This window comes from Lolium rigidum, chromosome 1, assembly GCF_022539505.1.
Source record: "Lolium rigidum isolate FL_2022 chromosome 1, APGP_CSIRO_Lrig_0.1, whole genome shotgun sequence".
Classification (NCBI taxonomy): Eukaryota; Viridiplantae; Streptophyta; class Magnoliopsida; order Poales; family Poaceae; genus Lolium; species Lolium rigidum.
This window is the reverse complement of record NC_061508.1, coordinates 189,981,921-190,054,009: the sequence shown is the minus strand read 5'-3', so window position 1 is coordinate 190,054,009 and position 72,089 is coordinate 189,981,921. Positions and strand designations below refer to the sequence as shown.

The window sequence follows — 72,089 nt, the reverse complement described above, 5'->3', positions numbered from 1 at the left end:
TTTTGTCATGATTTTTTTCTGTATAAAATTGTAAGTTGCATACTTGCATTTCAATAAACTCAAATATGATTAGTTTTTTTTTTCCATGGTGCACATAGTTTTAGGTTATCTGAGATAGATCTGAATGTATATTTAGGCTCAAGGATATAGCCTATTTCTATATTTAGGTTCAGTGATAAATCGAATCTACATGTACTAATTATTAAATAAATGTGGCCTGCCATCATCTTTTAGGCTGTAGGTTCCTCGCTGGTTCATTTTGTTGCGAGGGGTGCTCCCAGCTCAAAGGTGAGGCTTTTAAGCACCTCTTGTGTGATGTGATATTTTTCTTGATTGCCAGGCTTTGGAAAATTATTTATTTACTTTGTGATTATTTTTTTCCCTAGATTATGCATCATGTTTAGGTATTATGTCAATATAGAATCCTACGATACATGGAATTGTTTTCTAAGGTCTTGGTAGCATGAGCAGAGTAGCATTAGTTGTCGTGTAAATCAACTATCGATTGCTACATCCTCCCTTTTGTTTTTGAAGGTATCACCTGAATTTTAGTTTGTTTTTTTATGATGCCCATATTTCTAATCTTAATGTGTACCAAGTCAGTTTGTCTAACATGATTTCCGAACAAAATTTCTAATCTTAAATCCGGTATCTTAATTTCCCAATGCATATATTAATATTATAATATGATCTCTTAATTTATCTGACATGCCATTGTTGTTCTCACAATCCTACTGGCAGGGAGATCCGATCATTGCCAGTGTTTGGGTGACTCGACTTTGCAGCAGGTGGAGCAGTAGTGGATGGGGTCTTCGTGTTCATCACAGGTTCTTCTATCTATTTCAACTCATGCAAAATGTCTAATATTCACTCTACTTTTTAGTTTGTTCTGTACATTCCCCCCTCATGCGATTGTCTGGTTTTGTATTACTCTAATAGAAGCAAAGGTATCATTTGGACACAGGCATATTGCACACTATTTTCTTAAGAGTAAGCTATAGTTATGTCTGATCACTAGCATTTTTGCCGCAGAGGTGGAGATGAGCTCAAACTGTTAGTGGTCAAAGCATGGGAAGGGAGCAAAGAGCAAGGCCGGAAACATGTAAGTTTGCGCACACTGAACTGTACTTCCCCCGAGTGTTGTCTTCTTTATACCTGCATATTCCTTGCAGGGGTATGCAGATATCATGCATCCTCTCTTGGGAGAAGACCAAGAAAGCCACATGGATAATCTGGCTTATTGAAGTAAGGTAGTGATATTGTTCCCTACAACCCTTATCTGTACTTTCACTCCTGGTGTGAAAGCTGGTGGAAATGTATGGCTTTAATCGTTTGTTGCTCCACTATGTCAGTCAATTCCCTGTTGTTGGCCATTATGGTCCTTCCTATGCAAGCCTCTAATTATTATATATGGATTCTCACTTTACTGATTCCTATAGATCGATTTTCGCCCAATCTAATAATCCATGGTTGGCAAACTAAAATGGTATCTTTTCGGAAATTTAAATGATTCCTAGATCAAACGTTAGTGGAAGGTTCTGCAGTGATTAATTTCTTTTGTTTCTTCTGACACAGCTTCTTGCCTAATGAAGCAACCAGCATTAGTTTTTCTGTGGTGTCGACCTTATGTGTCGAGAATGCAGGTGTGCCCATCACAAAGCTTGCTCTGTACATATATCATTTTTTTCTACTGGTGCGAGCTTTCCAAATTTATTTTTTGAATCATGCCTTGGTTAAAGTTAAATATGGACCAATGCATTTTCTTCCTAAAATACTTCTCCTGCCTGTGTTGATGGTCACATTTTTCCTGTTTTCACTGATGTACCTAAGATACATAATCAGAGGTGTCATCATGGGCATCTGAGACACACTGCACAAATTCTCTGAAAATAAAGAATGTCGCTGCAACAATTCGTCTTCAGCATTTAGTGTTATGGTATCTTCCTAAAATACTTCTCCTGCCAATGTCGATGGTCACATTTTTTCTTGTTTTCACTGACGTACTTAAGATACATGCCTTATATGTAGACCATAAGGGTTATTACATGATTAGTTTGTACATTTATCCAAATATAATCCATAAAAATTGATTCCAAAATCTGTATATCATCTCTTGTCATTTAACAGAACAATACAGTCTATCTTGATTGACCATTTGCTAAGATCATCATCTATCCGTATTTAGGATTTTAACATTTTCTGCAAATAATATATGAAGTGGTCATACACTACTGTTGCATTATCTTCAATTTTATTCAAGTATGCAATTCCTCGCTTTTTATCTGTATATGTGTTTCTTAATCCGAATCCTTCGTGTGATGCGCGTATTTACACACGAGATCATGCTTAAATCATGGATGCCTTATAGCGAACTACATACACATGACAAGTAGATTTATTTATTTGTAAGACAATCCAACCAGTAGAAGACAATAACATTCCTGTGTTTTCTTATTTGTTACCTTGTGCTCTGTTCTCCTGGTAGCATTTTCTTTTTGCCATCGCGTCATACATATTTTGGTTGTGGAGTAAGCTTTACTTTTGTTTGTTTCAGGGGTGTTGCTGGTCGCAAACTATTGCCGTGTTCATCTTTCTGTCAGGGTGTTAAGCTTTCTCCACCCTATATATCCAAGCGATTGTCCTTCATCATTTAACTTTTATGTTCACATATGTTTGTATGCTCTGTTTCTAATAAGGTTTTGCTGCCGGCATTTTTGCATGTTTTCGTCTGGTTGAGTTCTTTTTATTTTATTCATTCCGTACCTTGGGATGTTTGCTATCTACCCGTCCAGTCGTCCACTGTTCATTTTGTGGGAGATGGTTGCTTCCCAGTATTAGTATGCTTAACTAGCTGTCACATCCATGTGAACTTCTTAATTTCTCGCCTTCTCAGCTATCTGTATGGGTCATTACTGAATCCGCAGTTCATGCTGCACTGGCCATATAGATCCAAGACCTTGCTGGGTGCAGTACACCATGCTCTGCATCCCACATTAGCAACCAGCCGTGGGCTCTTGCTCATGTGAGACAAAACAACTACTCAGGTGCTATGTTGTTAATTATGTTTCTACCTTTGCCCTGTTGTGCGTACTTTCTTGATTTATGTTAGCTACTTATTTCCAATGCTTGGTGCAGCTACTTGACTTGTGTTACTACTAATTCTCGGCTGTTGTGGATCAAAGTAACTATAGATTGGTTCTGAAGGTGATGTTCTTAAGGTGATGTTCATCTTTATTTGCATGATTGCAGCCTTTTTTGACAGGGCCAAGGCCGTGGAGGCTCCCAATTTTTATTCAGCTCACAGGAAACTTCGTTGAGCATGTTCTTCTAATTATATCTTTTATGCTTACAACATTTACTTTATTAAACCAGCTAAGTTGATGCATATTCTTCAAGCATACCTATACATTACAAATATTGTGCTTTCTTTGATAGCATATGTCTATTCTACGCCCTCTTCAGCAAGAAATCCTGCACTGTATCCAAGAATTTGTTCTTCCTAAGGCTGAGTACCATCTTCGAGTTATGTGAAGATGCCAAAGTTTGCATGAGTGTGTCGTTGTGTGAAAGGGCAATTTGCTTTCCTCTGGACTTAAATTTACACTGCAATATATAGTGTATTTCAACCATGTCGTCTTAATGATGTTTGCTGTAGATTGATATACCTTAGTGTTTTAAATTTACCAAATGATACTCACACTGCTTTTGGCCGCTATTTGAGAAGCCGTAGGTTGGTCTGAGTTCCACGGGATCATGCGCCAAGGCGCACAACTAAATCTCTTGTCATTTAACAAAACAATACAGCCTATAGTCTGGTTCCTTTTACTAATAACGTTTTTTTTTCAAATGCAGTGATAATAGATTTGTTCTTTGTTGGTGCATATATATATTTTGAGATGCTTCAGACATTTTACTTCTACCTGTGTACATATAAATTTCAGTATGATCATAAATCATTTGTTTTAGAGAAACCAAATTTCAGCATATGCACAGTTCAGGTTAGTCGGTGTATTTTTCTTATGTTAACATTCAGGTTAGCCAATCCTCATAAATTAGTTAACGGTGCCATATTAACCATGTTCGGGTACAACTGTTGAAGATCGATCATAGGGTGGTCATAGGGGTAGGTGCCCCATAATTTTTCTGCAATATTCTGCCAGAATTTTTTGCTTAGCCTCCTGGGTGTAATGTGGTAGTCCATCATGTTGAATAATTTTTATTTGGTTGGTTCTGAGCCTTGATGATGCTCTTGCATGATAGAACCTTCTATCCTCGCCCTCTAGAACGTGCCAGTTTACCTTGCCACATTGTCTTGCTTTGGCAGCAATAGAGTGAACTGAACCTTCAATTTTTTGCTTAACCACATATCCCTGAAGAAGCCCTCTAATATCGTTAGGGGTCTACCTTCCTCGAGACAGCCTATAAAAGGCCCCCAAGGTAAATTTGTTTGCATCCAAAATGTTTCCGTCAGGTTTTTCAGAAATTTCCTCCACCTCCCAATATTTTTTCTTAGCTGTTTTAGTTTTTGGCTAATCCTTTTCGCTTTGTCTTTACATAGGGAATGTGACTCCAGGTTACAGTGATCAAGTTGACGAAGCCATTTCTGAATTTTCAATTATTTTCATACCGGAAAATCTTTGAGTTTGGGACGATTGGCGAAGCTTCAATTTTCAAATGACAGTGATCGATATGGGAGGATCATGAATAATGGACCAAGTGAAATCTTGAATCTGCAAGTCTCTAATTGCATAATTAAACTGGTTTGTTTCAGAGAATGCCGCTCTGCCACTTCTATCCTCACCTGATCGGACTTTGTTAAAATCACCAGCGACATTCCAAGGACCATCAATAAATGGTTGTAGTATATGTCTGATTTCATCAAAGAATTCATCCTGTTCCGCGTCCAGTGTTGGCCCATAAACATTAGTTGCCCAGAGATGGAACTCTGAACTTTTAGATTGCAAGTGAATTATTCTTGGCTATTTTATTGCATCGTAAAATTTCTTTAGTTCCATACTGTTAGAATTTCACCAGCTGTACATATATATGCACAAATTTGTCGTGCATAGCAGGAAGGAAAGCACACTTTTTGAAGCAAGAAATGGGCTGCAATTTTGTCTCTTGTCGGAAACCAGCGAGTCACGAACTAACTCACTTTGATACTTGTGTTGTCATGATGGAATGGGGCTTATAGCAAAGGTAACACAGACCTTGACAAACAAACGAGCACTGCGAAACCGACGATCCGATGACTGCTACCACAAGCCGACACCAAGCAACTGCAAACCGAAAAACTGCAACAACCACGGCTGGGAAATAAAAAAACAACAAGGCCATCTCAGCTCCATTCTCTACCCGGACCAAGAACGAGGCCATCGGCGAAGCTGCCCCTGCCGTTCCGAGTGCCGGATAAGAAGACCATTGTTATTATCTCCTCCAACGAGGAGGACAATAATGCTGACCACCGATAGGTAGGAACTTGAAAGCGATAGAACCACTCGGTGACCTGGCTTGGTGCATGTTTTATTTAAAAGATGCATCAAATTTCTACAAGATACTATATTTGCTTGTCCTATTTTATCCCAATTTCGTCTAAGGGACATCGTTTTGTGAAACATAATAAGTGTATTATCATGTTGGCAGTTAATTTTTATCGCCACTATATAAAATATACATTGGTACGATCTTCACGGGATCGTGCGCCAAGGCGCACATCTAAATCTAGTAATACTCAGTAGTACTATGGGTTCCAGTATCATCTCCCCAACGCCAACCCCTGGAATTCTCGATTGGAGTCTCGGAACGCGGATTGTTTCCGGATTCCTCGCCGCCTTCGTATCCCCCATAGGAACTACCCAGATAGTTCCCAGGTGTAACAGTGTAGGTTCACGTGCAAGTGGATCAAAACCGATGTAGTCACCAGACTGAATAAACCGGTGTGTGTACCACATTCTCCATAGGTTCTTTGCCCCTACTCTCCTCCTTGGGTTCGGTGAACTCCTCAAGCATCGTATCAATAGCTCCTATCGGATGATGATTCAACCGAAAGAGTAATGATATGAAGTTACGGCTGTTATCCATGTATTTGGTCTGCTTCGGCTGGTTTACCTTTGGCATATTTGAAATGGTTCAGCATGGGATCATTATCTTCCTCCATATGAGGAATGTGGGTGAATTCGGAACCCATAAGCGCTTTCGTCTTATGCTCCCGAATGTCGGTTATGGCTCTCATAACAGCTATATGGTAGGCTGTATTAGTTGTCCTTGTGTCCCCAGCTGGCATAACTACGCTCATTCCCAATGATTCGGGAAGTCGCAGTCCTACTCTGCACTTGGCCAACACCGGACCATCATAAAACATGTACTTCTTTACTGGAATCTGGGGATCGCACCCAAATTCTAGTAACATGGCTCGTAGGATATCTGCCGGTCCTCCTTGGTACTCGTTCGGTGTGGAATCCATAACTTTCACGTTTCTTCCTGGTCGTGAACTTGCCATGTTGGTCTGTAGAAATAGAAAGATTATGAGATTAGTAATAATGCATCATAATAGAGATAATAAAGAATTATCGCACTAAAAGATATGGTTGTTGTATTCTCAATTGAATATACACCATAATTTTAGAGAACTCTTTACTAATCCTATTTGACTCCTAACGTTTTAGTCCCATTTACTAGGTTCCAACCTAAGGTCAAAGCTTTTGCTCTGATACCAACTGTGGTGACCACCGCATACCACTGCATGTTGTAGTATGCCGGTCGTTGATATAACATTCGCGAAGTACCATTCCGCAAATATCACATCCCTCGAGTAGTACAACGGAACATAGCAAGGTCCATAACTCATTCACATATTATTACAATACATATACACAAGTCGTCTCGGAGCTCCTCTTGGGTCCTAAGAGGATATCTCCCGGGTTCGAGGTGAACCCAACTTAACTTACAATACCATTGTCTCATTAAACAAACATTTATTTAATCGAGCAGCTACATGGTAAGAGTTTGTGCTGCTCGGCTACTACTACTCCTCAGATATCTCTAGGCTTGTTCTTCTCAGGAAGCCTCCCCGGATCCGTAGACGATGATGTAGTCTACGCCTTCAACTCCTCTCGAGAGGTCGGGTGCATCATAGCCGATAACCTCGGCTCCTTCATTGTTGTCGTAGTCCTCCTCCAGACGGTTCAGACAATCTAAGCATGGGATTTAAGAGTGGTATGAGTACGAGCATACTCAACGAGTTCATTATAGATAAGAGGTGTTTAATGCACTAGCTACGATATTAGACCAGAAAGTCTAATACCAATGCAAGTTTTGATAAACATTTCTTCAAGAGATTGCTTTTATTTCAAAGAGCTATGTCCGTCGGCCTTCACCGGTTTACTAGAACTTCATGGAGCTCCTTTCCGGCCGCGTTCGCAGTTCCTCAATCCGGAACGAGGAGTGACAGTCACGGTTCTTTACACTCTGCAGAGGTGTGTTGCTTTACCCATAAGAGATCTTAACCTTGGTGCCAACCGAGCAGCTTTCCGTCCACACTTCCTTTGGTGTGAGGCCCGGTATAAGGTCTAGCCAATCATGTTCCTCCGCTACCTCGAACACCCACCCTTTGTTGCATGCGCCGACCACGGGTCCACGTCGGTCCCATTATTCCCGTATTTCGGGGTGGACCCCAACCACGACAACGATGCTTGGGCTCTACCATACACTCCTACGCCGGTGGCTGCAACCCATCCTAGACCACAATACCGTGGGGACTTAGGACTCCCCGGCCTCACCATCTTGCTCCTTCGGGCGACAAGTGTACTACGGACTATGCCGTGGGGACTTAGGACTCCCCGGCCTCACCAGCTTGCCCCCTTGGATTACAAGTGTACTACGGTAAAGCGCATCCGTTGATGAACGAGAGGTGGAAACACTTTTGACTACTCCGTCCCACTCCGGATCTTATGGTTAACACGGGTATTACGGCACAAGAATCACTGGCGACATTTGTTGTTTAATCCTAGATGGATATAAACCCGTGCAATGGAACCTCCACCATATCAACACATTCCATGGTTCCATTGCCCACCACTTAGTCATATTCATAGTTATGAAAGTAGTGGTTTTGATTTTTGTGCAATAGTGATAACCATAATACTTTGCAAGTAATTTGATAGAAATACTCAAATGACATGAGCAAGTGATGAACTTGCTCGAACACCGCAAAGTTCTGCAGTTGGAAGGTATGGACTGACCCTTGTCCTCTTGTTCTGAAAAATAGCATCATTGTCCGATAAGGGCAATGGTTAAAGAAGCAATTATGAATGATTCCATTTTTAGGGTTTGTTCCCCCTTCAGTTATCGTTATTATTTCATGTAAGAGGTTAATACTAAGAATAATTTGGGAATACTTGTTTAAGAGTAAAATTCTACCTTGAAATATTGTCAAGGTGTTTTTGAAGTCCAAATGCATTAATGGACTTATTTTCATTATTGAAAATAAGATGTGTGATTTAAATCATTATTTAAATCATCAAATTTGTATTTATTTTATTTTATCTCTAAAAATTCCATTTCATATTTTATTATGATGGAGAATTTTATGCTGATCTATTTTCATATTTTTAATGTATTTTTAAGAGCTTTTATCAATTTTCTATTGAATTTTCAAGTTTCATGTATTTTGTTGATTTGTGAAAAGACTCGAAATACCCTTGGGCCCCACCTGTCAGGTGGCCCAACGGGTTAGGTCGAACCCGAGCCACCCTTTGGGCTCGGTCGGCCCATTCGACCTCTCCCCTCTCCTCGCGCAGAAACCCTAACTCCTCTCCTCGCTCTCGCGATGCCGTGGTCGCCGCTGTCTTTGCCGAGATTCCCCGGCCGTCTCCGGCCATCTCCGGCGATGAGATGCGGCGGATCTTGACCGCCTGGTGACGGCGCACCAGATCTACGGCGTCGATCTAGTCCTCTCCGCCTCCACTACTCGTCCTCAACACGTGCGCTCGCAAGGTGGAGGAGTTCCGCGGCGATTCGCCGCCGCCGACGCCCCTGGCGTCACGGCGCTGCCGTAGCTTCGCCACCGTGTGCGCGAACTGCCGTGGCACCGCCATGGCCTGGCTTGGCCTGGCGCCGCCGTACTCCGGCGCGTGCCGCCGTAGCCGCCATGGCCGAGCTTCTCTCCGCTCACCAGTAAGTGCTCATCTTCTCCGCCTTCTCTGCTACTTGTTCTACTGCTTCTCCTTCCCTTCGTCTAGCTTGGCCACTGACCTGCTTCTCCCTGTGGGGATGCATGCTGTGCCGATGTGCTGTGCTAGCCGCTGCGCCTTGCTAGCTTATGCGTATGCTGCTGTGCTATGTTGCTGTGTCCGCTGCTTGCTGCTGCTTGTGCATCTGTCATGGTTCCAGTTTGTTGTGCTGTGCTAGTACTGCTTGCTTAATTGCTCACTCTGCTTCCTAGCTATTTCTGTTCATTGTAATCTCTGGCTGTGGTCCTCCTGTGACTTGCTCATGAGCATCCAGTGATGCTCATGGCCTGCTGGCATGCTCTTATTCTGTTTTACTGTCACTTGGCATACTATGTGTGCTTAATCTTGTCCCTGGCTTGATTGTGGTGGTTAATCCTTGCATACTTGCAAGTGCCAGTGCCTCTGGTGAGATCCTATCTGTGCTTCAATTCATGGACATGCTTATTTGAGCTTATCTCGTTGCATTATCAACTCCATCCCTTGATGGAGTGCTTCGGATACAATTATCTTGCCCGATGCCCTATCTGTGATGCAATTGTTCAGTTATTTAAGTATCTGTTCATGTGTTCATTGATTAGAATGAGTTCTAGCATGCAGTAGCATGCTCTAACAAGCTTCTGGTGTTCATATGATCACCAGTTGCTGGTAACTGCTGCTCTTTGGTGTCTGTGCCTTACTGTTGCTCACATGTGTATTACACAGGCCTGGCCTGATGTGTGATGTTGCTTGCTTAAGCATCAATTAATGCATGTAATGATCCATTTGATCATTTGCAAGACCCTGGTGCATCAATTGCTTGTCTGTTTTATTTATCTGTTTATCCTTGCTTGATTAAATGGATAAATAATGTGAACTGAGATTCAGTGATGATCATTTCAATGAATTTGTTAGGGCTAGCAGGATGCCAACCACTGGTTGGGTACCCTAGCCCTCCTTTTGAACCCTACTGGGTGATGATATCTGTGCATGGTTTCTTTGTTGGAATTGGTTAAGTGGTTGAGGTGATCCTGGCAGTATTTATGTGCTGCCCTGGGATAGCTCCCCTCTTGTTGGCTTGTTGTGGCTCACCAAATGCTTTCTGGGTGATCCATTTATTGGATTGCCAGTAGCTCTTGATGTTGAAATCAAAATAGACAATGATTTGTCCAAGTCTGATGGCCTGAATAGCTATAGGTGCTGAGTGTGTGGGCTAGGCTAGGCTAGGACTTCATCTTTTCTTGGATTTCTTCGGTTATGCACTCGTTTTGCATGACTGATGTTCCCATAGGCTGATTTCCTAGAGTCTTTACCCATATTTGCTTGCACCAATTGGCTTTGTAGCCGGATGATGACACAAACAGGGTTTTCTACCCTTCAGTGCTCTGTGATGCATTGTATGCTTATTTATGAACAAAACTTGGTTTTGCTAAGGTTGATTTGGTTTATACCTCACTCCAGCTCCTAGATGGTTTGTTGGTGTAGAGGATTCAGCTGTTGGTTGAGTTCTTGGCTTGCCCTGCTCCTCCTTGCAAGCTTGATCTCTTGGTTATGTGCTTGTGGTGGTGGAATTGTGTTGAACAGCGAGTGACTGTTCAAGTCTGTTCTTGTGTTCTTGGTTTCCTGATGAACTTACCCGAGTGCAATCATGTCGATGGATTGACTAGGGTTTACTTGTGGAGGTTTTATATGGTCTCCTGCTCCTTCTCGCGGTCGACGGCAAGCCCCGGCAACTCTGTTGGTGACTCACCAGTCTGTGTGTGTGTGGTGTGCTTGCATGCACCTGTCTGTGTGAGCAGCCTAGCTGTGTGTGTGTGCAAATTCATGGTACCTGGCTTGTGTCTTGGGCTGTGAGATGATCAGCTCGGCGAGCTGATCCATATCTACTCAATTTCATTATTCTTCTAACCTTGCCAAGTGGTTTTACCACTTGGCATAACTTCTCTTTTGTTGTGTTTATGTGCAGGGACAATCTGTGGCTCCATTGATCATGAAGATCATCAAGTTAATGAAGTTTAGCTTGTAGTGTTTAGGATAGATCCTTGATTTGTAATTTTCCTTTTCTTTTCTTTTTTCTATTTTCATCCAATTCTTGTAATATGTTGTAATGTTCATATTTTATTCTGGATATTGTAAGAACAATGTATCTTGTGTGAATATCAATAAAGCTCCAATTTTTCTCTATTGAGCTTTATATATTAATTGTTCTATTTATATCTTGATTATTAAAGATTGTTTATTAAATTATCTCAAGTTTGAATTATGAGATAATAACTTGATGTTTGAATTTGAAATTCAAATTCAATTTTGGTTTGAGCTTGATCAACCATCTTAACTTAGAATTCAATCATGCAACTTAAATTGGTGATTCAAACTCTCCCCTCTCAACTCAAAACCCTAATCTAGTTAAGTGAGATGCAAGTTTGTCGCACCCTCGAAACCCTAACCCTGTAAGGTGTCGAGAGAGAAACTTGTCCCCCTTCGATGCAGTTTTTGTTTAAAAGCGCGAAATTTCCCCAGAATTTACTATGCAATGCACATCCCTTTCTAAAATCTACCCCTCGATCGTCTCTAAACCTGGGACATTACATAGCTGGCGGCTTCCTCCTCCGCCACCAAAGCCTGGCGGCGCTGGGCGTCCCCTGCCAGGGACTCGAAGGACGCGAGCAGAACCCGCTGGTCACCGGCGCACTCGAAGCGCCTGGGCACGGGGGGTCGTCGTCCGCGATGTCGTGGATGACGGTGTCGGCCGGAGGGGCCGCAAGGGCCGCCCGCGCCTCCGCGAGCTCGGCCATGGCGTTGGCGATCTCCGCCCTGGTCGCCGCGAGGCGCCCTTCCGCGCGCTCTGCCGCCTCCGCCTCCACCTCCGCGACCTCCGCCTCCGCCTCCGCGACCTCCGGGTCCAGCTGCTCGGGCCTCAACGCCGGCGGCGGCTACCTCGTCCTCCTCCTCCTCCGGGTGGAGCTGGCGGCAAATATCAACAACTTGCTCCCAACTCATGTGGTCCGCCATGGATGGATGGTAGTGTGAGGTGTGCCCGTCGCACCCGGCGGTGTCCACCGTATATAGCCACGGCGGGGCGGGAAACGGCGTTGGCGCGCAGGGCGTTTCCCGCGCACGCGAAACGCCGGCGAAACTTGCGAATGTATTGGGCGCGCGCGGGAGCGATCGTCGTCGCGCGGGAACAGTTAATCGCCGGCGGCAGTCCTCGACGGGACGTAAAACGCCATTAGCGACCTTGACGCTGTCCCCGGATAAAATATGCGTCCGCACCGCTAGCTACCCCGACGCAAACGGTCGCCCTGGGCCACAACGCGTCCGCGGGCCGACGTAAACGGACATTTCAGACGTCCGAAATGCGTCGCGCCGCTGGAGATGCCCTTACGGAGACGCTCCGTACGGCAAGGTTGCGTTGGCAGAACGCTAAAGACACTCGCGAAGGAAGAAAGAAAACGAGATAGCAGTAGTACTAGCTAGCTGTCTGATCTATGCACCCAAAAAGGCAAAAACTCTCCGATTCGTGTTTACAACGGAAATTTCAAGAGAAATACAGGCCTGCGTATATAGTAGGCCAATCCCGTAGTCCTTCCTTCCCATGCTGATTGAACTTGAACCCATGTGTAGCAGTAGCATTCGTGCGCCTCGAAACGGGGACGGAGGTCGGACCTACGCTAAGCAAAAACGCAGCACAGATAAAAAGCCGCATCAAGCAACCGGCGGCGGCGTCCGCCGACAGAGATTGACGGTGAGACAACGCGTACCTTAACCTTGCGGCCGTCGCAGGATCACGGGGTCGGCGGCCGGCCGCTCTCCGGGCGGCGGTCCCCGGCCACGCGCTGGGGCAAAAAGGTAGGACGTGCCACCCCTCGTTGCCGTGGCGTACGGCCGTGAGCTAAACTCACGTGTAATCTGAGAATTAAGCTATGGTTAGATGGTTAGGACATTTATGGTATCCCTAATCTAACAGAGTTTAAATCTTAGTTTTGATACTTTGTTATCTTGTTAAAGGTGAAATATTTTTCAGTAGGAGGCGACGTTCCATCAACAGCAAGGTGTCTGTAGTGATTTCATTAATCTTAAAACCTGTTGGATGAAGTTTCTTTAACTCAGTCTCTCGAAGATGTTCTTAGAGGGTGTACGTGCGTGCGTTTATAGGGTTGAATGTATGTGTGTAATATGAGCGTATACGTCTGTATTGTGTTTCGCAAAAAAAAAGTCATGCATAGCCTCCCTAGTAAAAAAAGAGGTACGAGTAATTAGGTGGGAGGTCCTACAATTTGTCCATCGTGTAAATGTTTAGCTCCACATGTTGCAAAATGTGAAGCCACGGTTTAACAATTGTAAATCGGGTTAATCTAGCCAATGAGGAGCAGAAACGAGGTGGACCCACGCTGGCAAAGCTTTGAGCGTTGACCATTGTGTGCTTTGCTAATAACCCCTAGCTCTTTATTATATTGTGAACAAATCCCCCATCCGTTATTTTCTTGTAGGAAAAAAAAAGAAAATCTCCATGTTGAAATTTACCTAATCTCTAACCCTAGCGAGCGGCGAGAGAGGTGAGTTACGTCGATGTTGAGTGGAGAGTTGTGCCCAGGTTGAGGGACGTGAGGGGGCTCGGACGAGCTGATGGCGGCGACGGTGAGCGGCTCGGTCGCAGGTGCCAGTGCCAAAAGTGGCGACAAGGCATGAGCAAGACGAGGAATGGAAGCCGACCTCCATCGTCTGCTACCTTACATCGACGAGGACGATGTTGAGGACACCGGCGAAGACAAATGTGCTAGGATCTCCGGTATCTACTTCTCCCCTGTTACTTCTCCCATGTTTTGTGTTGTGTACACCAGTGTCTTGACCGTTACTAATTACTGCTTCCTGTTGAATACTCGTCCTTATAACCGAGGGTGACATTTGGACGCGGAACTATTTTGCAGCATAGATGAGAGTTCAATTAGACCATCCACTATTACACATGAATGTCGATTGTAAAAGAGGATTTCAGACCGTTACAATAAAATCGTCGGCTATAAAAGTGAATACCTAAGGGTGAAAGTAAAACCGTCGAATAAGAGGAACCATCGGACATACGGTTGGATAGCGAAGAGTTATGTTTTGTAAATTCAATTTACTCTCGGTTATTGGCACCATACCGAGAGTTTAACGATAACCATCGGGGATTATTTCTACCATTGGCTACTGAATTATTCACCGATGGGCCGTCGGATAAGGAGCATGGCTTAAAAAGAAGAAAAACACCACAAACTTAGGGTCTAACCAAAATAAGATGAATTGGAGAAATGAAAGCAAGGAAAGCAAAATTTAGAGATAGGGACATGAAGATCCAATGTCCTGGTGCTGGATCCCCTGTAAAAGAAAGCTTGGGTCTGATTGACGGTAGAGTTTACTGAAATCAGATCATAAGACTGACCAAGGTATTATCTGCAGAAAAGGCAGGTGGTGCCGGGCGATGAGGGCGACGGGACGGCCGTGAAGAGTCCTCTTGCTGAGATCGCGAGAAGCGACGGGGCGGCCGGTGCATGCAAGTGGCGCTGAGTTTCATTCTGTCGCAAAAACTAAGCCCTACTTGCACGTATCGAGCGCTACACAAGTAGTAGCAACTAGTGGGATGTGGATATACTATCGCGGTCATTTTAAATCGAACATAAGCGGCCACGAACAAAATTGCAACTGGTAAAATCTAGCTAAACGCAGAAGGGAGAAATAAAAACAAAGCCCCACTAGCTAGCTTGTCTTTATTAAGCGAAAAGTTGAATGAGTGTCTTAAGAAACGACTTCGCAGGAAAACGGCGCCGGCCAAGTAAGGCTTTAAACAAGCAAAACTGTGGCGGTAGGGTCCATCCGTCTATGGCCACGGGCACCTGAGCAATGTTTTTGGTCTTCCTTCTGGCCGTCCGAGGCTGCGGCGAGCTGGGCAGAGGCGTAGAAGAGGGCCAAGACATCTTTAGCGGGCTAACTCAAATGATATAATCTTTAACAAAAAATCCTCTTTTCATTTCTTGCAGGTTATCCATATGGTTTCCACTGGGTCTAGCAATGGGCTCTACTCTCGCCGGAGGGACAGCGGGATGCCATGGTTTCTGGGTGCACACGGCTCCTGATGGTCGCTCAGGATATCTTATGCCAGGCTGGTTGGCGACATACTAGAAGGCTATGTTGATATGTAGTCTTGGTTTGTGTTTACTTCGGTGATTGATTTTTGTATCAATCTTTGAAGATGCGTGAGTTGTAAACAATACTATTTTGAACTTTCTTTTAATAAATGGCCGTGTGCATCATCATGATGCAGAAGCCGGGGAATACCCCCATTTCGAAAAAAAAGCGGGCTAACTCAAATGGATAAAGTTTGCCAATGATACGATTCGACGTATTTTGACTAGAAAAAGTGCCCGTTTACACTCATTTGGATCGGGCCACGAACATGAAATTGGCTACTCAGACTCGTTTTTCTATTTGGTTCGGGTAGCCCACAGGCTCGACACATATTTTTTTTCCTAAAATATTTTTATTCATAAAAACCATAATATACATAGTTTTAAAGCTGCAAAAAATGATGAAATTGAAAAGGGCCAAGCAAGGCCTACAAATTTACATAGTTTTAAAGCTGGTAGTCTTCGTAGAGCCTTCTGCTAGCCCTCACCTTCGCCGTTGAAAAGGAAGAACATACAAAAAGCTAGATGCTAGTGCTGCCCCTTGCCTTCGTTGCTGCAAGGAAAGAACATCTAAAACCTATACTGGAGGCCTTTACTTGCCCTCGTCTTCATCGTTGTTGTTGTCATTGTTGTCGTTGTGGTAGTGTCTCTGGCCAGTATGTGTCATCGAACACCTTCACGCTCATATCGACGTCGGCTTCATAGAAGAAGTTTAGCAGGCATCCAACCTCAAGGTTGTGGGCGCGTGGAACTTATCCTAACCGGTGTGGAGGTGCATCTGGCCTTACCCATCGAATGGGACCTCGAGGGTCCTCGGCGGATTCATCCCAGTTCGTACAATTCATAGCCTATTCTTACCCAACAGGGAAGAACACGCCTCAACCGACTTCCCACCGGAAGCCGACACCACTAGCACCTCACACATATGAATCCCATTCCACCACCACGACGTAGGGTTTTTAGTGGTGATCTATTCTCGGGGCATGAGCATGTATATCTCTTGTGTGCCTGAGGCTGTTGCTCCATTGAATTGTGGTCGCAAACTCCCCACCTGCATACAAATTTACGACTAGGAATACAAACCCCGACAAAAATGCAAATTGTTTGTGTCGGGCATGTTTTTCTTCTTCCTTGAATATATAAACATCATCTTCAAAATAGTTCGAATGACACTTTGTTTATTGAAACAAAGGGAGACATGGTACAAAACCCAAATATAATCACCACTTCAACTTGCAAATACGGTATTTCATGGATGGCTTAAAAAACCTCCCTTCATTTTAACATATAAGGCGCACTGTGTTTGATTGAGAAAACTTTGCTTTTGTGACATGAAATTGGTGTCGCTAGTTTTTTCATATATATATTTGCTAGTTATGGCTTTCATAGCGTGTCCTATAAACCACTTATAAACGTACTAGGTCAAATCTCTGTCGTAGTTATTTCTTTTTCCATATTGTTCACATTTGATGCATGGAACTGGTAAACCTACCACCCAAATTGCATGATGAGTTATGCAAAGGAATATCAAGGTATGTAATTTATTTCTTCCATCAGGATATGAAACGGGCAAAATAGCATGCGATACTAGAGTTTGAATCTAGTAGCTCATACTAGAAATAAGTAAAAAGAAAAACTAGGAATATGAATGATGGAAAGTTACAATGCTGTTTCAACACGTGCTAGATTTTTTAAGTGATACTCAGCCCAACACAAATAATGTGAGACAAATAAGGTGACACAAATACTATACCTAGCTTGACGAATAATGGCTAGTGTTCTCTAGTTGCCACCGAAATCGTCAGCAACCCTAATCCCAGTCGCAGAAACAATGCTAAAGATAGCTTTGTCCGCAAAGCCTCGATAAGTTCTAGTTGCGACAATGTCGACGATAATTTGCCCATTAAAAAGATATCCAGATATTTGCTATGAAACTACCAACCACCTTGTCGTCACCCTAGCCCTGTAGCAAACGGGCAACCGGTCAAAATAAAACAGTTTTAACATGCTTGTTCTCTCGCTTTTGCTCCCATTATTGTCACTGTAACGCATACTTCCGCAATGTGGCGTGACGTAGAGATGCACACACGTTATGTTCATGGCACACACAAACTAGGCTAGCTAGAGAGAACGGAAGATCCACGGAAGGGTCCATTCCAATTTCCATCATCGCCATAGCGTACGGGCAAAACAAGGACGTGCCTGTCTTGGCACGGAGCCGAGCCGGATTAGGACCAGACAACCACGCCATATTTAGACCGGCCAGGACACACCGTTCGTTGCCGCGCCAATAAAAAGAAGGGGAAGGGATAAATGAATGAATTTACATGTGCAACTGACGTGACGTGGGCCGCGACGTCGACGATCTACTTGTACCGTTTGCATCAAGCGCGGAATTGAAATGAATTCCTTCTTCCGAGCTAATCGCGGCATGGTAGAAATTAGGGACGATTGTTTCGCGGCTTATTAGCTTACAAATGATCAGCTAGCTAGCTAGTGTGCTGGGATTTCCTGTCGTTAGTCAATGGCTGGAGCTGGAACTGCTCAGGGATGCATAACTAATTGCAGACGACTATACTCCGTGAGTACGCGTAGAGAACTGGTTTCTGGTTAGTATTTTGATATGTTACCGCGAGGAGGGTATGTCCATTTGTTAAAGGCGCTGCAGCTGGGAGTTGACGATGGATCCACACAAGTTTGTGTAATCAAGATTTCTTTGGCTCGTAGCTATGGCTGTCAAGTTTGACTATTGATCCCATCTTCCGGGGACGCACCGTACGGCAGCGTACGTCGCCTTCGCGGAACGGTAGAGACGACGCACGCGATGAAAGAAAAACGAGCTAGCTATGTGATCTATGCACCCAGAACTCTCGGTTTCCTTTTTACGACGCAAGTTTCCAAGTAAAATATAGGGTAGGTCGGCATATGTAGATACGTAGTAGCCACTTCCAGCGACATCTCGTACGTACAGACGCCCATGTCGATTGAGCCCATTTCGTAGGTGCCATTCGTGCGCCTCGAAACGGTACCTACGCTAAGCAAAGCAGCACCAACAGAAAGGTCCGCGTTAAGCAACCGGCGGAGGCGGCGGCGGCGTAGACAGACAAGGCTTACCTTTTGGCGAGACCCTCGGCCGCGGCGGGGTCACGGGGACGGCGGCCGGCCACCCCAGGCGGACGGTCCCCGGCCGCGCGCTGGGAAGAAAAGGCGGGACGTGCGTGCTTTGAGTCCAACCCACGGCGGCCACTACTCGTGCCGTGCCGTGCGGCACTACGGTAATGTAATTATTGGTTTTTGTAGGTAACAACAAACTCACGTGCATGCACCCTAGAAAATTAGTAGTAGCTCACATGGTGCAGGCGCGTTGTTTGCAGCGGTCGCTTCTCCGCGCAAAAGCGGCTCTGATTTTTACCGGTGCTTCATCTACAGCAGCGGCCCCCACGTAAATATATCAGACCTCTTCTTATATGGATAGAAAATGTGTAAAATCTAGCCACGGATTTATTCCTGCCCAGGCTCCTCGCAATTGTTGGTAGGCCACGAGCAATGCCAACATCCAAGAGGGCACTTGTCGGCATCATTCTAGAACCCTGTTCGCCGACCGTTTGCTCGGACCCGACAACCAACGTCGACGTCTAGGATATGTTAGTCCAATTGCGAGGCCAATTTCGAGGTACAAAAACTAGGACCATTTTTTGGCCATTTGAGCCATATAGATTGACCATTGATCCATCCTTGTTACCCGCAGATAGACCTCTCGAGTCCTACGACACCGTCATCGGACGAGGAGTCGAACATCTCTTCGGAGTTCATGATTGTTGCGGCCATCCTCATCCATGACCACACTGAGAGGCATCATCCGGTGCGCAGGGGCTCGGCGAGTCCTTGCATGGGCAATGCAGCGCGCAATTAAGAGGGTGGCAACTACCGGCTCCAGCGGGACTACTTCCACCCCCATGAAGCCAGTCTTCCATGCGAGTCTGTTATGGCGCCACTTTCAAATGTCAAAAGACTTGTTCTTAACTATTTTACGAGGCATTAGGGACTACGAAGCCCGATGCCACTGGTAAGTTAGTCTTCAACTCTTATCATAAGTGTTCCTCAACTATTCGTATGCTTGCGTTGTCGAGTGATCTCATTGATGAGTACTTGCGAATGACTAAGACCAACTACCTTGACGCCTTGACGCGATGTACAAATTCTGTCTAGCTGTGATAGTGGTGTTCGGTGAGGTATACTTGAGAGAGTCAAATGGTATTTGCTCCCACCTGTGCCCCTATAGAGATTTAGTGAGAAATCAAAATCAATTAATTTCATTTAAAATTAAAATCCTATATAACTAAGAAGATCATCCCCACTAACCTATTTCTCTCAACATGCAGCTATGCCACCTCAGCAGGCCCACCACTAATCTATTTACCATGTTATTTTATGTTTTATTTTAAACAGCAAATAATTGTTAGTTTCAGATAATACGATCAATCAACAAGGGAGACGAGCGGCCGTCGCCTCTTTATTATCCACTACGGCACCAAAACGATCGATCAGCAAGGGATACAAGCGGCCGTCGACTCTTTATTCTCCACCGCGGCACCACGCACTCACGGCCAAATTATTTAGCTCCAGTACCGTTCTTCTATGTGCTCACCTGACCCCCATCTTCCATGGATCTAGCTCTCCCTAGATCACTGTTCTACCAGCATTGTTTGTCCATCTTTACGCCCTACGCCTACAGAACCTCTCACACCCATTGTACTTCGAACTAAACTTTATCCTATTCACCTCAGCGTCATGGGTATTTGGAGATCGACAACAGCGTAGACCAGCAGAATTGCAGGAAATTGCTTATTCTTTGAGGAGTGGAGTTCGATTTGTGGCCATACAGGTTTCTTATTCCGATCCGCAGAATCCCACAAGTACATCATGTCTCTTATGCATCATTGATCCCAAATACGCATGTGCAGTACCATAGTTACAATTAACAGATGCATACCATGTGATTATTTCATTGTTGTTGTACGTACGTTCTCTGTTGCTTGAAGGTAGCTGATAAATTTGGCCAGAACTGTTCATCTGAAATAGCAAGACGAAGTAGCAGACAAGGTGCAAGTGCAAGGCTCTTTTATTCTAAAAAAAGTATAGCAGACAAGGTGCTAGGCTAATACTAATATTCTGATGTTGTACGGACTCAGATTTGAGATCTTTCATCTCAATAGTTCCATTACAGATTAAAAGTGCATTCCTATTTTGTCAGTTATCTAAACGCCAGGTACTTCACCGACTCCAAAACCTTGCATTTTGCTAGAAAAATACGTCATGTATGCACTGTATTTAAAGGTATGTAGCAGAGATTTTATCTTGATATATGTTTGACAGATTCGTCAGTCATCGAAGCTTTCTGGTTGCTTAGTTAACTTAATTGTTCTTTGGAACTTTATTTTGCCAGCTAAACTATATCTTTAGTTTATTAACACATTTTTAGCTAATTCTTACACATGGCTCTTCTTTTTGGCTCTTTCAGGGATTTCTGGAATACGACTCTCTTAGGGATGTCATTCTAACTACTGATCATTACATAGAAGAGAAAAGATTAAGGTATCACTTTAGACATAAACACTACGTTTATTGTTTCTGAAGAAAAATCATAACAATCCCACCACTATTTTCATGTTTCCAGTTGTGAGCTTTCAAAAAAAGAATCTATGTTCTGCTTTACATCAAGCTTCTAGAAATTTATTATCCATGCCTGATGTTTAACTTTGTTTCTAAGTGGTTGATGTAGGTCAATCATAATTAGTTCAACATGTTATGAGGTTAGGTACTTCTTTCTCTAAATTTATTCAACTGGCTGAGTATCTTCCAAGTGATCATCACATGTTATTTGATAATTCATCAGGGTAAGTAGATTTAACTGGCTACTATGCTTTCAAGACTACATGATGAATTGCTTTCTGCATAGAGTTCCCACTTGAAGGAATATCATTACAAGTTTTCTCAAATTTTACATTAACTATGCTCTGTTTCATGCCTATTCAAAACTTGATTGTTTGACAACTCTTTATCTATCCAACAAACAATCTATCATTTTTATTTTTGGTCCATGACTGATCTTTGGGAAAAGAGAAATTGTAAGTTCCGACGAAAGCGCAGACCGAACTGATTTTTCATTGCATGGAGTGTAAAGTACGGGAGTTTTCAAAGCAAGAAACCAAAAACTTGAACCGGAAAGAAAAGGAAAAACAGAGGCAAAATAAATGCTAAGGCAAAGACTCAATCTGGCTCTCTTGGTCTTTGTACCAGACCCTAGCTCGTGATCTACCAGCAGCCTGCACGAAAGCTTCGCGGGAGATGGTCTTGGGCAAGCACTCTGCACCAAAGCTGAGAGGACAGAGGGCAATCAGCCAAAGAGGCGCAACTGCAGTTTCACGGCTCGAAAGGCAGAGATGTATAGAAGTTTTTGTAAGTAATCTCCTTCAGTCTGTAATCATTGCAATACTTCTGTGGCTACTAATTAGTATAAAATATGTGGGAGTGATGTTTTGGCACATGGGAGTATATGCTCCCTTTATGTTGAAATGCACCTTAGACACATTCTAAAATGTCAAAAAAATTGAAACAAAAAATTCACACATACATCTTCACGTGCTACTTGCTTACAAAGTTGTTTGAGGAAAAATCAACTTATCGTGTGGCTTCTGTAAAAAAGACAAAAATCGGTGCTAAAAGGAAAGCTTTTCACAAGAAAAGTTTTCTCATTTTTGCATAGACTTCAAAAATTATCATTATTTCGCGAAACTTGGCAAACACACATATAGTATGGAAATGTACATGTAGAATTTTTCGCCACAATTTTTCAACATTTCGAAATATGTTTTTATGATATAGGGATCATATGCACCTAGGAGCCGAATTGAGTTTCCAAAAATATGTAGCTTATGTTCTTTCCTTCAATAGTACCACTCGGGTCTTAACTATTCCCAATTGTTGTGAGCTACTACCTCGGCTCAAAATTAAGTATCGCAACTTAAACATGATGCATTTAGATGCATTTTAGACGTGGATACATTCATGTCAAATAAAGTTGCGATTTTTTTTAAAGGAGGGACTACACGGTAACATGCAACTATTCTCTATTTTGTGGGCTACACGGTAATCATATTATACACTATATAAAAGATGGATGTTTTGATGCGCTGGGAGCAATTCCATGTCGTTTTGCACTGTTCATGCACATTTTTTGGCCAATCAGACCAAGACACGTTGGCAGGATGCTACAGGAAAAATCTATAAACAGTACCCTGTGATGAACAGTTACCGTGAACAGTACCGGTGGATGCACAGTACTCTGTGAACAGTACCGGTCACTATGAAAACAATCCCTGATGAACAGTGTCGTGAATAGTAGAGTGAATAGTTCCAGTACCAATTTTTTTCCTCCCGCGCTGTAATTTTTTGACGCAACTTCGCATAAAAAATAAAGTTCAACAATTTAAGATATTTTTTTAACATTCGCGCCATTTAGAGCAAATGGACAAATGCGGATATTTAGTGCTTTTTCAAAAAAAAAATGCCGCCACGGCCGCGTCGGTTTTTCCCCCTCCCACGGTAATTTTTCGAAGAAACTTCGCACGAAAAAGAAGGTTGGCAATTTAATATGTTCACCGAATATTTGCGGCATTTATAGCAAGCTGCCAAATGCGGATATTTAGTGAATTTCGAGAAAAAAAGGCAAACCAACGCCGACACGGGCGCGGCGGTTTTTCCGCCTCTCTCGTGATAATTTGTCGACACAGTTTCCCCCACAAAAAATACTTGGATGATTCAATATATATACCGAACATCTGCGCCATTTAGAGCAAATGACCAAATATGGATACTTAGTGGATTTAAAAAACGCAAAAGAATGCCGCCACGGGCGCGGCGTGCCGCCGCGCCAAAGCCTACTAGTCCAAATAATAGCTAGATGTTATATTTGGGCTTGCACCATGTGTGCAGTGTAGTTCAACATACTTTCCGGTAGAATTTCTCATATGGTTGTAACTTAAACATTATATATTTGTTAATTTAGAAGAAAAATGCCCTATTATTCCGCAGCAAAGCGCGGGATATCATCTAGTATTAATAGTTATAGAGCACAACTAGGAGGAGAGCGCGCGTCTCGTGCGCGGGCTATGCTTCCTTGCCAAGTGCCCGCGTTGGGCTGCTCTATCTCCACTCACTTTTTCACTTTTTATTGTTCCATTTACCCGGACCGTACGGACACAAACACAAAATAATAATAATAATAATAAAAGCAATACACTGCAAACGAATGCATCATAAAAAAAAGTACAATGCAGTTAAAAAAAGTAGTGCACTGCCATGATATCACGCAGTTTACTGCGACCGAAAAGCAGTGCACTGCAACCGAAAAGCAGTGCACTGCAACATAAAAAGACAGTGTACGGGCGGTGCACTTCCAGGATACTGCGACGTGCAAACCGGCCAAAAGTGTTGAAAAAGGCGGTTCACTGCCAGGACACATCGTCATGCAAAACGATTCAAGGCAGTGCAACATGGTACAAACGAGCAGTTCACGAGCGGTGCAATACCAAGACACCGCGCCGGCAGTACAACTTGATACAAAAAGGCAGTGCATGGTCAGTACACTACCAGTACACCGCGCCGTGCAAAAGCGATCCAATGCCACATGATACAGAAAGGCAATGCATCTGCACAACAATCCAAGGTAGTACAACGTATGCACGAAAGGCAGTGCAAAAAAAGATCTCTACAACACGGGCTATACGGGTCACTATAGAATTGTATGTACATGTCAGATTTTTAAATTTTACAATCATTCCCCCGCTTACGAAAGCGTATGAGAAGATCTCTACAATCCTTAATCCTTGTTTTTAACGTGGCCAGAGTTTTTCCAAAAGGGAGAACCGGAGTAGAAGTGATTGGTGGAGATGTTCTAAGCTTTTTTTTTATGAAACACAGTATAATCATAGACGCATAAACATACGCATATGCACTCACCCCTATGAACGCACGAATACATATCCTACACATATGAGCACCTCCGAGAGAAAGCGTCTAAGAAACTGATCTGGTGGGTTTTGAGACTGACGAAGTCACCATATACGCCTCACTATCGACGGAAACGTCGCCTTCTACTGAAAAATATTTCGCCTTTATGAAGCATTAAAATGTCAAATCTGGAATTTAAGCTCTGATAAACTACGGGGTACCACTGCCCTCCTAACCACCCAACTACTGCAGGTTGGTTCTCGAGATGTTCTAAGCGAGGACTCGTTGTTTCTACGTTCACGTCTAAACCTGCAAGCATACCTCCAGTTCTGAAATCTGAATCAGTCACGGCTGGGATGACCTACCAAGTTAAGGACTACAACTAAACAAGCTGCACAGGCCGACTGATTTCTCCAATCATAGACCAGCGCACCGGCGGCCGCTGTTCCATCTACCAACGCCTGAGATGTTCCACATGTGGAGGACACCGGCTAGACATGCGATTTCGATCCAGGGGAGCGCCTGGCGCGCGTGTTCTTCGGTTCGGGGACATGTGCTTCATGGCCACAGCTCACTTTGTCAGCATGGCTGCTTATTAAGCTCGGTCGTGTGCTGAATTGCTCGCCATTGCATCCTAGCTAGCTTGAATATTCCCACGTATTTCCTTTCCCTCTGTACTCGAGCTCGGTGCAAGATGCGATCTAGAGATCTATCATGCGAGAGAGAGGCGACGAATAGGACTGCTCCGTTGCTCAGTTATTACCAGTGTGGCTCTTAACTTACTGACAACCCTGCTGCATTGTCCTTAGCTGAGTCGACACTGTCCTGATCGAGCCTGGAGCACAACTTAAAATTTTAGAAAAAAACATCACACACTCACGACGAAATGGAGAACTGAAAATAAAGGAAGCAAAATGAGAGATGGGAACATGAAGATCCAATCTCCTCTCCTGGTGCTGGATCTCCTGTAAAAAAATTGCGGACGAGATCGGTACCAAATTAAGCACCCGAGTGATCACATGCACGTGCAGCGCAGAGGGGGAGGACTGGATGACCATGAGATGAGATGCTTTGCATCTCGGCATACCTGCATTAGTGCACCGTACTCCATCGTCAACCAAAGGCATTGTCACAAATTAAAAAGTAGTTATGGACTTGTAATCATGCATATATGGGTGGGTCCGGGAGATGCTAAACTTCACTGGCTTGTGGTGCCTATGCGGACTGTTTAGTCTCTTGTGGAGCAGAGCAGCACGACCAGAGGGGCCGGGTTAGTTACAAGTAGATGGAGCAGTGGTAGGGTGCTTCTCATGAGCTGACCCCATTGTTATGAGTTCTCGGGCCACAAAACAGCTTGGTCTATATTTGGAACTACGGCAACCACTGTCTCTTACCGTTACAGGCAGCGATAATCATTACGTTAGCAGAAAGTGTTCAACTATATCCACTTCTCTCTTGTCACAATCTTGTCGTTGAAAACTATGGTGGTAGTTTGGCAGAGATTTGTTGTACATTTGTAGTACTGTTTGGTCATAAAAATAAAGCATGCACCGTTGTTTGAGATATAGTTGGGATACGTCCGGTAAACATAGCCAAATATTGTCATCCTTGTTGAATATAAATACACCGCTTAGTCTCTTTCCATCATCTCTAACTTTTGATTTAACTGGCTAGTGCAGCAATATTTTATGGTATCAGAGCTAAGACATTTCAAGTTTAAGACCCTGCTCACGCAGTTTTAAAAATAAAAAGAAAAAATATTTTGCAGACTAAACCGAACCCACGCTAAGGACTAAAATAGCCTAGATGTGAGAGGGGTGTTGAATATAAATACACTACCTAGTCTCTTTCCATCAGTTCAAACTTTTGATTCAATTATCTAGAGCAGCAATCTTTCAATCCTTTTGGCAGCTCTTCTTTAGCGAGAGAAAAAGAAGTGTGACAGTTGTGTATAGTTACTCCCGCAGTCAGGAAAAATAGGTAGACAAATTTGCAACAATTTTGTTTAAGGACGGAAGAAGTATTAAAGCTTCAAAGCTCTAGCTACTAGGTATTGCTAATGCGGTATAAAAACATCCCAGATCCAGACATGGTGTTTGGTTCAACCGTACCTCAAATTAGTTAGGATGTGCTTTCATATACTCATGATGAGATTTATAAAATAGATCGCATGTTGAAACGTGAATTTTTAAAATAGGTCATGATTCTCACTGGGTGGGTTTTAACGAACCATGAGATGGACTAGCATGATCGCCCGCGTCTATTTCCCTTCATGAAAGGCGTGGGCTTTAACAAACGATGAGGGGGAGGAAGAGGGTAGAGGCATATGAGGCAGCGTCTCTCAAGCCACCCTAGAGGCTATATATACTTAGGGCATCTCCAGCGGCGCGACCCAAACGGTCGCTGAGCGGCCGTTTTCGTCCGGCGCGATCGAAAATGGGTCTGGCACCCTCCAGCGGGGCGATGCAAAGTGACCGGGCCGTCTGCGGAGACGCAAACCTGACCCAAATATGCGCCAGGTTTGCGTCTCTGCGGACGCTGAGCGGACGCGCAAAGTGTTCGCTCGGTCCTCGCACGGGTCCGCCTGGCAGGGACACAACTGCTTCGTCTTCCGCGGCATTACTTGCGGGCGGCGCGCTGCAGCCTTTGCAGGGCCGCGTTAATGGCGCGCCTCGGCTTCCGCGAGCGTGCGCAGCTGGGCGGCGTTGTAGTGGCAGGCCATTGAAGGCGAGATGGCGTCCGAGCCTCTTAAAGGGACGATGTCGGCGGCAATTTCCCCGACCAAACCATTGACACATCCCACACTATCCACCCCACCGACGCCATGGGGAAGAAATGCTGGCTGTTTCGCAAGACCAAGAACGACCACGAGTCTAGCGGCTCGCAGTCCGGCAAGAAGGCACGGGTCAGCCGGTACGTCCACGTCGACTTCGCGCGGCAGCTATGGGAAGAAAACCGGCCGGTACCATGGCCGGACGCGAACTAGCCGGGAGGGGGATGGTACCTCAACTCGAGGCGCGTGCCGGTTCCCCCCGTGCCGCGCGAGGGCCGAGAGCGGCGGGACGAGGTGCGCCGCCGCTGAGCGATCTTGCCGCTGGATCTGCGGGAGGATCCGGCATACGCGTTGAACTCCTACAACTGGATTTCATTCGGGACGTGGGAGTTCGACGCGCGCCGCCGCGCTGGCTACCTCGGCGACGTAGACTACTTCGAGCGCGAGATCGCCGCAGAAAAAGAAGAGAACGACCAGGAGGACGCGGACGAGGGCGAGGACGAGGACGTGAACATGGCACACTACGACCACGACGATGGCGGGCCGGCATGGGATCCGGAGACCCAGCCGCCGGACATTTCCGAGGAGGATGCCATTGCCATGTGATACGTCTCCGACGTATCGATAATTTCTTATGTTCCATGCCACATTATTGATGATATCTACATTTTTTATGCATACTTTATGTCATATTTATGCGTTTTCCGGAACTAACCTATTGACGAGATGTCGAAGGGCCAGTTCTCGTTTTACTTGTTTTTGGTTCCAGAAATCCTAGTAAGGAAATATTCTCGGAATCGGACGAAATCAACGCCCGAGCATCCTATTTTTCCACGAAGCTTCCAGAACACCGAGAGCCGCCGGAGGAGGGCCCTGTGGGCCCCGGACGACGAGGTGGCGCGGCCCGAGCCGCGCCCCCTAGTGTGTCACCGCCTCGTCGACCTTCCGACTCCGCCTCTTCGCCTATTTAAAGGTCCCTGACCTAAAACCTCGATACGGAAAAGCCACGGTACGAGAAACCTTCCAGAGCCGCCGCCATCGCGAAGCCAAGAAGATACGGGGGACGGGAGTCTCCGTTCGGCACGCCGCCGGGACGGGGAAGTGCCCCGGAAGGCTCCTCCATCGACACCACCGCCATCTTCATCAACGCTGCTGTCTCCCATGAGGAGGAGTAGTTCTCCATCGAGGCTCGGGGCTGTACCGGTAGCTATGTGGTTAATCTCTCTCCTATGTGCTTCAATACAATAATCTCATGAGCTGCCTTACATGATTGAGATTCATATGATGATGCTTGTAATCTAGATGTCATTGTGCTAGTCAAGTGGATTTTACTTATGTGATCTCCGGAGACTCCTTGTCCCACGTGTGTAAAGGTGACGGTGTGTGCACCGTGTGGGTCTCTTAGGCTATATTTCACGAGAATATTTATTCACTCGTTATGAATGGCATAGTGAAGTGCTTATTTATATCTCTTTACGATTGCAATGTGTTTTGTATCACAATTTATCCGTGTGCTACTCTAGTGATGTTATTAAAGTAGTTTATTCCTCCCGCACGGTGTAATGGTGACGGTGTGTGCATCCGTGTTAGTACTTGGCGTAGGTTATGATTATGATCTCTTGTAGATTATGAAGTTAACTATTGCTATGATGGTATTGATGTGATCTATTCCTCCTACATAGTGTGAAGGTGACAGTGTGCATGCTATGTTAGTACTTGGTTTAGTTGTGTTGATCTGTCATGCACTCTAAGGTTATTTAAATATGAAAATTGAATATTGTGGAGCTTGTTAACTCCGGCATTGAGGGTTCGTGTAATCCTACGCAATTAGTGGTGTTCATCATCCAACAAGAGAGTGTAGAGTATGCATTTATCTATTCTGTTATGTGATCAAAGTTGAGAGTGTCCACTAGTGAAAGTCTAATCCCTAGGCCTTGTTCCTAAATATCGCTATCGTCTGCTTGTTTCTTGTTTCTTTGCGTTACTACTGCTGCGTTACTACTGCTTGTTTATTGTCCTGGGCAAAGCACTTTTACGGTGCCGTTGCCACTTTGCTCATACTTATTTATACCACCTGTATTTCACTATCTCTTCGCCGAACTAGTGCACCTATTAGGTGCGTTGGGGACACAAGAGACTTCTTGCTTTGTGGTTGCGGGGTTGCATGAGAGGGATATCTTTGACCTCTTCCTCCTCGAGTTCGATAAACCTTGGGTGATCCACTTAAGAGAAACTTGCTGCTGTTCTACAAACCTCTGCTCTTGGAGGCCCAACACCGTCTACAAGAATAGAAGCTCCCGTAGACATCAAGCTATTTTACGGCGCCGTTGCTGGGGAGGAAAGGTAAAAGGTACTCACACTCCGGATCTCGGCTACTAAGCTATTTTCGCCGTTGTAAGTACTCGAAGCTATTTCCTTTAGATCCTGCAATTGCATCTTTTTGTTTCTTGTTTACACTAGTTTGGCATAATGGACAACTGTGAGCTTCTTATTCTATTTCCTGATTTAAGACATGGATGGTTTGATGCGAAAATTAAAAAAACCATGGAACATATTAGCATGAATACTTTGAATACCATTGTTGCTAATGATATGGAAAATTCTAAGCTTGGGGAAGCTGGTTTTCATGATCTTTTTAGTCCCCCAAGCATTGAGGAGAAAATTTACTTTGATGATACTTTGCCTCCTATTTATGATGATTATAATGATAGTAGTCTTTTAGTACCGCCTGTTATGGAGGATAAATTTGATTATGATTACAATATGCCTCCTATATTTGATGATGATAATAATAATGATAGCTACTTTGTTGAATTTGCTCCCACTATTACTAATAAAATTGACTATGCCTATGTGGAGAGTAATAATTTTATGCATGAGACTCATGATAAGAATGCTTTATGTGATAGTTATATTGTTGAGTTTGCTCATGATGCTACTGGATATTATTATGAGAGAGGAAAATATGGTTGTAGAAATTTTCATGTTATTAAAACACCTCTCTTTTTGTTGAAAATCTTGAAGCTGCACTTGTTTTATCTTTCTATGCTTGTTGCATTATGCTTCATGAATTTGTTTATATACAAGATTCCTTTTCATAGGAAGCATGTTAGGCTTAAATGTGTTTTGAATTTGCCTCTTGATGCTCTCTTTTGCTTCAAATACTATCTCTTGCGAGTGCATCATTAAAACTGCTGAGCCAATCTTAATGGCTATAAAGAAAGAACTTCTTGGGAGATAACCCATGTGTTTATTTTGCTACAGTACTTTTATTTTGTATTTGAGTCTTGGAAGTTGTTACTACTGTAGCAACCTCTCCTTATCTTATTGTATTGCATTGTTGTGCCAAGTAAAGTCTTTGATAGAAAGGTTGATACTAGATTTGGATTACTTGCGTGAGAACAGATTTCTTTCTTTGTCACGAATTTCGACCTGCCTCTCTGTAGGTAGCTCAGAAAAATATGCCAATTTACGTGCGTGATCCTCGGATATGTACGCAACTTTCATTAAATTTGGGCATTTTCATTTGAGCAAGTCCGGTGCCTCAATAAAATCCATCTTTACGGACTCGTTCTGTTTTGATAGATTCTGCCTTTTATTTCGCATTGCCTCTTTTGCTATGGTGGATGAATTTCTTTGTTCCATTAATGTCCAGTAGCTTTATGCAATGTCCGGAAGTGTTAAGAATGATTGTGTCACCTCTGAACATGTTAATTTTTATTGTGCACTAACCCTCTAATGAGTTGTTTCGAGTTTGGTGTGGAGGAAGTTTTCAAGGGTCAAGAAAGGAGGATGATATACTATGATCAAGAAGAGTGAAGAGTCTAAGCTTGGGGATGCCCCGGTGGTTCACCCCTGCATATTTTAAGAAGACTCAAGCGTCTAAGCTTGGGGATGCCCAAGGCATCCCCTTCTTCATCGACAACTTATCGGGTTTCTTCTCTTGAAACTATATTTTTATTCGGTCACATCTTATGTACTTTACTTGGAGCGTCTGTGTGCTTTTATTTTCGTTTTGTTATTTTCATTCTCTGAACAAATACATGCTTGTGTGGGAGAGAGACAGGCTCCGCTGGTTCATATGAACACATGTGTTCTTCGCTTTATCTTTTAATGTTCATGGCGAAGGTTGAAACTGCTTCGTTAGTTGTTATATGGTTGGAAACGGAAAATGCTACATGTAGTAATTGGTAGAATATCTTGAATAATTTGATACTTGGCAATTTTTGTGCTCATGTTTAAGCTCTTGCATCATATACTTTGCACCCATTAATGAAGAAACACCTAGAGCTTGCTAATTTGGTTTGCATATTTGGTCTCTCTAAAGTCTATTCTAGTATTGAGTTTTGAACAACAAGGAAGACGGTGTAGAGTCTTATAATGTTTACAATATGTCTTTTATGTGAGTTTTGCTGCACCGGTTCATCCTTGTGTTTGTTTCAAATAACCTTGCTAGCCTAAACCTTGTATCGAGAGGGAATACTTCTCATGCATCCAAAATCCTTGAGCCAACCATTATGCCATTTGTGTTCACCATATCTACCTACTACATGGTATTTCTCCGCCATTCCAAAGTAAATTGCTTGAGTGCTACCTTTAAATAATTCAAAATTTATCACCTCTGATTTGTGTCAATGTTTTATAGCTCATGAGGAAGTATGTGGTGTTTTATCTTTCGATCTTGTCATTTACTTCGACGGACTTTCACAATGGACTAGTGGCTTCATCCGCTTATCCAATAATTTTGCAAAAAGAGCTGGCAATGGGGTTCCTGACCTCGATTAATTAACTTGCATTAACAATTCTCTTCACATGTTTTGCTCGATTCATCGATAAGCAACTTAATTTTGCAAATAGACACTCCTTCATGGTATGTGATTGTTGGAAGGCACCCGAGGATTCGGTTAGCCATGGCTTGTGTAAGCAAAAGGTTGGGAGGAGTGTCATCCATAAATAATGAAACTAAAGTACATGTGTAAACAAAAGAGAAGAGGGATGATCTACCTTGCTTGGTAGAGATAACGTCCTTCATGGGAGCCGCTCTTGAAAGTCTGGTTGATAAGGTAGTTAGAGTGCCCACTACCATTCGTTGACAACAACAAACACCTCTCAAAACTTTACTTTTATGCTCTCTTTATGTTTTCAAAAACCAAAGCTCTAGCACAAATATAGCAATCAATGCTTTCCTCTTTGAAGGACCATTCTTTTACTTTTATGTTGAGTCGGTTCACCTATTTCTCTCCACCTCAAGAAGCAAACACTTGTGTGAACTGTGCATTGATTCCTACATACTTGCATATTGCACTTGTTATATTACTCTATGTTGACAATTATCCATGAGATACACATGTTATAAGTTGAAAGTAACCGCTGAAACTTAATCTTCCTTTGTGTTGCTTCAATACCTTTACTATGAATTTATTGCTTTATGAGGTAACACTTATGCAAGACTTATTGATGCTTGTCTTTAAGTACTATTCATGAAAAGTCTTTGCTTTATGATTCAGTTGTTTACTCATGTCATTACCATTGTTTTGATCGCTGCATTCATTACATATGCTTACAATAGTATGATCAAGATTATGATGGCATGTCACTCCAGAAATTATCTTTGTTATCGTTTACCTGCTCGGGACGAGCAGGAACTAAGCTTGGGGATGCTGATACGTCTCCGACGTATCGATAATTTCTTATGTTCCATGCCACATTATTGATGATATCTACATGTTTTATGCATACTTTATCATATTTATGCGTTTTCCGGAACTAACCTATTGACGAGATGCCGAAGGGCCAGTTCCTGTTTTCTGCTGTTTTTGGTTCCAGAAATCCTAGTAAGGAAATATTCTCGGAATCGGACGAAATCAACGCACAACATCCTATTTTTCCACGAAGCTTCCAGAACACCCGAGAGCCGCCAGAGGAGGGCCCTGTGGGCCCCAGACGACAGGGTGGCGCGGCCCAGGCCTTGGCCGCGCCCCCCTAGTGTGTCACCGCCTCGTCGACCTTCCGACTCCGCCTCTTCGCCTATTTAAAGGTCCCTGACCTAAAACCTCGATACGGAAAAGCCACGGTACGAGAAACCTTCCAGAGCCGCCGCCATCGCGAAGCCAAGATCTGGGGGACAGGAGTCTCCGTTCCGGCACGCCGCCGGGACGGGGAAGTGCCCCGGAAGGCTCCTCCATCGACACCACCGCCATCTTCATCAACGCTGTTGTCTCCCATGAGGAGGGAGTAGTTCTCCATCGAGGCTCGGGGCTGTACCGGTAGCTATGTGGTTAATCTCTCTCCTATGTGCTTCAATACAATAATCTCATGAGCTGCCTTACATGATTGAGATTCATATGATGATGCTTGTAATCTAGATGTCATTGTGCTAGTCAAGTGGATTTTACTTATGTGATCTCCAGGAGACTCCTTGTCCCACGTGTGTAAAGGTGACAGTGTGTGCACCGTGTGGGTCTCTTAGGCTATATTTCACAGAATACTTATTCACTTGTTATGAATGGCATAGTGAAGTGCTTATTTATATCTCTTTCGATTGCAATGTGTTTTGTATCACAATTTATCTGTGTGCTACTCTAGTGATGTTATTAAAGTAGTTTATTCCTCCTGCACGGTGTAATGGTGACAGTGTGTGCATCCGTGTTAGTACTTGGCGTAGGTTATGATTATGATCTCTTGTAGATTATGAAGTTAACTATTGCTATGATGGTATTGATGTGATCTATTCCTCCTACATAGTGTGAAGGTGACAGTGTGCATGCTTGATGTCTACGGGAGCTTCTATTCTTGTAGACAGTGTTGGGCCTCCAAGAGCAGAGGTTTGTAGAACAGCAGCAAGTTTCCCTTAAGTGGATACCCAAGGTTTATCGAACTCAGGGAGGAAGAGGTCAAAGATATCCCTCTCATGCAACCCTGCAACCACAAAGCAAGAAGTCTCTTGTGTCCCCAACACACCTAATAGGTGCACTAGTTCGGCGAAGAGATAGTGAAATACGGGTGGTATAAATAAGTATGAACGAGTAGCAACGGTGCCGGAAAAGTGCTTGGCGTGTAGTTGATGGTGGTGGTATTGCGGCGATAGTGACGCGATAAAACGAGTAACAAGCGAGTAGTAACTCGGCGGTAGTAACGCAGCGATAGTAAACAAGCGGTAGTAACTCGGCGGTATTTAGGAACAAGGCCTAGGGATTACACTTTCACTAGTGGACACTCTCAACATTGATCACATAACGAACGAGATAAATGCATACTCTACACCTTTGTTGGATGATGAACACATTGCGTAGGATTACACGAACCCTCAATGCCGGAGTTAACAAGCTCCACAATAATGCTCATGTTTAAGTAACCTTTAGTGTAAGATAGATCAACGCTACTAAACCAAGTACTAGCATAGCATGCACACTTGTCACCTTCATGCATATGTAGGAGGAATAGATCACATCAATATTATCATAGCAATAGTTAACTCCATAATCTACAAGAGATCATGATCATAGCATAAACCAAGTACTAACACGGTGCACGCACTTGTCACCTTTGCACACATGCGGGAGGAATAAACTACTTTAATAACAAATCACTAGAGTATCACATGGATAAATTGTGATACAACATGCTGCAATCATAAAGAGATATAAATAAGCACCTCACTATGCCATTCAATGAGTAAGTATTACTGTGAAATCTAGCCTAAGAGACCCACACGGTGCACACCTTGTCACCTTTACACACGTGGGACGAGGAGTCTCCGGAGATCACATAAGTAAAACCCACTTGACTAGCATAATGACATCTAGATTACAAGCATCATCATATGAATCTCAATCATGTAGGGCAGCTCATGAGATTATTGTATTGAACTACATAGGAGAGAGATGAACCACATAGCTACCGGTACAGCCCCGAGCCTCGATGGAGAACTACTCCCTCCTCATGGGAGCGACGGCGGTGATGGAGATGGCGGTGGAGATGGCAGCGGTGTCGATGGAGAAGCCTTCCGGGGCACTTCCCGCTCCGGCAGGGTGCCGGGAACGGAGATCCTGTCCCCCGGATCTTGGCTTCGCGATGGCGGCGGCTCCGGCAGGTTTACGTGGGTTTCGTCAATTGGTATCGGGTTTTCTGATCCGGGGGCTTTTTATAGGCGGAGAGGCGGCGCGGGAAGGTCGAAGGGCTGGCCAAACCCTAGGGGGCGCACCCCCCTTGGCCGCGCCGGGCTAGGGTTTGGTGGCCCTGTGCCTCTTCTCCGGCGGTTCTCGTGTGTTCTGGATGCTTCGGGTAAAATAGGAACACAGGCGTTGATTTCGTCCGATTCGAGAATATTTCGTTACTAGGATTTACGAAACCAAAAACAGCGAGAAAACGAGAGCGGCACTTCGGCATCTTGTTAATAGGTTAGTTCCGGAAAATGCACGAATATGACATAAAGTGTGCATATAACATGTAGATAACATCAATAATGTGGCATGGAACACAAGAAATTATCGATACGTTGGAGACGTATCGGCATCCCCAAGCTTAGTTACGCTCGTCCCGAGCGAGTAAAACTATAACAAAGATAATTTACGGAGTGACATGCCATCATAAACTTGATCATACTATTTGTAAAGCATATGTAGAGAATGCAGCGATCAAAACAATGGATATGACATGAGTAAACAAGTGAATCATATAGCAAAGACTTTTCATGAATAGCACTTCAAGACAAGCATCAATAAGTCTTGCATAAGAGTTAACTCATAAAGCAATAAATTCATAGTAGAGACATTGAAGCAACACAATGGAAGATTAAGTTTCAGCGGTTGCTTTCAACTTGTAACATGTATATCTCATGGATAGTTGTCAATGCAGAGCAATATAACAAATGCAATAAGCAAGTATGTAAGAATCAATGCACGAGTTCACACAAGTGTTTGCTTCTTGAGATGGAGAGAAATAGGTGAGCTGACTCAACAATGAAAGTAAAAGAATGGTCCTCCATAGAGGAAAAGCATCGATTGCTATATTTGTGCTAGAGCTTTGATTTTGAAAACATAAAGAGAGCATAAAAGTTTTGAGAGGTGTATGTTGTTGTCAACGAATGGTAGCGGGTACTCTAACCCCCTTGCCAGACAAACCTTCAAAGAGCGGCTCCCATTTTATTTTATTTTTGGGTGGCACTCCTTCCAACCTTTCTTTCACAAACCATGGCTAACCGAATCCTCGGGTGCCGTCCAACAATCTCATACCATGAAGGAGTGCCTTTTTATTTTAGTTTTATTATGATGACACTCCTCCCAACCTTTGCTTACACAAGCCATGGCTAACCGAATCCTTCGGGTGCCGTCCAACAATCACATACCATGGAGGAGTGTCTATTTTTGTTAATTAATTTGGGATCTGGGAATCCCATTGCCAGCTCTTTTTGCAAAATTATTGGATAAGCGGATGAAGCCACTAGTCCATTGGTGAAAGTTGCCCAACAAGATTGAAAGATAAACACCACATACTTCCTCATGAGCTATAAAACATTGACACAAATAAGAGGTAATAAATTTTGAATTGTTTAAAGGTAGCACTCAAGCAATTTACTTTGGAATGGCAGGAAATACCATGTAGTAGGTAGGTATGGTGGACACAAATGGCATAGTGTTGTTTGGCTCAAGGATTTGGATGCATGAGAAGTATTCCCTCTCGATACAAGGTTTAGGCTAGCAAGGTTGTTTGAGGCAAACACAAGGATGAACTAGTACAGCAAAACTCACATAAAAGACATATTACAAGTATTATAAGACTATACATCGTCTTCCTTGTTGTTCAAACACCTTACTAGAAATTATCTAGACCTTAGAGAGACCAATTATGCAAACCAAATTTTAGCATGCTCTATGTATTCTTCACTAGTAGGTGCAAAGTATATGATGCAAGAGCTTAAACATGAGCACAACAATTGCCAAGTATCACATTACCCAAGACATTTATAGCAATTACTACATGTATCATTTTCCAATTCCAACCATATAACAATTTAACGAAGAGGAAACTTCGCCATGAATATTATGAGCTAAGAACACATGTGTTCATTTGAACCAGCGGAGCGTGTCTCTCTCCAACACAAGCATGATGTAATCCAATTTATTCAAACACAAACAAAAACAAAAGCAAACAAACGGACGCTCCAAGAAAAAGCACATAAGATGTGATGGAATAAAAATGTAGTTTCGGGGAGGAACCCGATAATGTTGTCGATGAAGAAGGGGATGCCTTGGGCATCCCCAAGCTTAGACGCTTGAGTCTTCTTGATATATGCAGGGGTGAACCACCGGGTGCATCCCCAAGCTTAGAGCTTTCACTCTCCTTGATCATAGTATATCATCCTCCTCTCTTGACCCTTGAAAACTTCCTCCACACCAAACTCGAAACAACTCATTAGAGGGTTAGTGGACAATAAAAATTAACATGTTCAGAGGTGACACAATCATTCTTAACACTTCTGGACATTGCATAAAGCTACTGGACATTAGTGGATCAAATAAATTCATCCAACATAGCAAAAGAGGCAATGCGAAATAAAAGGCAGAATCTGTCAAAACAGAACAGTCCGTAAAGATGGATTTTATTAGGCCACCAGACCTGCTCAAATGAAAATGCTCAAATTGAATGAAAGTTGCGTACATATCTGAGGATCACTCACGTAAATTGGCATAATTTTCTGAGTTACCTACAGAGAATTTTGCCCAGATTCGTGACAGCAAAGAAATCTGTTTCTGCGCAGTAATCCAAATCTAGTACTTACTTTACTATCAAAGACTTTACTTGGCACAACAAAACACAAAACTAAGATAAGGAGAGGTTGCTACAGTAGTAAAAAACTTCCAAGACACAAATATAAAACAAAGTACTGTAGCAAAATAACACATGGGTTATCTCCCAAGAAGTTCTTTTCTTTATAGCCATTAAGATGGGCTCAGCGAGTTTTGATGATGCACTCGCAAAAGATAGTATGTGAAGCAAAAGAGAGCATCAAGAGGCAAATTCAAAACACATTTAAGTCTAACATGCTTCCTATGCATAGGAATCTTGTAAATAAACAAGTTCATGAAGAGCAAAGTAACAAGCATAGGAAGATAAAACAAGTGTAGCATCAAAAATTTCAGCACATAGAGAGGCATTTTAGTAACATGAAAATTTCTACAACCATATTTTCCTCTCTCATAATAACTTTCAGTAGCAACATGAGCAAACTCAACAATATAACTATCACATAAAGCATTCTTATCATGAGTCTCATGCATAAAATTATTACTCTCCACATAAGCATAATCAATTTTATTAGTTGTAGTGGGAGCAAATTCAACAAAGTAGCTATCATTACTATTCTCATCAAGTGTAGGAGGCATAGTATAATCACAACAAAATTTACTCTCAGCAGTAAGTGGCACCAAAAGACCATTATCATTATCATCATCAGAAATAGGAGGCAAAGTATCATCAAAGAAAATTTTCTCCTCAATGCTTGGGGGACTAAAAATATCATGAAAACCAGACTTCCCCAAGCTTAGAACTTTCTATATCATTATCAACAATGGTGTTCGAAGCGTTCATACTAATATTACTACCGGCATGCAAAGAAGATTTCATAGGTTTTTTAATTTTCGCATCAAACAATCCATGTTTTAAATCAGGAAATAGAATAAGAAGCTCACTCTTGTACATTATGCCAAACTAGTGTAAACAAGAAACAACAAGATGCAATTGCAGGATCTAAAGGAAATAGCTTTGAGCACACACACAATGGCGCCAGAAAAGTACTTTACCTGGGACCGGAGTATGAGAGCCTTTTACCTTTCCTCCCAGGCAACGGCGCTAGAAAAGTGCTTGATGTGCCGGGGTTGCTGGTGTGTGTGTGCCGTTTACCTTTCCTCCCCGGCAACGGCGCCAGAAAAGTGCTTGATGTCTACGGGAGCTTCTATTCTTGTAGACAGTGTTGGGCCTCCAAGAGCAGAGGTTTGTAGAACAGCAGCAAGTTTCCCTTAAGTGGATACCCAAGGTTTATCGAACTCGGGGAGGAAGAGGTCAAAGATATCCCTCTCATGCAACCTCGCAACCACAAAGCAAGAAGTCTCTTGTGTCCCCAACACACCTAATAGGTGCACTAGTTCGGCGAAGAGATAGTGAAATACGGGTGGTATAAATAAGTATGAACAGTAGCAACGGTGCCGGAAAAGTGCTTGGCGTGTAGTTGATGGTGGTGGTATTGCGGCGATAGTAACGCGATAGAAACGATGAACAAGCGGTAGTAACTCAGCAGTAGTAACGCAGCGGTAGTAAACAAGCAGTAGTAACTCGGCAGTATTTAGGAACAAGGCCTAGGGATTACACTTTCACTAGTGGACACTCTCAACATTGATCACATAACGGAACGAGATAAATGCATACTCTACACCTTTGTTGGATGATGAACACATTGCGTAGGATTACACGAACCCTCAATGCCGGAGTTAACAAGCTCCACAATAATGCTCATGTTTAAGTAACCTTTAGTGTAAGATAGATCAACGCTACTAAACCAAGTACTAGCATAGCATGCACACTTGTCACCTTCATGCATATGTAGGAGGAATAGATCACATCAATATTATCATAGCAATAGTTAACTCCATAATCTACAAGAGATCATGATCATAGCATAAACCAAGTACTAACACGGTGCACGCTACTGTCACCTTTGCACACATGCGGGAGGAATAAACTACTTTAATAACAAATCACTAGAGTAGCACATGGATAAATTGTGATACAACATGCTGCAATCATAAAGAGATATAAATAAGCACCTCACTATGCCATTCAATGAGTAAGTATTCTGTGAAATCTAGCCTAAGAGACCCACACGGTGCACACACTTGTCACCTTTACACACGTGGGACGAGGAGTCTCCGGAGATCACATAAGTAAAACCCACTTGACTAGCATAATGACATCTAGATTACAAGCATCATCATATGAATCTCAATCATGTAGGGCAGCTCATGAGATTATTGTATTGAACTACATAGGAGAGAGATGAACCACATAGCTACCGGTACAGCCCAGAGCCTCGATGGAGAACTACTCCCTCCTCATGGGAGCAGCGGCGGTGATGGAGATGGCGGTGGAGATGGCAGCGGTGTCGATGGAGAAGCCTTCCGGGGGCACTTCCCCGCTCCGGCGGGGTGCCGGAACGAGAGATCCTGTCCCCCGGATCTTGGCTTCGCGATGGCGGCGGCTCTGGCAGGTTTCTGTGGGTTTCGTCAATTGGTATCGGGTTTTCTGATCCAGGGGCTTTTTATAGGCGGAGAGGCGGCGCAGGAAGGTCGAAGGGCTGGCCAAACCCTAGGGGGGCGCACCCCCCCCTTGGCCGCGCCGGGCTAGGGTTTGGTGGCCCTGTGCCTCTTCTCTGGCGGTTCTCGTGTGTTCTGGATGCTTCCGGGTAAAATAGGAACACAGGCGTTGATTTCGTCCGATTCCGAGAATATTTCGTTACTAGGATTTACGAAACCAAAAACAGCAGAAAACGGGAACTGGCACTTCGGCATCTTGTTAATAGGTTAGTTCCAGAAAATGCACGAATATGACATAAAGTGTGCATATAACATGTAGATAACATCAATAATGTGGCATGGAACACAAGAAATTATCGATACGTTGGAGACGTATCAATGCTATGTTAGTACTTGGTTTAGTTGTGTTGATCTGTCATGCACTCTAAGGTTATTTAAATATGAACATTGAATATTGTGGAGTTTGTTAACTCCGGCATTAAGGGTTCGTGTAATCCTACGCAATTAGTGGTGTTCATCATCCAACAAGAGAGTGTAGAGTATGCATTTATCTATTCTGTTATGTGATCAAAGTTGAGAGTGTCCACTAGTGAAAGTCTAATCCCTAGGCCTTGTTCCTAAATATTGCTATCGCTGCTTGTTTATTGTTTTACTGCGTTACTACTGCTGCGTTACTACTGCTTGTTTACTGTCCTGGGCAAAGCACTTTTCGGTGCCGTTGCCACTCGCTCATACTTATTTATACCACCTGTATTTCACTATCTCTTCGCCGAACTAGTGCACCTATTAGGTGTGTTGGGGACACAAGAGACTTCTTGCTTTGTGGTTGCAGGGTTGCATGAGAGGGATATCTTTGACCTCTTCCTCCCTGAGTTCGATAAACCTTGGGTGATCCACTTAAGGGAAACTTGCTGCTGTTCTACAAACCTATGCTGTTGGAGGCCCAACACTGTCTACAAGAATAGAAGCTCCCGTAGACATCACCATGGCACTGGCCAACAACGAGCAGGATGAGCTCAACGACCTCGCTTTGTGGGACGGGCTCGCAATCCAGCTCCGCGAGTCAGCGCTCGCGCAGGGGAGGCCGGCGAATCCTCCGGCCACGCCGACGCGTTCCAACGATCGCGCTCCGCCTCCTGCTCCGGCGTGGGATCCCTGGCCACAGCCTCCGGTCCATGCGGCGGTACCTCCTGCACCGCCGGTGTACGAGCTTCCCTGGCCGACGCCGGAGTTCATTGACCTCGTCAGCGATGACGACCAGTAGGCAGCACCTACTTTTAGCACGCCTTTATGGCCTTTTTATGTTTTTTTATTAATGTAAATTATGGCTTCATGAATGAAAAAAAATATGCGTCGTGCTGCTGGAGCCACCCCCGACGCAAACGGACGCCCGGACGATTTCGACCATTTGGGCCGACAAACGGACACGACGCGTCCGTTTGGACGTCCGAAATGCGTCGCGCCGCTGGAGATGCCCTTATGACAATTTAGCTTCTCTGATGCAGTTGAAATGGGAACATGAAATATCTCCATTAACTAGAATTGGTATTTTACTAGCTTTTTTTTCTTTTTTTAGAAGTCTACTACATGCATGTATCGTTGATTGGCGGCTGATGGACAAAAAAAATGTCTTGTCATCATTCTAAAACGAGCTAGCTAGGCCCTTATGCTATCATTTTCGACTTGTCAGAATGTAATTCTGTTTGCTACATATTTATATGTTTCTGAGAATAAGCACCTTGCAGATGCTATTGGAGGACTATATACTTCGATTTCGGATTGTTAGACACACCACAAGGGAGTATACAAAGAAGTTTATTAGAATAAGAAGAATTTTCACACCAAGAACGACTTTGGAAGAACAATAATCTGTTTAATAATTAGCCACTGGCGAGCATGTTGTGCTTTCGTGCTCGCTTTGATTCGTTATTTTGGAAGCATCCGCTTTTTTCCTCTTCTGTCAACATTGCTCTTTTCAACTATTCCTTGTTTTTTTCCTTTCCATAATCGTTTTCTCTGTTGCGGCCAAGGGATGTGAACACCATTAATTACTGCTCCCAGTCTGTGCAATGGCTAATGCGGCGAGTATCGTTTTTGGTCGTACAAACGTCCCCTATCCGCGAATGTGAACACATTACACATACCTCTCCATCATCATCGGGGGGCAGTTTAGGACATGTTTGATTCAGAGGATTTGAACAGCCAGGAATAAAAAAACGCAGGAAAATTATTTCGTAGTGCTTCCAAAATTAATGCAAGTGTTTAGCCAAGTCACCGAGACCTCTGCTACTCGCAAACATGCAATTCATTGGGATTGAAAATTTTAGACCATTTTCGCGGTTTCTTGTCGGAGGAGGATTTGGATTTCCGACGAGATGCCTTTTGCTCATATAGAGAGTAAAGATCGTCTTCATCCAAACCCACCTCTGACACCTCACCAACTAGGTGAGAAAGAAGCTGACCATCTGATGTGGCAATCGCTTCCTCCTCATCTATATAGGTGGGATCATAAGTTGGATTTTTTTGGCTATTTCTGAGACGCGGAGATCTGGGTATCTGTGGTGACCCGGCATAACACTGCATGGTGTAGTATGCAAGTCTGACATAACACCAATGAAACACCTTTCCACTAGTATTACATCGCTCCGAGTGGTACAACAGAAACATATGCGGGTCCAAGGCATGTCTATAGAATTACAACTCTGACTCTTTACAGAAGATCAACATAGCCTCCTACTTTACAATGAGGTAAAACTTCCAAATAAACTCCAGAAGAACGACTCGTAATCTAATCTTATCACGAACTCTATTTATAGAGTATTTGACTAGCTATAGAGGCTATGACTAGATTCTAGCTAAATAGGAGCTAGGTTTAGGGAGCTAGATCCCTTCTATTGCTCATCTAGGTTTTCTCCTTGTTGGATGTGGTATTTGACTCTCTCCTGACAATGTCCTATTCCTTGAAGTAGTTGTTGACTTCTCGGCCTTCGAGTTGCACTGTAGATCCTCCTTCTATGCCACCATATCTAAGCAGGAGATTTAAGGGTGGGATGAGTACGAGTGTACTCAACAAGTTCATCATAGGAAAGAGGTGTTTTATGCACTAGCTACAGCCATGGACCAGAAAGTCCAAGGCAATGCAAGTTTTTGTAACCATTTCTTCAAAATGTTGCTTTTATTCTGAAGAGCTATGTCCGTCAGCTTTCACCGGTTTACTAGAACTTCATGGAGTTCCTTTCCGGCCGTGTTCACAGTTCCATAACCCGGAACAAGGAGTGACAGGTCACGAGTTGTTACACTCTGCAGAGGTGTGTTGCTTTACCCATAAGAGATCTTAACCTTGGTGCCAACCGGGCGATCGTTCCCGTCCACACTTCCGTGGTGTGGGGCCCGGTATAAGGTCTTAGTCAATATTGCATTCCCCCGCGACCTCGCACACCCACCCTTTGTTGCAATTCCGACCTTGGGTCCTCGCCGGTCTATATCACTTGGATATCTTCCGACCTCAACAACTATCAGGTCGCAACCATGATACCTTCGCCGGCCGTTGCAACCCATCATAGACCGCATTACCGTGGGGAATTATAATGGGATCCCCACCCAGCGGTTGTTCTCGCAAGACACAACTGCTACGGTAAGTGCATCCATTGATGTACGAGAGGAGGAAACACACTTGACTACTCCTTCCCACTCTAGATCTTATGGTTAACACGGGTCTTACGGCACAAGAATCACTGGACGATATTTGTTGTTTAATCCTAGATGGATATAAACCTATTGCAATGGAACCTCCACCATACTCATACCATGGTTCCATTGCCCACCACATAGTCATATTCATAGTTATGAAATTAGCATTTTTTTTCTTTTCATGCAAGAGTGATAAGTATAGTACTTTGCAAGTAATTTGGTAAAAATACTCAAATGACATGAGCAAGCGATGAACTTGCCTTTCTTGACTGCAAGATTATGCAGGCAAGGTCTTCGATACACAATAACTCCAAATTATGAAATAGCATCATCGTCCGGTAAGGACGATGTTTAAAAGATCGGCAAGGATGCAATAATGCATAAGTATGAGATGCGATCGCTCTAAGCGTGACCTAACCCCGATGATTTAGGATTAGTGAGTTGTAATGATTATTTCAAGGTGTGTTGCAATTTTAGAGATGGTTCACAAACAAGGTTCTTATTAAGGGTTGATTACTTGGTATCATAAATAAGTAGTGCAATATATCACAATAATAACATTACTAGCACACAACAATAATCATTTAGTAGAATCCTAACATGTAATGAACAGTTGTTGGTTTTAGTATTATATGGCATGGTTAATGATTGCTTATCATATACTTCAAAATAATAACTTTTGAAGAACATGTTCTTTAATAAAGAACAAGTATGATAATTAGGGTTGTGGAGTTCTGTGGTTTACTATGGGTTCCAAACTAGTTTCTGGAGTAAAGGTTAGATGGATCCCAACAAAGTTGGATTCATCAGCATCTAGAGATTATATGGTATTAGTGAAGCACATCTTAAGTAATTAATTATATATGGTTGCTATCAAGATTGGTATATCTTGCTGGTGATAGTTGGCTATTGGCTATAGGTCCTATTAAGCAGGGTTGATGACGACTCTTTATTTACTTCAAAAGAATAACTTTTGAAGAACATATTACTTAAGTAATAAGAAGTATTGCAATTAAGTTTGAGGCTGTCTACGGTTTGCTATTGGATTCACTGGGTAAGGAATGGTTGGTTCCTAAATAGGATAGTTCATAAATATCTAACACTAGTAAGATTTAGTGTTGATGGTATATGATGCTCAATATTGGGTATGGTTGCTATGAGGGTTCATCACAATGTGTGATGCTAAAGATGGTTAGATAAGGATGGTGTCTCTGAGAATAGGAACTAGGGTTTACCTTTATGAGTGACCCTACTAGATCTTTTAAGTTTTATTAGCATGAACACAGGGAGTACCAATTTATTATCAAAAGGTTCCCTATATTTTATGTGAACATGGATATGCATTTAGTTGCTAATTACGGAGCTATAAGTGATAGGAAATTATCATGATCATATTATATAACCTAGGGTTTAGGTTAGGAGCAAGTTAAGGTTCACATAAAATAATAGAGTTAGGGTTTGGGTTCATAATGGAATTAGGGTTTTAGGGTGCTCATATTAAATTATGAAATAATAATTTGTTTCATAATGGATCTAGGGTTTCCTAATGGTGATGCAAGTCTTAAAGTAATAGCTTGGTTATAAAGTTGAAGTTATTAATAACTTTGAATTAAAATAATATTGGGCTTGGCCTTTTATTATTTTTAAAGAATTAATAAGTAGGATAAATACCATTTAGGGTTTGAATCCTTCCAATAAGGATTTAATAGTATATTGACAAAGCAAATTTAGTTTTAGTGTTTTCTTTAATTGCTTACTGGTTTTTATTTATTTTAGAAAATTTTCCTAATTATTGAATTTTAATCGAATTTAGAATAAATGAAAAGGCTTAATTAATAATGGTTAAACAATTAATTCTTTTTAAAAATAAAATTTCATATTATATTTTTATTGAATAGATTTTATTTTTATAAGAATTTTGATATCTCATTTATATTTTTCTGAGTTAAAATGAATTTTATAAATATCTGCAAAGTTTCAGGAATTATTGAATTTGAATTAAAACTGAAAACTACTAAATGCACCCAGGCTAAAGCTACCCATAGCCACTGACTAGTGGGCCAGTGGTCCACGTCAGCTGCCACCATGGCCTTGACTAGGTCAAAATAGGTGACGTGGCCAGGGGATCTCACTGCCGACGATCAGACGGCGACGACGCCGGCGTTGGGCTACTCCCGCAGACGCACCACTATGCCTAATCGACTCAGCGTGTCATGGTGAGCAATTTGGTGGCGGCGCCGCTCCGATTAGGTCACCCCGAGCGTGGCCGGCGGCGTGGTACTGCGGCGGCGGGCACGGTCACTCGTCGCGGAACATGCTAGGGGACGCTAGAGAAAGAGCTAGGATGCTCAGGAGAGTCAGCGACTCACCGCGAGCACTATGGGCTTGTCGGCGAGGCGAGAGGAGGTCGCAGTCGCCGGGATTGCTTGATGCCGGCGTCGGAGAAGATGAGATCGTCGACGGTGATTCCGAGCACGGTGGCTCGATTCCTCTTGCAGCAAGAGCAAGTCGAGGACGGCGATCACATTGGTGGTCACGGCGAGGCCTGGGGAGGTCTCCATCCGCGGCGATGGTAGGAGTCGGGCGTGCTAGGGTTTCCGTCTGAGAAGAAATTGGGCAGAGGAGGAAGAAATCGGAGGCTAGGGTTCGTCGTGGAGCTTTTATACGGTGTTGGAGCGCGCCTCGTCACGACTCCAAGCCAGGGGAGGTCGCCAGCGAGACGGGAAGACGAGCACGTCGTCGTGTTGTCGTCCATGCGGAGGTTGAAGATGAGGACGACCCTCCCCCCTCTTGTTGATATTTCAACGAAGAGGTACTGGGCTGGTGTTGGGCCGTGTTGGTGGGCTGTGGTGCTGGGCTGCACCATGGACTGCTCGGCCAGGTAAGCCCTTTTCTCACTTTCCTTTTTCTTCTCTATTTTCTATTTTATATTTGCTCATTTAAATTCATATTTGAATTCTTTTATTTTTGCAGGTTTCTCAATTATGTTAATTCCATTAAGATTTAGTGCAATGATTATTACTCCACTATTCTACTTGAAACAAATATTTTATATTGGATTATATTGCATATTGGTGGGCTTATTCAAAATAGCAAATAGGCATAAATTTATATCCTCATTTTAATTTCATGTTTTTCTTGTGAATCAATCTATTTGAATTATTAGAGTTGATACTTTCAACTCAAAGTATTTCAGAGGTTATTATTAGGACTTGGTTTCTATTTGAGAAATGGTCACTTGCCTATTATTTTATGTGCATAATTATGTGTTAATAAATTGGAAATTCTGCTAGAACTCCTTTCAAGTTTAGTACTATTATTATAGTTCAATAACACCTTAAAATACCTAGAGTAGGTACTATTCTCATCATGGTTTGGTCTTAATTATAAGGATAAGTGTTTGATCCCACATATGGTTTTAATTATAGTATTTAGTACTAGTTGTTTCTTATGTTCAATAATTGAAGCATAAGATATAACTAGTGAACAATTCTAGGGTTCTAATTATATTTACCTAATGGCACATAGGTTTTAGTTGTGATCACCCAAGTGATGGGTTGAGATATAATTCTAGGTTATAGAGGTAAAATGACACCATATTGCATTGAATAGGGTTTAATCTCCCCTCTCCATGCAAAGATGGTTACTTGCTTAATATCTCATGTGCTCCTCTAGTTACTAAAGACTTGTGAATTGGTTTTATCTTATACCAAAAGACTTCTATTATTATCCTTAATTTATCATTGAAGTATTTAGGGTGACTATGATTCTCATATTAGTTGCGTTTGGTTATAAGGATGAATGTTTATTCACACCCAATTAAGTATAGGGTTTGGCTCTAAGGTTTTCTTAGGTTCACTAATTGAGGAACAAGTGAAATATAGATGTGTAAGATTCTACTTATGTTCACCAAGTGGTTCACAAGTTAGGATTGACATATAAGTCTAGGGTTGCTTACTAGTTCCCCTATGATTTTATGTACTAGATTTATTTGCTTAACCCACTAAGGATTAACTAGTAATTATTTATCTCCAAAGCATGGTCATGGATTAGACATTATCAACTTATTCTCAATGGCTTCTACTCCCAATTCTTAGAGTATATGATCATTACCCAATTTGTAATGATCAAATGTTTGGCTTCCTAAAGTATCTCTCATGAACTAAGTTTTCTCATTTCCAAGATCAAGTATTGTCTTGATCAACTAGGGTATAGTACTTCTATTTTATTTTCTGGGATGGACATGGTTGTGGTTGTCTCAATAGATTATATCCCAGGAGAATGCCTGAGATATTCACTTAAAGGTCTACTCAAGTAATGATACTATAATCATGTGGTCTATGGTTAGTTCTCTCTCTCAAAACCAAGTGTGGGCTTAACTAGCTTGAGTGTAATACCATAGCTTGTGCTCTCTTATATATGAATGGGTTATTCTAGGGTTTATGGTGTACTCCTAATATCTCCTTAGGTATCTAGGCTAGGACTCCACTTGGCTATCTTGGTTGGATTAGTCTCATCCTTACTCTATCAATTCATGGATAAGTATTATTCCATTTGGTATTTGGTTATCTCAGCACTCCAAGATGAAATGGTTTATCCCCTAATTCTTTAGTTCAAAGGTTGTCATCTATTCTTAAATAGGAAGCTATGATTGGGTATGAATGGTCTCTCATTTGGGAAGGAATTTACTACTAACCTAAGGTTAGGTTCCATAGAGAATGATATGATCATCAATATCTATATTTAACATAATTGGGTTCTCTCTCTAGGGAATGTCCTGAATAATATCCTAGGGTTCCTCTTAAGGCTGATGATTTGAGCACCTAGATGTATATCCAAGGTTTAGCTCAAGGTTTGTCATTGCTTCTCTAATAAATAATATAGAACTCTCACTTCTCTAGGTTTGATGTATAATAATTTTGAATAGAGAAGAATATACACTTCTAGAGTTGATCTCCTTGTCATGTTTCCAACAATGAAGTAGAATGAATACCATGAGGTTCATGGTAGGATCATGGATTAGTTTAAGACATGGAAAAGATAAGTTAGGAATAGTTTCTCCATTTTATTGCTACTAGATTTCCAATTAAATAGATGTTCATAGGTTATGGCAAAGATTACCACATTTTGATCTTTTATAAGCTCAAGCAATTGATCCTTGGTTAATATGTTACTGTGTTGGTTTTAGTTCCATTTGATCTAATCCCTTAGATCAAATCATCTCTACCCAAAACAAGGTTTTAGCAAAGGTCACATTGAGGTTTATAACACTTGGCTTGATGATCTACTTCAATTCCATCAAGGTCAAGTGAAACTTCAGTTATTGTGACATATTTTACTTTAAAGCGCGAAAATTCCCCATATTTTCTATGCATGAATGCAATGCACACATCTGTTTCCTCTATTTTTGTAACCCCAAATACTGGGATATTACAGTATCTTACTCGGTGTCAGAACGGACTCAATGGAAATGTTAGCACATTCGGTTGGGGAATTTCATATGGATCCTAGTGGCTGTGTATGGTGCTGCTCAGGAAGCTTCCAAGGCCGCCTTTCTTCGCGAATTGGTGAATCTAGCAAAGGAAAATCCTCATCCTATATATTCTCATACGAGGGATTTTAATTTCTTGAGATTTCCATGTGAGAAGAGTAGGGGCAGTTTTGACAATCACTGGCCCTTCTGTTTAATGCGGTCATTGACAGCTTGGATTTGAGGGAGGTGTCAATGATTGGCAGACAATTTACCTGGGCTAACAACCTTCCAGAACCCACATATGAAAAACTTGATCGTCTACTTATGGATACCAACTGGGAATTGAAATTCTCAATGGTGTCGGTGCGCACGCTAGAACATATTGTTCGGTTTTCGGATCATGATCTCATCTTATTAACCACTGGTTTACCTAGACCTCCGTCTAACCGCCGTTTTAAGTTTGAACTCGGCTGGTTGAATCGGGAAGGTTTTCAGACCATGGTTAAAAGGATATGGGAAATACCAGTTGTGGGTATGTCTCCGATACAGAGGTGGAATAACAAAATGCGCGATGTACGCAAACACCTCTGTGGCTGGGCACGACACAAAACTGGGATTCTTAAAAAAGAAAAGAAATGGCTTTCGTTTATTATAGATAACCTTGAAGCTAAAGCAGAAGTTCGACCGCTTTCCGCTCAAGAGATTGAGCAAAAAAGCTAATCAAATACGAAAATTACAAAACTTCTGCGTGAAGAGGCGCTTAAATGGTACCAACGATCTAAGGCCCAATTTATTCTGGAAGGAGATTCGAATACAAGGTACTTCCATTGTGTTGCCAATGACAGACATAGAAAGAAGCTTATTCGTACTCTTGTGCAGGATGAAGGTATGATTGAGGGTCATGAACAGCTGAAGTCGTTTACGAGCTATTATAAAGGGCTTCTTGGTGCTCCCGAGGAAGGAAATTTCTCGTTGGATGAGACTAGAACGGATGATATCCCTCAAGTCTCTCATGCGGAGAATAATTTTCTCACTTCGCCTTACACCGAGGAAGAAGTAAGAAAAACCTTTTCCAAATGGAGCATAATAAGGCCCCTGGTCCTGATGGCTTTCCAGCTGAATTTTATTAGTCTTTCTGGGATGTCATCAAGTCTGACCTAATAGCTCTTTTCTCGGATCTTCATGCTGGACAATTGGAGCTTTTTCGTCTCAACTTTGGTGAAATTATCTTATTGCCGAAGGTTAATGAAGAAGAAAGGCTGCAACAATATCGTCCTATTTGTCTTCTTAACGTTAGCTTTAAAATATTCACCAAGGTTTCCACGATCAGACTCAACACGGTGGCTGACCATGTGATTAGGCCTTCACAAACTACTTTTATGCAAGGATGAAACATCCTAGATGGGGTTGTAGTCCTCCATGAAATTATTCATGAATTGCATAGAAAGAAGTTGAATGGAGTGGTTTTATAGATTGACTTTGAAAAAGCCTATGATAAGGTTAAGTGGTATTTCTTGCAACAAACTCTCAGAATGAAAGGTTTCTTTGATGAGTGACGTGCATTGATCATAGTTTTGTCTCGGGGGGGGGGGGGGAGTGTTGCCATTAAAGTCAATGATGACGTGGGCAAATACTTTAAACCAAGATGGGACTAAGACAGGGAGATCCATTATCACCAGTGATATTTAATATAGTGGCAAATATGCTTGTTGTTATGATTGAACGCGCAAAGTCAGAGGGCGGGATCGAAGGGGTCATTCCTCATCTTGTTGATGGAGGATTGTCCATTCTTCAATATGCCGACGATACAATTCTTTTTATGGATCATGGCATCGAAAAAGCTCAAAATCTAAAGTTAATTCTTTCAGTATTTGAGCATCTATCGGGTCTAAAAATCAATTTCCATAAAAGTGAGTTGTTTTGTTTTGCTGAGGCCCAAGACCATGTTGCAGAATATGCTGAGCTTTTCGGCTGCGGGCAAGGCCAATTTTCGATTAGGTACTTGGGTATTCTGATTCATTATCAGAGACTAACCAATGCCGAATGGAAAATGGTTGAGAAAAGACTGCAGATTAGATTAAGCAGTTGGAAAGGCAAATAACTATCCTTGGGAGGATGATTAGTTCTCATAAATGCGGTACTAAGTAACATGGTACTATATATGATATCTTTCTTCCAACTTCCTAGAGGAGTCTTAAAAAGATTAGATTATTTCCGTCTAGATTCTTCTGGCAAGGGGATAGTGAGAAGCGTAAATATCGATTGGCTAAGTGAAGTGTGCTTTGCCGCCCCAAAGACCATGGAGGACTTGGCATCCAAGATCTCCAGGTCAGAAATAGGGCCCTACTTGGTAAATGGCTATCTAAGCTACTTACCAAGGATGGAGTATGACAAACACTCCTCAAGAGCAAGTATATTGGCTCAAAGGCTCAATCCCAGGTTCTTTGGAAACCAGGAGATTCACATTTTGGGCAAATCTTATGGATACAAAGAAGTATTTCTTTCCGTACGATTCTTTCTCTATTAAGGCTGGGTCGGAAATTGGGTTTCTGGGTGGATAAATGGCTAGGTAATGCCACGCTCTGAGAACAATATCCGACATTGTACAATATAGTGCGCCACAAAAGCGATACTATCGCTAATGTATTGGAAAGTTTTCCACCGAATGTGACGTTCATAAGACAAACCTCCTGGCATGAATTGTTGCATCGTCTTGAGTTAGTTCAATTGACGCAGGGGTCTGATGTGTTTCGATGGAACCTCACCGGGAATAGTTCATTCTCAGTGGCTTCCATGTACATTGCTTTAATTTAGCCTGGCATTCCAGTCGATAATAATTCTAAAATTTGGAAGATGAAGATACTGCTTAAAACAAAAGTGTTTGCATGATATCTTCGTCATGGAGTCATTCTCACTAAAGATAATCTTGCCAAGCGCAACTGGCATGGAAGTAAAAAGTACTCCCTCCATCTAAAAATAGGCGTCTCAACTTTTTCTAGATACAAACGTATCTATAACTAAGATGTGTCTAGATAATCGAGGCACATATTTTTAAACGGAGGGAGTATGTCTTCTGTCATCATGACGATACTATTAAGCACTTGTTCTTTCAGTGTAAGTTTTGTTAGATCTATATGGTCAGCATCCAAATAGGGTCTACCTTATACCCACTACGTAGTGTTGCCAATATATTTGGCAATTGGCTCAATGGTATGGTTGTTAGGTTTAAGCGTCTTATTAGGATGAGAGCGATTGCCGTTATTTGGTCGATGTGGCTATGTAGAAATGACAATATTTTCAATAATATTTCTTCCTCTCTTATGCAGGTCATATACCGGTGCACACCTACGCTTCGCTCATGGGTGCCACTTCAGCGGGTGGAGCATCGAGACCTCTTTATGGAGGTGTCTTTACAGTTAGAGGATACGGCGAGTGATATTTTTCCCCAACATGGGTGGCAGCGTGATCTACGACTGGATCCACCTAGCTAGTTGTTTTTTCTCGGGAACTTTGGATTTTTGCCTTGGGTAACAGTGATGTTTTTGTAACAGATATTTATGCGACTGTTTGCATCCTAGCTATGCAGAGGACGGATCTATTGCTCAAAGTAACAAAGTGTCCATTTTGGAAAAAAAACAGAAAAAAACGTAGAAAATTTCTATACGGTTTGAGTATATATTATTGCCACAGACATATAGAATTTTTTTCCAAGAGCTCTAACCTTTTTAGAATTCCTATGGGATTATATTATACGAAAGCAAACTATATGAATTTTAGAGGGTCCAATCCTTTAAATCAAATGGGCACTATAGAAAAAATTCTATGGGTGAGAATCATACAAATTTCCGTTAGAATTTCTATGAATCAAACAAGCCCTCATATGCTATTGAACTGGGCATGTTTAAATACTCTTAAAAATAAGATCTGGTTTTCGGTAGGATCCACGACATCAATTTTTTTGAGAAGACAAAATATGTTTAAATACTCTTAAAAATATCAACAATGCACATATGTGTTATATATGAAATTTCACAAAGTTTCTGCTTCAAATTTGACATACACTAAAAATGCCACACACAAAAAAGACAAACTTTGGTGTGAATAATTTCCACCGTAAATTGACATTATTCACAGTAAGATTTATTCTTTTTTCTCTAAATGTAGATTTAATTTTGAGCTGAACTTTCTTGGGGTTGTAGATAATAGCTATGTTGCATAAATCTCTCAGAATTTTTTGTATTTTCTAAATATGATTTCTATAAGTTAATTCTAAGATCACATACAAGTCTTCCCTGCTATTGAACTTTGTCCGTCTCGGTTCGATCTCATTTCTCAATCGTCGCTGCTGATAAAGCTCAGTAACATGTTGGGTTTCCGCTTCTGATGTTTTTGGAGAGGAATTCATTTTGGACAATATTTGTGTGTCCTTTCTATTTTTTCGATAAAGGAAATATATTAATATTAAAAGATACCAATTACATCCAGCCTCTGCAACAATGCAACACCCTAATAGCAATACAGATGCACCCAACCAAAAAAAGAAAAGAAAACTAAGAAACAAAAGTGCTACAACATCATAGACCTAGCAGCGGCAATACAACCACCACCAAAACAACACCTGAAATACAAACTCTCCAAAAGCGACGCCTCCAAGATGGGAACGGTGCACCAGCGCGGTTGTCGCCCAATCAAAGATTTTAGGTTTTCACCCTGAAGATAGTCCCCTCTCTCAAAACAATGCTTTCAACAAAGTCATTGCTAGACACAACCAGTCTAGGTCAGACCTTGGATTTTCACCCTGAAAGGTAGGACTCTGAACTTCACCTGGGCTGCCGCCCCCACTTTGATACCACTGCTCTTATTTATCATCACAAAGCATACTTTTTTTGTGTTTGCTTCTGAAAATTAAAGGGAAATCCATGATTGATAAAACTTTTTTTTACCCATCAATACCACTTATATTTAAAGTAGCAAATAGTACATGGTAGAGATACATGAGATATCTCCAGCAATTACAAAATAAGGTCTAAAAAGCAAATCTTTGAGCTCTTCAAATTCTTTCCTCTTTCATGACATAATCTTGTACTTTTCTGAAGGCAACCAAAAACAAATACCAAACCACAAATCTGTAAATACCAACAAAAGTTCTCCCATAATTTTAATTTAAGCCGCAATGCCAATGCTACGGACACGCACATAACCATTAAAGTAGTCAATCAACATCGACAAGAGTAACCAACCATTAAGGAAAATTCATGATTGATAAAACTTTGATAGTGACTATTTTAGGGAAACTTTGCTTGTGACTGGACCTTGATTTTTTTGGAGGGTGGACTGAACCTTTGATTTATAAATTCTGGTTGAGTTCGTTTCGCGTTGGGTCATTACCAAGCCCAAATCCCGGCCTAAGCTATGAAAGGTTTGGCCCATAAAATTCAGAAATATCAAACTGTTGCCCAAAAGGCCCAGTATAATTTCTTTAGAACAGTTTCAGACTTTCAGCCGGACCTTATCCCGGGCACAGGTGAGAGCTCGGAGGGGACAGGCCGCCGCCGCCGCCGTCGCCGTCCAGGTAAACAAAAGAGGTCGCCCACTGCCGCGGTCGCCGTCCATGGACCTCTGCCTTCGGCTGCGAGCTCTCGCCCACTGCCGCGCCACCCTCGGCGGAATCCAGGCCGCCGCGCACGGTGGAGGGCGTTGCCAACGGCGTCGCACGGCCTCCTCATCTGCCTTCTGCTCCCGTGCGTGAATATCTCATTTCCTTTTTCTTGCGCCCTCCCCTTTCCTAACGTTTCCGTAATTGCGCGTGTGCGTTTGCAGTCGCAGTTGCGTCCAGCGGAAATGGAGCGGCGGCTGGACCCGTTGGGAGCGGCGTGGAGGTGGCGCGCTCCAAGAGGATGCTCCATGTTGTGCTGGTTTCCCCTATGGTAATTGTTATGTTTGCAAGTTATTTCTCCACTGATTGCTGCTGTATGTGCTGTTGATGGTAGCATACTGGCATTGCGAAATAGTACCTAAATTAATTTATATTTCTGCCACTCGATAGGTTCAAAATTGACACACGTGTGGGTTAGAGTTGGTGCGTTGTATTTGTTTGTTCCAGTTAATTAGTAGGTTAGCAATCGATTCGCTGCACAAGTGAACTGATTAGTAATTTATCGGTTATCTATTAATAAGTTGCCTGAAATTTCTTAGGTTTCGCTCATATTTTCTAAGCTTTTGGACCAACACCCAACCATCTTGATCTCCAAGTCACCCCAGACATAAACTAGAAACAAAAAATTGAATTAACATTTCATTTTGCACACATCCGAAGAGTTCAGTTTTAGGCTTAGTAGTGTGTAATTTTAGGTGACTGAGATATACTTAAGCCAACAGACAATTAGTAGGAGCTGTAATTTATTATTTTATTAAAAGAGAGTTTCCTCTCCCATCAAAACCAAGGCATGGCTACAGCAGAAAAAGGAAATTTAAAGCAAACGAACCAGCGTGGGAACATCAAGGCGCCACAGAAGAAGCAGCCCATACCCAAAGCAACTCTCCAAGCACCCCTTAGCCTGGGATAGCTTCGGTATAGAACCAAACTTTTACATCTAAACCAATCACAAGAGAAGGCCGCCATCCTTGTGAAGCTCTAAAAACTTTAGTCGCTACTTTTTCGAGGAACTTTACTCCCCAATTCAGCTCCTCTTTGTTTGCCTGTTTTATCTGCAAACTTGATTAAGTGTTCAACCGATATCCCACTACATGGATCAAAACAAAGGATCTTCGCACTTGGAAACAAAGGATCAAAACAAAAAAATTCCACCTGCATGCCAATCATTGCAGAAGGAAAAAACTTAATCTCCCAGATTCGCCATAATGATACCCTGGTGGCTGATCAAAAGCTTATTGAAGAAGCTTTTACTTCGCACTTCCGAAGAGGCTTTCAGTGCACCTCCTGACCGCGCATTCAGCCTCAACCTGGAAGGCCTCGGCCTACCACATTTTGATCTCTCCCAGCTGGATGCTGTTTTTACTGAAGAAGAGATTCTGTCAGCTATCAAGGATATGCCTGGAGATCGTGCGCCCGGGCCTGGCGGTTTCACAGGTTCCTTTTTCAAAACCTGCCGGGCAATAATCAAAAATGACATTATGGCAGTTTTTCAGGAAGTTCACTCTGGTCGTGCTCATGGTTTTGAGATTCTCCTCCCCAAAAAGCAAGATGCGTCTGAGGTTCGTGACTTCTGGCCCATCAGCCTTGTCCACAGTGTAGCCAAATTGATTGCCAAGACAATGTCTTTGCGCCTTGCACCTGTACTGCGAACCTTAGTAACACCCAATCAGTGTGCTTCCATCCGAGGTCGTTCTATTCTTGACAACTACATGTTGGCCCAACAGCTCGCCAAGTCATTTCATGCTGCAAAAGCCCCAACTGTCCTCCTGAAGCTTGACATTGATCGAGCGTTTGACACCGTCTCCTGGACATTTCTGATTGAGCTGATGCAGCATCTACGTTTTGGTCAGGCCTGGATAAACTTGGTATGCCTCCTTCTGTCATCTGCTTCCACTTGCATTTTGGTAAACAGCAACCCTGGTGATGGCATCTCTTACCATCGTGGTGTCAGGCAAGGCGACCCGCTGTCACCAATGCTATTCATGCTAGTTATGCAGTGCTTCCACTGACTAATTGACCTTGCTGCTCACCTCGGTCTGCTTGCCGATCTGCCAGGGAGTACGATCGTTTTCTTCAAACCAATGCAATCTGACTGCGGAACCATCAAGGAACTTCTTCGCATCTGTGGTGAAGCCACTGGCCTTCACACAAACATCCTTAAGAGTGCTGCCACTCCTATAAGATGTGGAGACGATGAGAGACTAATTGCGGCTGACCACCTTGTGTGCCCAATCAAGGAGTTCCCTTTCACCTACCTTGGTGTGCCGCTATCCATCTACAAGCTTCGTGCTCAAGACTTGCAGCCCCTCATCGACAATTTGCACCACAAGCTCTCAGGCTGGCATGCCAACTTGCTGTCAAAAGGTGACCAGCTAGTTCTTGTCAAAGCTGTGCTTGCTGCTGTCCCGATTCATGCTATGTTTGCTACTGAAATCCCCAACCTATCAGTGAAGCAATAATTAAGTGCCAACGAAATTTCTTCTGGTCATCTGGTCGTGATGATGGAGGTGGAAGCTGTGTCATTGCCTAGCGTGATGTCTGTCGACCAATCGAGATGAGTGGCCTTGGTGTTATTGATCTCAAACGCATGAGCTGGGCTCTGCGTGCACGCTGGTCCTGGCTTCAGCATGTCGATCCTGGAAAACCTTGGGCCATGTTCCCTATTAAGGTTTACCGCCACATCAACGCCCTGATCCATGCAGCCACTAGAGTCAAGTTGGGAGATGGCATCAGGATTTACTTCTGGACTGATACGTGGCTTGCTGGTCAAAGTATTTCTAGCATCGCGCCGGCTGTGTTTGCTTTTGTCAGCGAGCATGCCGTCAATGCCTGCACTGTTGCTGCTGGTGCATGAAAATTCTTGGATTAAAGATATTTCCGGTGCCCTTTCGATCGACGGCATAATGCAGTTTCTGAACCTGGTCGAAATCATTGATGCCCAAGAACTTTTCCCTGATAATGCAGACGAGTTTTCCTGGAACTTCACCAGCTCGGGCTCCTACTCCAGTAAATCTGCATATAGTGCTTTTTTTTGAGGGTATGACATTCTCACTGTGAAGGGCGGGCCTGGTGCAGCGGTAGAGCCTCACCGCTGTGACCGAGAGGTCCCAGGTTCGAGTCGCGGTCTCCTCACATTGCACTTCGTGAGGGTAAGGCTTGCCACTAACACCTTCCCCAGACCCCGCACAGTGCGGGAGCTCTCAGCACTGGGTACGTCCTTTTTTTTTTATGACATTTTCACTGTATTTCTAGGCTATTTGGGATTGCTGGGCTCCTCTCAAATGCAAGGTTTTCGCATGGCTCGCTATTGCTAATCGCTGTTGGACTGCTGAGCGACACATGCGACATGGTCTTACTGATGACAACACTTGTGCATTTTGTGACCAGGGCAGTGAGAGCATCACCCATCTGCTGCTGCAATGCCCCTTTGCCAAACAAATCTGGTTCGATACTCTCTCCAAGCTTGGCCTCCAGGCCTGTATCCCAGGGCCTGCCATGAGAGCTGACCCCCATCTCCAGAAAGCCACAAGATCTATCATCATCCTCTCACTTTGGAGACTGGAAATCACGCAACGATGTCATCTCCAACAACACCAGACCCAACCACCTCGACTTATCGCTCTCAATTCTTGATGAAGCCAGGTTTTGGCTGTTGGCTGGGGCCAACGAGCTTCCGTCTACCTCTCCATGCTCGGCCTCCGGATGTTACCTGAAGAATTGTATATATTTTATTTTGTTTTCTCTTTTGTTCTTCTCTTGTTTCTTTGTTTTTGCCAGCTTCAGTAGCCTTGCTACCAATGCTGTAACTTTCCCATCATCTTGACGGTCTTCTTATTTATATACAAAGACACACATTTAGACATGTGTTCGAGAAAAAAAAAGATCTTGCACCCTCTTATTTTCAAAGCAAGCATCATTCCTAAATTTCCGCATTGTCCAAAATGCTGCAGCAATCCCCGCAGTGATCAGTTTTTTGATCTTCTTTTTGAATCTGACCAGCCAAGAATTAGAAAGGTCCTGAACTGTATCAGGAACATCTCTAAAATTAAATGAACATTGCTATGCTCTAAATCATTTTGGCAACAGTACAAGTTTAAACACGTGATCTACAATCACTTTTTTCGACGAAATTGACGTGAATCATCTTTTTACCATGAGTGAATTCCATTTTTTAGCTCTAGTTTGCCATTTGTGACAATAGTTACCCCATATAGTCCCATTTAATGAAGTTTGTGCCACATTATACCCTTTATAAGAACTGCTGGTGTTGGTTGGAGCCATATTTTTTTCTCTATGTTCACCACTCACTCCCCAATCGCCACCGCCCCTCTAAGTTGAACAAAATCGCACATTAACTTTTCCGTGATCAAAGACCAAAGCGTGTTTGCGGCTGTTTGAAAGACACAGTCAAATGTAGGTGGGCGCTGATAAGAACATGCTCCTCTTGTTGCGAACTGAGATATCCTCTGCAAAATCGGCGGCCACGGCCGGTTCTTTGCTGGGCGCACTGTCACGTAGTGGGATATAACACCGAACCCTTGGACCTCTGCGGCGTGACGCCAGCCAGGAGGGACTCGTCGCATGGCAGAGGCAGGGGAAGAGGTAACGATGGAGATAATAGATTGGTTTATTTCTTAATTCGTAACATGCTAGATGTGAGCACTAAATAGCCCACGTTACAAGACTTGAGGCCTAAGGCAAAATCCTAACCGACTTGGAACATTACTAGCTTGAAACTCGTAGGAATAAAAACCTGCCAAACTAAAAGTTCTTTTCCTTTAGCCTATGTCGGGTGGTGTTGGTGCCCCTTGTGCAGGACTCATGTGCCTATAAGGGATGCCCCAACTGACATCTCCCTCCCCCCCTTGCGAGTCAGCTCATCCTCGAGCTGATGATCTGGATATGTCTTCTGAAAATCAGCAAGTGGCATCCAAGAGGCTTCGACAGCTGCAGCACCCTTCCACTGGACCAAAAGCTCATGAATACCTCGACATACACGTGCTTTGAGTAGCTTCTCGGGCTCGAGACAGGCTCGACCATGCATTGTTGATGGAAGTGTCTGGTAGAGCCTCCGGCGGGTCACCATGGTATGGCTTGAGGAGTCCCACGTGGAACACATCATGGAGGCGTGCATTGGCTGGCACCTGTACGCGATAGGCGACTGTCCCCACGCACTGCAGTATCTGATATGGTCCAAAGTAACCTGGACCAAGCTTGCCACGGCCCTGCACTTGCAGTGAGGCTATGGGACGGTGCAGCAGGCGAAGCCATACCCATGGGCCCACAATGAACTCCACCTCTCGGTGCTTGCGATCATAATGAAGCTTGCGGTATTGTTGTGCTTGCTCTAGACTGTCCATGACCTCTGCTAGGAACTCGTCGCGGTCATAGAGCAGTTGTTGGACAACCGGCAACCGAGATTCACCGTCGGTGTAGAAGCGCAGAACAAGGGGGTCCCTACCATACACCACCTTGAAAGGTGTTGTCTTGAGTGATGTCTGAAACAAAGTGTTCAAGCAATACTCTGCCCACGGGAGCAAGCGGAGCCACTGACGAGGCCGGTCACCTGTGAGGCAGCGGAGGTACATCACAATGATCTTGTTGGTCACCTCTGACTGACCATCTGACTGCGAGTGAAAAGCAGAGCTGAGGTTGAGCTTGACGCCTGCCAGTCGGAACAACTCTGTCCAGAACTTGCTGGTGAAGTTGGGGTCATGACTACTCACAATGGAGGAAGGAATACAATGGACCATACTATCTCTGGAATGCCAAGGGGCTGTAATATGCCTGGTAGATGCAGCTGCTCACTCTTGTTCCGCTGGCAGGTTGCACAAGCTCTGATGTACCCCTGAACCAACTTCTGCGCATTAGGGACATGGAAATCACCCCGCAACTTGCCAAACTATTCTAGCTCTAAAGAAATCAATCCTTTTGTTCAACACCCAAAGGAACTGAATAAAAGGACATCATGTCGAGAGGCAGCTTTAGAAATCCCTTCTTCATGCTGTGTTGGCAACTTCAGGCACCGCAACAGCATCCTTCTTTGTGTTGGCAGCTTCAGCAGCTTCAGAAATGCTGTAGGAGGCATCAACATTGCTGCAGGAAGCACCAACTGGCTGCAATGCAATGATCTTTTCTTCAGTAGCCTTCTTTGTGTTGGCACCTTCAGCAGCTTCAGAAATGTTGCAGGAGTCACCAACATTGCTGCAGGAAGCACCAACTGGCTGCAATGCAATGATCTCTTCTTCATCAGCCTTCTTTGTGATGGTAGCTTCAGCAGCTTCTTCTTCATCAGCCTTCTTTGTGCTGGTAGCTTCGACGGCTTCGAAATGCTTGCAGGAGGCACCAACATTGCTTGCAGAAGCACCAACCGGCTGCAATGCGGATAATCTAGCTATGCATGCATCAACTTGTGCTTGGTCAACTCCAAAAGATTCGAGATTCCGCATCGAAGAAAGGATTCGAACTGATGGATCGGATAACTTCTTGAGACTCGGGCACTCCGAAGTTACCACGGCGAGAGTCGCCATAGCAGATCTTACATCTTGGGAGTCAACTGCGGACTGGATGCAAAATTTTGATGATTGCGCATAGCAGATCTCCTCTAGAAATTTCAACTGAAATAGGAAATTGAAGAAAAGATGTAAGATTTGAAGCCAAGTACGGCATAGTATGCTTTCAAGATAAAGAGATGATCAATACCTTAAAGTCTCGAAGGAGATCCTGCCATTGTCCTTAGCCTTACAAATAGTATCCATCAAAGTCGCCATATCATACTCATTGAGCCGAGGACGATTCTTGTTTACACTATCCGTCAGTTTCAAATTATCGACAATAAATCCCTAACAACCGAATATACGAGTTAAACAAGTTAAGCGTAGAAGCGAGCACATTAAATCCATATGAAGCAGGCAACTCAAGCACGATAAAAAAATCCAAAGATGACGACTAGTCTGAGCGAGTAAAAAAATCCAAATCCGAATATACAGCTAGTAATTGATGAGAGCACCAGAATGCTTACCAAAATTATGATTGGGCAACCAAGCATAGTAAGTGATGCCTTGTTTTTTGCATCCTGCCTCTGCTTCTTCCAAATTTTGATAGAATCCCTGAGATGCTCATACACTATTGTACACATGTCAAATTCCTTGAGGCTTGCCAAATCCCTCGTGTACATCACTGCATGTACGTTTATATTTTGTGAAGTGGTAGACATTAGAAATCTTGAAAAGAGAATGAGGAAAAAACATTTGACCCTCAAATGTTTGTTCTCCTCTTTTTTCATAAACTTCAATATATTCCCAGTGTCCAACGACGTTTGACCCAATTCAGATCGCAATTGAATAAAGTCCTTATGTTGTTGCATATTGTACTTGAGGGGGGCCTTAGGACCTTGGGGCAGCATCAAGAGATGATGGATCTCATCTGGTCTGATGTATACAATTACATCATTTTGTAGCTGCACCTTGATCCTATCCTCTTCCAGATCAACTAGCTTCATACACAGATAGGTTTTTCCTTGCGCTGGCTGATTTGTCCCAACTTTAGGTTTAGGAAAGGTGAGTACCCAAGTTGCTTAACTTCATGTCGGTCTGCTTCATCAAGACTCTCTGCTGCTTCCATAACAGCTTGGGCCATAAAGCCAAAGTCAATACACACGCGCTCATCTCTTTCTCCTTGTGCGCCCAACTTCTGACTCTTCATCTGGGGAGGACAGTTAAATGCATAATCATGAGCCAGGAGAAGAATTTTAGTTTGTACAAATGCAAATAATAGGAGGTAAGAATTTGCTTTCAAATTTTCATCATTTTTAGTTCATTAAAACTGGGAGAACCAAGTTTTCCCTACACTAAACCACCACAACGACAAAAGAGATGCTAAACTCAACACTGAGTTAGCCAATTTGATTGAACCATCTAATTAACATTTTTGTAGATCATTGAATCATCTAATTAACATTTTTAAAGATGTGTCGTTTAATGAGCATGAGTCTTACCTCACCACATGATTCAATACGAGAAGTAGAAGACATCTTTTGAATATTAGGAAGTGTGTCCTACAATAGAGAAAACGATAAGTTGTGTCAACTTGCAAGTCAACTATCATCAGTAGAATATGCTGAAACCAGTAGCCAATTAATTTTTAAATGTATAAAAAAATAACAATCAAGAGCAAATCGAACGATCTGCTTCAAAGCGTATCCTAGACTTGTCAAATGATGCACTGCGAGTGAATTTTTTGTGTCTAAGATGCTGTCACTAGTACACACCAACGTGACTTCAAAAAAGAAACAACCTAACTATAGATAGAACAAGATAAAAAAACAAGATACAAATTAGAACAAATCCATATTCAGAGATAGAAATTAGGATAGATAGAAACTAACATTTACACATACTATTAGTTACGCTGGTGCAGAAGCATGTGAATATGACCACAGAATATGACCATGACTCCTAATCTGAATACACAATTACTAGTCCGGCGGATCCTCCCCAGATGAAGAGTCAGAAGTTGGGCGCACAAGGAGAAAGAGATGAGCGCGTGTGTATTGACTTTGGTTTTAAGGCCCAAGATGTTATGGAAGCAGCGGAGAGTCTTGATGAAGCAGACCGACATGAAGTTAAGCAACTTGGGTACTCACCTTTCCTAAACCTAAAGTTGGGACAAATCAGCCAGCGCAAGGAAACCTATCTGTGTATGAAGCTAGTTGATCTGGAAGAGGATATGATCAAGGTGCAGCTACAAAATAATGTAATTGTATACATCAGACCAGATGAGATCCATCATCTCTTGATGCTGCCCCAAGGTCCTAAGGCCCCCTCAAGTACAATATGCAATAACATAAGGACTTTATTCAATTGCGATCTGAATTGGGTCAAACGTCGTTGGACACTGGGAATATATTGAAGTTTATGAAAAAAGAGGAGAACAAACATTTGAGGGTCAAATGTTTTTTCCTCATTCTCTTTTCAAGATTTCTAATGTCTACCACTTCACAAAATATAAACGTACATGCAGTGATGTACACAAGGGATTTGGCAAGCCTCAAGGAATTTGACATGTGTACAATAGTGTATGAGCATCTCAGGGATTCTATCAAAATTTGGAAGAAGCGGAGGCGGGATGCAAAAAACAAGGCATCACTTACTATGCACTGGTTGCCCAATCATAATTCGGTAAGCATTCTGGTGCTCTCATCAATTACTAGCTCGTATATTCGGATTTGGATTTTTTACCGCTTGACTAGCTGTCATCTTTGGATTTTTTTATCGTGCTTGAGTTGCCTGCTTCATATGGATTTGATGTGCCTGCTTCACAGTTAACTTGTTTAACTGTATATTCGGTTGTTAGGGATTTATTGTCGATAATTTGAAACTGACGGATAGTGTAAACAAGAATCGTCCTCGGCTCAATGAGTATGATATGGCGACTTTGATGGATACTATTTGTAAGGCTAAGGACAATGGCAGGATCTCCTTCGAGAACTTTAAGGTATTGATCATCTCTTTATCTTGAAAGCATACTATGCCGTACTTGGCTTCAAATCTTACATCTTCTCTTCAATTTCCCATTTCAGTTGAAATTTCTAGAGTAGATCTGCTATGCGCAATCATCAAGATTTTGCATCCGATCCGCTGATTGACTCCCAAGATGTAAGATCTGCTATGGCGACTTCTGCCGTGGTAACTTCTGGAGTGCCTGAGTCTCAAGAAGTTATCCAGTCCGCAGTTCAGATCCTTTCTTCAGTGCAGAATCCTGAATCTTTTGGAGTTGACCAAGCGTAAGTTGATGCATGCATAGCTAGATTATCTGCATTGCAGCCAGTTGGTGCTTCCTGCAGCAATGTTGGTGCCTCCTGCAGTATTTCTGAAGCTGCTGAAGGTACCAGCACAAAGAAGGCTGATGAAGAAGAAGCTGCTGAAGCTACCATCACAAAGAAGGCTGATGAAGAAGAGATCATTGCATTGCAGCCAGTTGGTGCTTCCTGCAGCAATGTTGGTGACTCCTGCAACATTTCTGAAGAGCTGCCAACACAAAGAAGGCTGCTGAAGAAGAGATCATTGCATTGCAGCCAGTTGATGCTTCCTGCAGCAATGTTGATGCCTCCTGTAGCATTTCTGAAGCTGCCAACACAAAGAAGGCTGCTGCTGCGGTGCCTGAAGCTGCCAACACAGCTGTGCATGAAGAAGGGATTTCTAAAGCTGCCAAGTCAAAAAGCCGTGCTACCAAGAAGCCTGCTGCTGCGGTGCCTAGGAGGTTCAGCCCGAGGCTCAATGGTGCTGTTGAGGGCGGTGATGTAACTTCACCAATTAGGAAGCATCCCAAAAGAAAGTAAGAAGAACGTTGATGTATCCCTCCAGACCCTCAAGACCCTCAAGCTCCCCCAGTAATGTCGTCGTAGAAGCTCCTAGGTTCCCCGTGCTACTTCAAGTTGCTCCCTAGCTATGGCGCAGCAGGGTGTCAGTGTGTCACCTCTGCTGTGTTTTGAGCTGTTCTTTTGCCCCGCTGTGGGTGTGTGTTAAAACTTTGTTATATTCGTATGATAGCCTCTCATTGGCTTATGTTGTAAAACTTATTGCTGCTCTGCAGCTGCTGTGTATCGCTGGTGAACTTGTGAACTTGTTAGTTCTGAACTTGTATCGCTGGTGAACCTTGCGTGTGAAACTTCTGATCTTTGCGTTTGAACCTTGTATCGCTTTATTCTGCAAGGTGTTTGCTTGCTCTGTATATTACAAGGTGCTTGCAGCTTTGCTTGATATGTAATTAAACTTGCTAGATGATGCATAGATAATAGTGCCCAAATTGTTGAATTAGCGGACAATGAGTTGTCCCTTGAGAAATCAAATGTGGTAGGTAACCTGGAAAGTCCTTCATAGGTAACCTGGAATGACCTGGAAAAGTTTTATATAACCTGAAAAGTAGTATATAGGTGACCTGGAAAGTAGTATATAACCGGTGATTTGGGATTTCAGGTCGATCAATCTGTGGACGCGAATGGCAAGTTGGTGTATGCTTCTCAAATTAGTGTTGTTTTTGCCGGTGGTGACCTCAAGTGTTGAGAGATTTATTAAAAAAAAGTGTTAAATAGTGAAGTTTAATTTGAGAACTTGCATTGGATGGAGCAGGGTTGGAAGTTTAATACCTCTTGCAGCTCAGCGGCGGCCTGGCGATCCTCTTGCAGCTTGATTTGGTGCTCAGCGGCGGCCTGGCGATCCTTTTGCAGCTTGATTTGGTGGTCAGCGGCGGCCTGACGATCCTCTTGCGGCTTGATTTGGTGCTCAGCGGCGGCCTGGCGAAGGAGGGCTCGACGCCGATTTATTTTCTCTCTCCTTCCGCCAGGCTTGGATTGGCTCCGAGCCTTCATCCTTGAGCTTATTTTGACACTTAAGCTTATTTAAGTCCAACCAATTTCTCAAAAAAAAAGTCCAACCAATTTATTTTGACACTTAAGCTTATTTAACCTTGAGACAAGATTAATAAAAAGATCTGAGTTTACCTCGGAGGCAACAGAGGAGGAGGACCGGGAAGGCGACGATGCAGTCCTCGCCCCCGGCCACGGCCGTCTCCGTGCTCCCCTCGTGTGGATATTGTACTGTCGGACATTGCGTCGAACATGTGGAGGCGCCACCCGTTGGGGTGATCTGGCTCGGTGCGAGTTCGAAGTGGAAGAGCGTGTCGGAGAAGAAGGGGTGAAGCGGGAAGGCATTGAGCGCGTATGCGTACACGCAGATGGCCCCGGGAGGCGGTTGACTCTGAAAACAGTACCGGCCCCTCCTGAGCAGGGAGAAAAAGTGCCATAACAGGGCCACCAACGGGGTTATGCCGGTGACGTGGCAGAGCACGACGAAGTACACAAGGACGCGCCACCCGTTAACAGGGCCACCAACGGGGTTGCCGGCGACGTGGCAGAGCACCGTCCGTCGGAACCATGGCCTCTGCCTCCGAGGACGAGATCGCCGATCTACACTGGCTCTGGTAGACTGTTCAAGTGTTTTTGAACTCAAAAGGCTGCTCGGGGCAGTCGTCGCCAGAAAAAGGCGTGGCAGGACAACCCAAAGTACACCTATGAGGCTATGCTTGATATGCCTTGTAAGTACCACAGTGGTGCTAAGCCGGCTGGACACACAACTAGGCAGTGCAACTGGGCAGCCCGCAGAGCCACTACAGGAGGGAGCCCATCTGGTTTGAGGGTGAATGCGGTAGCTGTCCCTCAGTACCTGAACTGGTCTCACGTGAACATCACCTGGAGCCGGACCGACCAGCCGTCTGTTATGCCCAACCCAGGCAGATATGCTATGGTCGTGGACCCTTGTTTCGTGTCCGCGGAGAAGAACTCTGTCCACCTGACTCGAGTCCTCATAGACGGCGGCAGCAGCATCAACATCCTGTACCGTGACACAATGGAGAAGATGGGCATCAAAGAGACCCATCTCCACCCTAGCAAGACCACCTTCCACGGCATCGTACCGGGAGCCGGCTGCGGTGTCATGGGCAAGGTCCGGCTGGACGTCGTCTTCGGCACCAAGAGCCACTACAGGCGGGAGCCCATCTGGTTTGAGGCGGTAGACGTCCAGAGCTCATATCATGCTCTGCTCGGCCGGCCATCAATTACTGGAAGCTCCACTTCGATGGATCCAAGATGCGAACAGGGTTAGGAGTCGGCATCGTCTTAACCTCACCCAAGGGGGACAAGTTGGAGAGGTCGAGGCGGAGATCAGGCGCAGGCGGCGCGAGGTCGCCGCGGTCACCGCGGAGTACAACGCCGTCTTCGATTTCACCCCGGCTCACCGCTCGCTCGCCGGGGCAAGGACGTCCATGCAAAGATCGACAAGGCGGCTTCCCCATCGTGCAAGGAGGGCGTCATCCGGCCCATCTACCAAGCACAAGCTAGCGTGAGAAGAGCCCAAGACCCTGACGGAGCTCTTCCGCATCGCCGACAAGTATGCCACGGCTGATCCTCCTTCGGTGCATATGAGTGTACGTGGACCGCCCGAGGGCGCCGACGCCGAGGAGTTCCACATCAGCACCCTCGCCCCCGTCCCTTTAGTGATTTGTAATCTCACAATGACAGTGAGTTGGTTCTTTAATATTTTTAACTTAGCTGCTTCTCACTAAACTATAAATTTGCCTCATAGATCCCAGGAAATACAGGATCAATTGCAAGGACTTGTGCTGCAGCGGCTGTTGGCCTCCATCTTGTCGGGGTAAGGTTAGTGTTCATTGTTTTGTCCTCTAGACAAAAGTTGTAGTACATACAGTGTTGTCATTATTTGCTCTTCTATCACTATGAGTAGCTCACACTGATTTATTTGAACTGAAAGATTCTTTTATATATCCAGCCTTTAGGTTATAACATAGATGACACAAAATTGAAGCGAGCTGGATTGGATTATTGGCCGTATCCTACAGTTAGATATTCTATTTATAGTTACTCTTTATGATCTGCAACACAGTGAAACCCAGATACTTGAAGTTAGTCCGGTGGTTTGTGTCCGTCGTTTGAACGGCAGCAAGTCTGAACCTTAACTATTCCTACAAAGTTATGTTGTTGTGAAGGTTCATGACACTTGGGATGAGTTCCGAGATTATTTCATGCAGCAGGTACTGCGGTTTTACCCTCCTACGATCAATATAACTCTGAATAAATGGGAAGTTTTAACTAATCTTTTTCTTTACACCAGGATGGAGAAAAAAGGTTGCTGGCATTTACCAAAAGAGGCACACGTATCCATTCAGTGAGTAATACATTATTGAAATCGAATTGCTTAAAGTAAATTCTTGTATATATCAATATACTTCCATTTTATTCCTATCAAATAATTCAGCTAGGGTGTCAAGTGGGATCCCACCTAAGACCCACTTGTAGTACATTTTGCTTTTTCTAGTGTAAATTTTGACACAAAATTTTGAACTAGAAAAGGCAAGATACACTAAAAGTGAGATCCCATCGGGATCCCACATTGACACCCTAAGAACAATGGATCAATAGTATCTGTTTCAGTGGTTTTGGATTCTGTCTGATGGCTACCAGGGAGCTATTATGTATTATTATCCTTATCCTCGGCATAGACATAAACACATGTGCCTATCAAGAATGAATCCCAGTGGCTGGTGGGTGTTCATGTTGCTATGATAGTGATCTTTGTTCTCCTTTTGGTTCTATATTCTTCATTCTTGCAGAATAATTAGTGGGTCAGGGGCTCCTCTTTTTTTTTCAGTTAACCCTTTTGATCCCTAATTATTTACCATTGTGCATTTACATTAGTCATATCTCATGATTGATTGTAATATTTTCTTTTTAAATGGTTGGTTCTAAAATTTTACATACATTAATCTTTACTCCGGCATGTGTTGATATAGTACACCCGCTCAACTCTTTGTTGATTGGATACTGCATAACTAATATTTGGAAACACGAATACCATTGGAGCAGATTGACTTGAATATGCCCACTTCCACATTGATATATGAATGAATACAAAGAAAATGTGCGAGTCATATTCTTGCACTAAATGTTTGCATTTGTTTGCTTATTATCCTCCACATCTTTTGTTCAGGATTTCGCATATAAGCCAGGGGACTGGCTAGTATTCGGCTCTGAAACAAAAGGGCTACCAGACTCCGCGCTGGAAGACTGCTCCGGAGAAGCCCTAGGTGGTGGAACCATCCGAATTCCGATGGTGGAAACATACGTCCGGTGCCTGAATCTCTCGGTCAGCGTCGGAGTAGCGCTCTACGAAGCAGCCAGACAGCTGAACTACGAGCAGCTCCAGTACCAGGCTGATCTCCCGGAGGAAGCTCAAGGATTGTTCCCAGCAGAGGATATTTATGGATGAAAAACACTCATCTGAAGATATTTATTTACGGTACACTCAGTGCTGAAAATCTGCTGCTTTCAAATTGAAAAGAGCGAGAGTTTCTTCTATTTCTTGCTGCACCTTGCGATTTTGTGAACATTTGATCCGGAGGTTTTGCTCGCATGCTGAGTCAAATTTTGTAGTTGGATTTGATTTATACTCCTGCCAGGAGGTAATTAGATATGACAAGAAGCAAGATGGGGTCTCTTCAGAGCTCTAGTACACCGAGCTGCCTAATTGTACTGAACCATCAATACGTTGGTTGATTCGTATGCAGATGTTTTGTCACTTTGTTTCTGTTTAGATACATGGTGAGGACGACTGAGGACTGAGGGAGGTTGGTGAAGAAATTCACTGCTATTTAAAACTTCTGTCAGCTCACGGGCCAAATAGTCCCCCACACTCTGCACCTGTCATGCCGGTGAATTATTGGATCATCCGTTGGTCTGCAGGATGATAAATGTCAAGTTCGTCAGCAGTTCCTCCATGATCCTCTGACGAACGGTTATGGCGGCGTATCTAGAGCGTTGCCTGCATCTGCATTTTCGCCTTCTCAAAGTTTGAATGTTCGTCATGTGCGCGCACAGTGACAGATTTTCTTCTCTCTGGCCTGTACATTTTTGTCAGTTTTTTATGGTTTGAATGCAGCCCAAATTAGCGTTTCAACTTTCAGCTGAACTTCAGTCTTTGTGCAACAGAAGCCGTAGAGGTGATTACACAGTGAAGGCCTAGGAAAAATCTTGAGACTACTAATTGCCCATGAGTGTGTTTGCATTGCATCCCTATGATGGCAATCCTTCTGAATTCAATAAGTTAGAGCATCTCCACCGGCGTGGGCCGGGGGTGAAAATGGGTTCGCACCAGCGCGCCCCAAACGGCGTCGGCGAATTTTGGAGCTCAATAGAATCGCCGGCAACCCCGTGCCGGCCCCTTTGCCAAGGGCGCGAATCGGACGCGTCGGCGCCTCACGAGGCTGAATTTTTTGGGCGTGGGAGTCGCCTGTCAGCCACACATCCCAAAAGTCGACGCCAGCGGGGAGTGGTGGGGCCGACGCGTCAGTGGCTCATTCAATTTTAACTTAACCGTCGCCTACCTCGCGACGAGAGTTATTGGGACGCAGCGGCGGTGCAGTTTCCGCACACGCGCAATAAACCGTCATGTCGCTCGCGCCTTGCTCTTCGTGCCACCGTTAATGAGCGCCACCGCTCCCCCGCTCCCCCGCCTCCCTCCGGCCTATAAAAAAAGCCGCCTCTCATCGGTCCTCTCACACAGAAACCCTAGCGCCTCTCTTCCCAACCCTAGCCGCCACCATCTGAAAATACGACGCCATGTCCGGTCGAGGCCGAGGTCGCGGCCGTGGTCGTGGCCGTGGCCGCGGCAAAACTGCACGCACGCCGTCGTCCTCATCGTCGGAGATGGACGAGGAGGGCCCCGTGCTGTTCGAGTTTGTCCTCGTCCTCAAGGGCGACCCACGCGGCATCCAGAGGCTGCCGGATACCTTCGTCGCCGGCGACGACCGCCCGAGCACGTTGCATCTGCGGGATGATTCGTGCGGCTACTACCGGTAGATCGTGGACCTCATCTACGACGCGCGCGGCAAGATGTACCTCCACATCGACTGGGAGATGTTTGCGCGCCACCATAGCCTCCAAGCCGGCTTCGTGCTCGTGTTCTCCTACTATGGTGGCAGTGACATGAGCGTCAAGGTGTTCGACGAGACGCGTTGCCGCCGGAACTACCACGTCGACAGCGCCGAGGAGGACGACGACTGACGAGTGTTGTTTCTTTGCAGCGAATATCGGCTCGCATGTTTTTGGATGTTCTTCCTCGGAAGAACCAACAGGGGCACCCTCGCCAGCTGGATTTTCCAGTTTGGTTGACTAGGTGTGCCCTCGAGTGTTCTTTCTTGGCAGCGAACACACGAAACCTGCGATGACCGACCTAGTT

At 43.5% G+C, this 72,089-nt stretch overlaps 2 protein-coding genes across 5 annotated transcripts in view; both read left to right on the top strand.

Annotated features, from left to right (window-relative positions):
- LOC124686550 overlaps positions 1–3,697 on the top strand; it is a 4,380-nt gene extending 683 nt beyond the window's left edge. Inside the window, exons 1-5 of one of the 4 annotated variants that reach the window (XR_006997862.1) lie at positions 1–288; positions 742–827; positions 1,033–1,102; positions 1,173–1,250; positions 1,576–2,085. The exon at positions 1–288 is cut by the window's left edge and continues 683 nt beyond it. Coding sequence is in view for 3 of the 4 variants with exons in the window: in XM_047220483.1 (XP_047076439.1) it covers positions 709–827; positions 1,033–1,102; positions 1,183–1,250; positions 1,576–1,864 (546 nt within the window). In the remaining variant the exon portion in view is untranslated. Of the gene's footprint in view, positions 289–317; positions 828–1,032; positions 1,103–1,172; positions 1,251–1,575; positions 2,086–2,893 lie in introns of those variants that run through there. The other 3 variants (XM_047220489.1, XM_047220494.1, XM_047220483.1) reach the window with 3 other exon arrangements.
- A 51,539-nt stretch (positions 3,698–55,236) lies between these two features.
- Positions 55,237–70,439, top strand: LOC124686537 (putative tRNA (cytidine(34)-2'-O)-methyltransferase). Its single transcript, XM_047220472.1, has 7 exons — positions 55,237–55,366; positions 55,446–55,552; positions 68,421–68,489; positions 68,625–68,683; positions 68,826–68,886; positions 68,967–69,020; positions 69,843–70,439. Exons 1-7 carry the CDS (start codon positions 55,237–55,239, stop codon positions 70,119–70,121), a joined length of 759 nt encoding a protein of 252 aa, XP_047076428.1. The 3' UTR covers positions 70,122–70,439.
- Positions 70,440–72,089: the final 1,650 nt, after the last annotated feature.

Bases quoted from the DNA above. Each gene is read 5' to 3' on its own strand.
- LOC124686537 (XM_047220472.1), top strand. From the start codon at position 55,237: ATGGACCTCTGCCTTCGGCTGCGAGCTCTCGCCCACTGCCGCGCCACC. The intron at 55,367-55,445 runs GTGCGTGAATAT...GTGCGTTTGCAG, and splicing joins CTCATCTGCCTTCTGCTCCC to TCGCAGTTGCGTCCAGCGGA. The intron at 55,553-68,420 runs GTAATTGTTATG...TTTGCCTCATAG, and splicing joins TTGTGCTGGTTTCCCCTATG to ATCCCAGGAAATACAGGATC.